Genomic DNA, 72,089 nt, shown 5'->3' on the forward strand with positions numbered 1-72,089 from the left:
CATCTTGAGAAATCAAACAGGATAAACAAAGAATCTGTCCTACGAATCTTTTCCGTTCTCTTGACATAAATTCGTAGAGCCCTGACCACATCCAAAAATCTCATGTTCTCTGTTCCAGATGCCTGAGGATCCTCTATGAACACAGGAACAACTATCTCCTGGTTTACATGGAAACCAGAAGCCACCTTACGATGGAATTGTTCTTAGAACCGCTCTATCATCATAAAAGACCACATAAGGTTGACGACACGACAAAGCCCCCAGCTCAGACACCCTCCAAGCTGAGGCAATAGCAAGTAGGAAAACCACCTTCCAAGTTAAGAACCGTAACTCTGCTGACTAACGGTTCAAACGGAGGCTCCTGCAGCATATTAAGGACCAAATTATGATCCCAGGGAGCTGTTGGTGGAACATAGGGAGGTTGGGTATGAAGAACTCCCTGTAAGAAAGTCTTAACATCCGGAATTTCAGCCAAACGTCTGTGAAAATACACAGAAAAAGTGCCGACACCTGAACCTTTAGAGATCCTAATCAAAGACCTCTATCCAAGCCATCTTGTAGAAAAGAAAGAAACCTAGCAAGATGAAATGACTCTGAACTGCAGGCCTTACTCCTACACCATTATATATATGTACGCCAGATACGGTGGTAAATTTGAGCCGAAACTTGCTTCCTAGCTTTGATGAGAGTATCAATTACCCTCGAAGAGAACCCTCTGGATTTCCACAGACTGGCCTCAAAAGCCATGCCGTTAAAATCAGCCGGGCTAGATCCTGATGCAAGAATGGTCCCTGAATTAGCAGATCTTTCCGAAAAGGTAACCGAAGACCCTGACCTACTGCCATAAGAATTATTTCTGGAAACCAGACTGTTCTTGGCCAAGCTGGAGCCATCAGAATGACTGGCCGACCTCCCTGTTTGGCTCTCCGAAGGACCCTGGAAACATTGATATGGGGGGAAACAGGTAACCTAACCTGAAGTCCCATGGCATTGTCAACACATCCACTGCCAGAGGATCTCTTGCCCTTGAGCAAAACTCTGGAACCTTCCTGTTGAGACGCGACACCATCAGATCTTGATCTGTGGATGTCCCCACTTGTCTACCAACAACTGAAAAACTTCCGGACGAAGAGCCCATTCTCCCGGCTGAACTTCGTGCCAGCTTAGATAGTCTGCTTGCCAGTTCTGAATTCCTGAAATAAAGACCGCTGACAGCGCAGGAACGTATCTTTCGGCCCAAGCTAAAATCTGAAATGTTACTTCCATTGCTCCTGCACTCTTGGTGCCTCCCTGCCTGTTTATGTACGACACTGCCGTGGCATTGTCGAACTGAATATGAAATTGGCAGTCCCTGCACGACACGCTGTGTTCCCTGCAATGCCCTCAACATGGCCATCAGTTCTAGAACATTTATGTGAAGAGCACACTCCTGCACTGACCAAAGTCCCTGTAGTCTCAGGTGAAGGGCCACTGCTCCCCACCCACTGAGACTGGCGTCCCTGTATACTAAGATCCAAGACCACGGAGCAAAAGACCTGCCTTTCATCAGATTGTCACCATCATCTGAGAGACTGTCTCGCCTCCGAGGATAACAATACTAGCTGACGATCTAACTTCAGATGAGACCCTGTCCATTTCTTCAACATGACCCATTGAAAACACAGAGAGTGGAATCTGCCGCAAGGTAGAAAACAGTTTTCATGCACAGTAGGAACAATGGCCTCCTGCAGGACAGAACCCTGTTCGTCACCTCTTGCAGAGATCTTATCTTGTCTAGCAGGAGGATGAAGATGATCTTCCCCGAAGAGATTGTTTCCTACCTCCAGGCAATCTTGATATAACTATCTGACCTCTGCCAGACACGTCCCCTCAAAAGGTCTGTCTGAAGGAACCAAATCTTGGAGTCCTAGACCTTGGAGTATTGACAGGCAAAAGGTACTCCTTCTCCAAGTTGCCTACGAAATCATCTGGACCAAATAACACTCCACTAGCGTAAGAAAGGGATTCTAACGATCCGCATCCCAAGACCTCAACCATATTGTTCTTCTGGCCGCTACAGCTGTAGCCGAAATAGAAGAAATGGATGCGGAATTCTGGGTTGCCTCATACACGTACCATGCAGCTTCCTTCAGGTGTATAGCCAAGGGAAACAGCTCTGAATCCTGCAAAGCAGATGCCAGCTGGCTATCCCATGCTTCCATTGCACTGGCAACCCAAGTCGATGAAAACACGGGTCTAAAATTTGTACCAGCAGCTGTCAAGACCGAATTCAAAAAAGTTTCCAACTTATGATCAGTCGGATCCTGTAAAGAAGCTTCCAGGAAGCCTCTGCAATCTCTCTCAACTCTGCAGAGGGAGGGAAACGAATGGTCTGTCTTGAAGCCTTCTTAAACAGAGACCGGTCCAGAGACCTAGGACTATTTTTACTAAGCTGCGGGTTTTAAAAAGTGGGGATGTTGCCTATAGCAACCAATCAGATTCTAGCTTTTATTTATTTAGTACCTTCTACAAAATGACAGCTAGAATCTGATTGGTTGCTATAGGCAACATCCCCACTTTTTCAAACCCGCAGCTTAGTAAATCTAGCCCCTAGTCTCTTCCACAACTACAAAACCCAAGGTCTGATGTACTGCTTTAACCAGATCGTCCATACCTTGATATCTAGCACGCTCCTCTGACTCCACTAATGAGGGATCAGAGTCCTCTAACAATTCACCTTCCTCCTCAGAGGATCCCTGAGTCAGACAAGAGAAAAAGCGGATCTGCTGATCTATGTCTTTTATTCTTAGGTAAATGTCTAGGGTTCTCTAACAAATGGTTTAACGATCCAAACTTTTTGCCATTGCAGACCAACCAGGCTACCCCGAAGGGGGCGATACCTGAGACGCCAGGGAAGGAGATTGTCTTACTGCCGAGGGCAAATAATTTGTCATCTCCGTAGACACACCGGAACTAATGGAGGCTATGGTTCCAGAGGTAGAAAGTAACACTGCAGCTACTGCTGGAATTTCATTTGGCTTAGATAATAGCTTGACCAGGGCACTAACCCCCTGTGTCGAAACAGCTGCCCACTCAGGAGGATCTGCAACCTGAATGGAGCTGTCTTTAGGATGCGCCACAACGGACACCGCAGCGCAATCTGCACAAAGCACCCCATGGTCCTAATTTTCACCAGCTAATTTAGCATTACATTTGGCATTTTTAGCACAAAATAAAGCTACCACACAGCAAAAAGTATAGGCACACACACAAGATATTTACACAGAAAATACTAACTAATCTATGAACAAGTCAAAAAGTCAATATTTCCTGAATACTATTCTTTATGAAAAGAGATACAATGAGGTTACTATATTAAGGATTAGAACGATATACCATTATCATTATTTCAAGCACCTATAGACACATATATATAAATATAGGATTGACGGTGCGCTCTAGCGGTATTTCTGCTGGTTTTATCAGTTTTTTTCACTTTGGTTTATCATTCTAATGACATCTATTTAATATTTCGTTATTCTAATTATGACTACATTAAGTGACATTATTTTAATGTATATCAATAAACTTTGAAGTATGTTTTATATTACTACATTGTTCCCTGAGTGCCTCTAAAACACATTTCTGTCCTCTGTAAATATTTGTATTCAGTATCTTGTGTGGGTGCACCACATTTAGGGTAAAGGATACACAATGAAAATTATAAAACTGAGAATCTATTCAATCTGATCCATTTCCTAGAGAGTGCGGGATTTTCCTGGTGCGGTATACTTTGTTTTCTCTAGACCCATGTGATATGTCAGGACACCCTCTGAATAGCCAAAATGCCAGACCCCTGGTAAGTAACATCTGGGACAGAGTTTTACTTAAGATACCCTGCCAAAAATGATCCTTTAAAATAAAATTGTTGAACAATATTAGTTGCCTAAAGAAAACATTTAAAGACTAAAACATTCTCTGTTCTTTCACCTTTGTGCACGATTATATATTGAAAGCAACAGCAGGTATAAAGATAAGGGTAAAACATTGACAAATAAGGAAAACACTTACTGATCAATGTATAACTAACTGATCTGCTCAGCAATTAACTTTTGTTATTTTTTATTTAAATCACACTGGGTATTTCAGTAAATAATTACAGTGGACCGGATGAACACAGATACTCACACTTCAGAACTCATCACCAACTAGTTAGTTAAGTACAAAGTTATTGTTATACTGGAGTCTGGTGGAAGACATTTAATAGTTTTATGCATAAAAAGATACTTGTTAAAAATATAGAAATGCATTTATGTGCTATGGATCACATGTCAAATGGTTAGCTGGTGGCAAGTCTACAAATCTGATTCCGCAAGTAGGTGCACAGCTGGTTCATTAAGTCTCTGTTCTGGCCTTCAACCCAATGCATCTCAACAAGTACACTGGTGGCCTCCTTCTTCACACTCATCAAACATTTAAAAAGAAAAGGAGAGTCACTGTGGGGAGCTGGTTGTGACCCTTCTGCTGTGGCCTGATTTAATTCTTCAGATGATTCATGTTCATCAACATCAGTGATCTGACACTGGGCGGTGTCCTCAGCTTGCTCAAGCAACCCCATGCTCTCTGCCTCCATAGATTCAATATTGGTATCTTCTGGATGTGGGGTTTGATCTGGATCAGAAGTTAAGGGGGCGACACTGATGCGGTCTGATGCAGATGGATCTTTCTCATAAGTGGATGCTGGTCTTTGTGTTGTCTGGGACTCCTGCTCTAAGACTTCCTTAAGTGTTGGTTTATCTTCCTTCCTTGTTAGCAGGAAATCTTCATCAGGAGCACGAGGTAACTCTCTAAGATGCCTCATTCGATCTCTTTTCTTTCTGCGGATATGGACCCAAGAATTTTCAATCGCTGTCAGGAATAAACTTTCTTCTTTTTCCCCACAAGGCACAGGTTTATATTGTACCTGTGAAGTAAACAAAATAACTACGTTATAAACATACAAAATCTAAGAAAGCACTGGACATGTAATTTGTACTTGACAATTACTCTAAACATCATGCAGTCATTCCTAAGAAGCCTACTGGGAGGCGGATTAGCTGGCTCACACATGTACTCTAAGCACTATGTAACCTGATTTACTAACATGTGTGATCAGAGCTGGATGAATCCTAGAAGCCAGCTAGCTAATGCGTTTTAAAGACTTATTGCTGGCGCTTAGCTCTATTGTTTTTTCTTCTGAGGCCAATGGATGGATACACATTATTATTATTATTATTGTAATTTATTTGTTGGGCGCCACAAGGTTTCCGCAGCCCCGTACATAGTACAAACAGTAGACCATACAGGGTTAAACAGTACAGAACGATAAACACAAAGTACCAATGCTTCAGTAACTCCGGGACAGCCATAAGGAGTAAGGACAGAGCAGAAGAACAGGTATGGAGACACGGGGGAAGAGGGGCCCTGCTCATAAGAGCTTACATCCTAAGGGAGGGTGGACAAATCAGACACGAGAGGGAGCTGGTGATGCCAGGGGAGTGAAGGAATAGCGAGCAGAGTAGATAAGGGGTTAAGTGGACAGTTGATAAGCTTTGAGGAACAGGTGAGTTTTAAGTGCTCGTTTGAAGGAGCACAGATTGGGAGCGAGGCGGATGGAACGAGGGAGGTCGTTCCAGTGCAGGGGGACAGCTCGGGCGAAGTCTTGGATTATGGAGTGGCAAGTGGTAATTAGAGTGGAGGAGAGGCGACGGTCATTAGCAGAGCGCAGGGACCGGGCAGGAGTGTGAATGGTGAGGAGGTTGGCGATATAGGGAGCAGTAGACAGGGAGAGAGCCTTGTAAGTGGTGATAAGGAGTTTGAAGAGGATTCTGTAGGGGATGGGGAGCCAGTGTAGGGCATGGCAGAGAGGGGAGGCAGAGGAGGAGCGGCGTGAGAGAAAGACGAGTCTAGCAGCCGCATTGAGTAAAGAGCGGAGGGGGGCGAGATGTGAGAGGGGGAGGCCAGTGAGGAGAAGGTTGCAGTAGACGAGGCGGGAGATGATGAGTGCGTGGATGATGATTTTGGTGGCGTCTTGTGAGAGGAAGGGTCGGATGCGGGCGATGTTGCGCAGTTGGAAGCGACAGGCTTGAGCAAGGGATTGGACATGGGGGGCAAAAGAGAGAGATGAGTCGAGGGTGACACCCAGGCAGCGGAGTTGGGTGACAGAGGAGATGGTACACATATTTGTTGACTCCTTAAAAGATCACATTGACTCCTAGATTTAACAGGCTGGGCCCCTGAATTCTTCATTATTTTGTCCACACTGGGATTAGAACGACACAAAAATGAAGTGAAGCTCAGTGCGATCACAAGGGGAGATTACAGAACAAACCTGAGCTAGAAGCTATGAAAAATTGATAATAAACATACTAATCATCTTACCGTCCAAGAAACTATTATACAACACAATTATTTATAATGGGAGGTAAAAACATCTGGAGGAAGTAAGATATGAATTGAAGGTAGAGACCTAGGAAACCGGCTCTTATATGTTCCTTCAGCCAGCAATACATCTAGAAGAGCTGGTTAATAACATATATACAGCATGATATTTAGAGCAATGTAGCCAACTTTCAGATCGTTTCTTGATCTCATTAGTGCAAGACCTGGAATAATGTCCTCTATGGTGAAGGACATGAGTACCAAACCAGCAACGGTGAGGCAAAATAAATGCTTTACAAATAACAAAAAGTGCGCTACTTAGCTAAAACATATGTGCATGATGGATATAACATATCGGCTGCATAAAATGCTGGTATATACAGAGCAATCAGCATCTACACTGTAAACAGAGACCTTATTTGAGAGTATAGCAAGAAAGGGGCTTTGTCCACGACCTAGATTATAGCAGTACATATCTGGCTTGCAATGGGTTCACCAAGCAGACTCTTCTCTAGAACATATAATGTAGTAAAACTAGGAAAGTACTAGCATTATAAACATGTTACCCATAGTGTTTGCATAGGTTCTCCATACAGGGGTAATATGTGGGAAACCCGACTGTCATGTTTCACAGATAAGAAATCCTGCAATATATTCAGTGTTACTGTATTTTACCACTTTCATCTATTACTCATGTCCATTCTTCCACCCTGAAATCTGAAAACTACAAGATAATTCACTAAAAATGGTGGTATAAAAGGTTGCAAAGTGTATGGAGAAGACAACTCTCTGGGATCAGTGCGATCACATTCATTGCACTGCAGGAATACAAGATTAGCCTAGCGTGGTATCATGCAGGGCACCAGCAACCATTTAATGTGATGTTCTTCTGCATGACTATTACTCAGTGGCACTTTGTCAATGCCTCCTACATGTCAGTAATGTAATGTGTGTATAACTGACTGGGTAACACAATTAATATGTTTGGTTGATTCTTCATTCTGTCTTGGCAGCATCTGATCAATAACAGAGTTTCCAAGCACCTATCCACGTCATGCTAGCCTTCTAGAGAAACCATGCAATCTGCGGGAGATGTAGAGCTCTGCCCAGAACTCTGCGAATTGTATGTGCCGACTATGGTATAATGCACTATACAGCACTGCAATATAATAAATTATATATATATATATATATATATATATATATTTTCTACATTATTTCAATATCCTCTTCGATGCTCTGGACAGCCTTGTCCCCATGCTTCCGTGACTTGATGCTCATTGAGTCATGGGAGCAGCAGATTGCGTGTATGGCTGTTCATGGCAAACATTTACAAAATTGGGTTAATTTGCTACATTATTTTTCAATCATTACTTCATTCATTCTACATTTATTTATCTCGTCAACTCAAACTCAATCTTTCAAAAACTGAATTAATAATATTCCCACCCAAAAACAGAAGCTTCCTGCCTGACATTTCTATTTCTGTTGATAACATGACCATAGATCCCACCCCGCAAGCTCGCTGCCTAGGTGTAATCCTTGATTCACACCTATCCTTTGTTCCCCACATCAACTCTGTATCTAAATCATGTTATATACATCTAAAGAACATTTCCAGAATACTCACAAATCTCACACAAGACACTGCAAAAACCTTAATTCATGTACTCATCATCTCTCGCATCGACTATTGCAATTCCCTCCTTACTGGTCTTCCCAAAATCAGACTTGAACCCATACAATCTATTTTGCATGCAGCGGCTAGATTGATTTTCTTTGCAAACCGTTCTTCCTCTGCTGAGCCACTCTGTCAGTCTCTACATTAGTTGCCTGAATTTCAACAAATCCAATATAAAATTCTTCTAACATACAAGGAGGCCATCAACAAAATTTCACCGACATACATCTCCTCACTTGTCTCAAAATAACTCCCAACTCGACACCTCCATTCTGCACAAGATCTGCGTCTCTCTTCCACTCTCAGCCCATCACCTCATTCCCGGTTACAGGACTTTTTTTGGGATGCGCCCACTTTGTGGAATGTGGGCCCCTGAATTCTTCATTATTTTGTCCACACTGGGATTAGAACGACACAAAAATGAAGTGAAGCTCAGTGCGATCACAAGGGGAGATTACAGAACAAACCTGAGCTAGAAGCTATGAAAAATTGATAATAAACATACTAATCATCTTACCGTCCAAGAAACTATTATACAACACAATTATTTATAATGGGAGGTAAAAACATCTGGAGGAAGTAAGATATGAATTGAAGGTAGAGACCTAGGAAACCGGCTCTTATATGTTCCTTCAGCCAGCAATACATCTAGAAGAGCTGGTTAATAACATATATACAGCATGATATTTAGAGCAATGTAGCCAACTTTCAGATCGTTTCTTGATCTCATTAGTGCAAGACCTGGAATAATGTCCTCTATGGTGAAGGACATGAGTACCAAACCAGCAACGGTGAGGCAAAATAAATGCTTTACAAATAACAAAAAGTGCGCTACTTAGCTAAAACATATGTGCATGATGGATATAACATATCGGCTGCATAAAATGCTGGTATATACAGAGCAATCAGCATCTACACTGTAAACAGAGACCTTATTTGAGAGTATAGCAAGAAAGGGGCTTTGTCCACGACCTAGATTATAGCAGTACATATCTGGCTTGCAATGGGTTCACCAAGCAGACTCTTCTCTAGAACATATAATGTAGTAAAACTAGGAAAGTACTAGCATTATAAACATGTTACCCATAGTGTTTGCATAGGTTCTCCATACAGGGGTAATATGTGGGAAACCCGACTGTCATGTTTCACAGATAAGAAATCCTGCAATATATTCAGTGTTACTGTATTTTACCACTTTCATCTATTACTCATGTCCATTCTTCCACCCTGAAATCTGAAAACTACAAGATAATTCACTAAAAATGGTGGTATAAAAGGTTGCAAAGTGTATGGAGAAGACAACTCTCTGGGATCAGTGCGATCACATTCATTGCACTGCAGGAATACAAGATTAGCCTAGCGTGGTATCATGCAGGGCACCAGCAACCATTTAATGTGATGTTCTTCTGCATGACTATTACTCAGTGGCACTTTGTCAATGCCTCCTACATGTCAGTAATGTAATGTGTGTATAACTGACTGGGTAACACAATTAATATGTTTGGTTGATTCTTCATTCTGTCTTGGCAGCATCTGATCAATAACAGAGTTTCCAAGCACCTATCCACGTCATGCTAGCCTTCTAGAGAAACCATGCAATCTGCGGGAGATGTAGAGCTCTGCCCAGAACTCTGCGAATTGTATGTGCCGACTATGGTATAATGCACTATACAGCACTGCAATATAATAAATTATATATATATATATATATATATATATATATTTTCTACATTATTTCAATATCCTCTTCGATGCTCTGGACAGCCTTGTCCCCATGCTTCCGTGACTTGATGCTCATTGAGTCATGGGAGCAGCAGATTGCGTGTATGGCTGTTCATGGCAAACATTTACAAAATTGGGTTAATTTGCTACATTATTTTTCAATCATTACTTCATTCATTCTACATTTATTTATCTCGTCAACTCAAACTCAATCTTTCAAAAACTGAATTAATAATATTCCCACCCAAAAACAGAAGCTTCCTGCCTGACATTTCTATTTCTGTTGATAACATGACCATAGATCCCACCCCGCAAGCTCGCTGCCTAGGTGTAATCCTTGATTCACACCTATCCTTTGTTCCCCACATCAACTCTGTATCTAAATCATGTTATATACATCTAAAGAACATTTCCAGAATACTCACAAATCTCACACAAGACACTGCAAAAACCTTAATTCATGTACTCATCATCTCTCGCATCGACTATTGCAATTCCCTCCTTACTGGTCTTCCCAAAATCAGACTTGAACCCATACAATCTATTTTGCATGCAGCGGCTAGATTGATTTTCTTTGCAAACCGTTCTTCCTCTGCTGAGCCACTCTGTCAGTCTCTACATTAGTTGCCTGAATTTCAACAAATCCAATATAAAATTCTTCTAACATACAAGGAGGCCATCAACAAAATTTCACCGACATACATCTCCTCACTTGTCTCAAAATAACTCCCAACTCGACACCTCCATTCTGCACAAGATCTGCGTCTCTCTTCCACTCTCAGCCCATCACCTCATTCCCGGTTACAGGACTTTTTTTGGGATGCGCCCACTTTGTGGAATTCCCTCTCTCGCACAGAGACTTTCCTCTAGTCTTCAAACGTTTTCTGAAAACCCACCTCTTCAGACAAGCTTATGATATTTCTCAACCACCATCTTAATTTCCCTAGATTACCCTATTACCACCCTCTACACAGCTAATACAAGACAACAACCCTCTGACCAAAATTACTGTGTGGCTGATCACACAGCCCACTCAATACTTTTACCTTTGCATTCTAGCTGGTCCAATGTGCAATATGATGTAGCACATACCCTTGTGTTTCAAACTCCCATTGTCCCATAGATTGTAAGTTTGCGAACAGGGTTCTCTTACCTCTCTGTCTGTATGTATTACCCAGTATTGTTTTATTAATGTTTGTTCCCAATTGTAAAGCACTACGGAATTTGCTGGCGCAATATAAATAAATGTTGATGATGATTTATTGCATAAAAAGATTTGATTTTTATTGTATCACATCACAAACTACACAAGGCAGCAATTGTTTCCAGGAAAGAGATGTTTTCTTGTGCGCACAAATGACACGTACATGTAACAACTGACTGTCATGTATGTTAAATGCAAGTGACACTGAGGGTCGCCTTAGGTTTACTGAGGGTGACAAGCCATACCCAATTGAAAAAATTCTGCATATAGGGGTTAACAAATATTGCATTGCTTTATATTTTTATTCCATACATTTGTAAATTAGTTTATTGCCCAAAACACATAGTGCTCCTTCATTACTCTGCCAAATCTAAGGCTACAGAGAAGGTAGCATTATAAAAAGTCTGCAATAAATGGGATTGATTAATTTATTGCACAGAAATGCATTAAGTGGAGGAGGTCAGGGAGTGAAATCAAGAGCAAGCACTGAAAGGGCTGCAAATAGTCAGATAAAGTGTAATATTGATGTTACATCTACACGAAAACTATGGAAACCACTTAGCAACTAGCTCATATCCGGTATGTGCAAGATGGCAATGAAAGCAAATGTCTTATTGGTTGCTATTTTTTAATGTAGATCTGCACCTGCGACACGAGAATCAGAATCCTAAATGAGTGCTCAGCTCACAGTACAAACAGGCTGATGGTTTAAAGGGAACGCTACAACCTGTGGCTATTAAGCATAAATGCAACCTGAACTAGCCAATAGCCTAGTCCATGTTTCACTCTTTTGTAAACAAGTTATTTTCCCATTTTATTCATTCTGAGACCTAATCACAGGCATTCTTTGTACCACACTTTGTTTTACTCATCTCCTACCTTAAGATCTGTAAGTATTTTCTTAATGCAGTCTGTGAGCACTGCAATGTTTTCCCAGTCTTCCGAGCAGCTAGTAGACTTGTCTTTCAACATCTTCACTGTAGAATCTAGCACAGAAAACACCATGGGCTTACGTGGCTTCTCCAGTTTCCTTTTCTTAGAGGGAGGATTCTAGATTAGAAAATACAATTTGAAACAAAATTAGCACATCACAGTTTACATGCATACAACTTAACAGGGGATGTTAGAATTATTTTTGTTAATGGAATCACTCAGACTCCTTGCTATGTCAGCACTGACCAGGGCCTGGTGTGTTACCTGTGGTCAGAATATGCTTAAACAGAGAACCACCTAATTTATTGATGCAGAACGACAAAGCTCCTCATAATAAAAAGGAGTTTAATTATTATGTTTAAGTCCAGCTGTCACATGGAATCCCACAAATGGTAAAGCCCCCAATGCATTCGAATGACTGTTGTATTTCATATTTGTAAATGGCTCATGGAAAACCATTCAGCCCCGAACCCGGCAGTTATGATCGGATCTACAATTTTCAAGTGTTTTTAAAATATATTTTGCATGTATTAATTCTGTCAGGCAATATGCACAATAAAGCCACAACCACCCGAGTGGTTAAGATATGGGTGATCAAAACAAAAACAAAAAAAGTACCAGCTGCCATGACCACACCTATGCATGTGATATCGCTGAAAGGATATGGAGACATGGCATAGAGGAGGTAATAGACATGTCTTTCATGTAGGTCATTTGCTTCATAGACGACAACTGTGTTACTCAACTCGTGCAGCCGACCAAGACCAGAAGTAGAGGAATACTCAAGGCTTTCCTATCATTCACTCAGTCAATACTAATAAATCCCCAAACGTTTTATCTATGTGTAGGTACCAATAGCCAGAAACACAAACAACTGTTATTTGCTCCAAATATAAATGTAAAAGGTCGTTGGAGGTCGTTATCGTGTGTGCAGTTCTGTACCACTAGATGGAGCCCTACAACTACAATATATGTTCAGAAAACAAGGGCTGCATCCACCCTTTCTTGGGCATATATATGCTTACTGTACATATTACTAAGCAATACACATTGTATGGAAAGATCATGAATAAAGTCTGCTAATTCTGCAAACAACATATCCAGTGTGATCCTGTTTTATGCCCGGGTGCGGTCTGTTGTGCTGTGTCACATGCAGAATGTGTTATTGATCAGTATGCTATTACATACCAGGGTTTCACAGATGCAGAACATTTCATTCATGTCGCTGCTATGGAAGTGTGAAAAGCCCATACTTATCAGTATAATGATCAATGATTTCTAAGCTTGCAGCAAACGTCTCTGCTACATAAAACGGCTATGTGAATGAGCACCAAAAAAATAAACTTAAACTCTCTAATAATAAGCAGTCTGACAGAAATGGTGATTGGATAGAGCAAGTGGCTACATGTGATATGAAAGGATTTCCCCATGTACAGCACTTTACAAATGACTCTGTTACCCAAAAAAATCCACTCAGCTTTCAATTTTACAAGTAATGTCTGGACGGAAACATGTATCTCACAATTGTATATTTTTGGTTCTCCGGTCTATGCAGACGTATAAATGAGTGGGTTTATTTTCAGTTGGTTTTGCCGATATAATGTTTAATTTATTTTTGTGGTATCGTTGAATGAACGGAATCTCAGAGCTGGAATTCACACTCAGCATTCTGCTACATCTGGCACTGGGATAGAGCACATTATAGCTTCTGACTCCCAGAGCTTCCACAGGAAATATTATTTTACCACCCATAGGGCAATGCTTTAAAGGGGGAATATGTAAGACTTCAGAAGACAGGGCAAGCACTGTGTGACATGCACAGCCTTGCTTAGTTATGTATCAAATCAGAGAATGAAATAACATTTCTTGTACAAGTTCTTCTCCTTCTCTCTATAATATATATTTGGCCGCGCACAGCTAGACGTGTCCTGGAATTCTGATTACTCTTTTATGATGCAAAAAAGTAGCTGTAATTAGGTTATATCAGTAGCTTTTTGAGAATATTTGCATACAATTTTTATTTGGTTTGCTATTGGCTCACTTGTGTAAGTAGTGCGGGGTGATTGGTTGGGTTGGATTCTTGAAGTCTGGTATCCTTGCTGTCACATGTTTTACGCTTGACAACTATATATACAGGTATGTTTTAATAATTTCTCTGCTTTGATAAAGGTACAATGTAGTAAAGAAATGTTGGTGACTTGCTAGATTAATGGTATAAAGTGTAAATGTCAAGCAGAGCTGAACATTAATATTAATACAATACTATTACACTATATACAGACATAGGACACAATATCTCCCCACATGACCCGATCACTGGATATGATCAAAATACAATTTTACAGAATTTTAATTATCCATATTTAATACACTAACTTGTTCAATGTACAGAGTGAGAATGTATATTGACAATAGCATCCAGCAACCAAAATAAGAGACCTAAATGGCCAATATTAAATAAAAAAAACTCTGCCATATTATTAGGAATACATCTTCGAAACCTGGGATCTTTGAATGCATTCAGAATACTCAAAAGTTCCATACTGGAACATTAGCCATCTGATTCATAGAGGCAAGAGGCCTTGCCCTCTCCATATTCACATTAGAAAAAAAGGTTAAAGGTCCAGGTAATTTTAGGATTACTGTATCTGGTGGTTGTATGAAGAAAGGTAGCACACCCACATTCACTATTACTGTCCTGCTCCAACCTACTGATTTCATACAAAACTTTAATAATCGTATAAAATAATTTAATAATTTTGGCCGCTAGACTAGTTGCAAATATACAGATATAGTATTTACTATTTTATTACTTATATTGTTGATTTTATCCATCAAGGACCCTGAACAGATTTGCTTTGTGATTCTATAATAGCTCTTTCATCTGTACATTAAAGAAAGTGAACAGGAGCATTTTTTAAGACCACAATTGAACACCAAAATCATGTAGCAAATCTAGTAATATTGGATTCCTTTTATTGATAACCGCAGGGACACAGCTCATGCGGTTCTGGAGAATGTGACCAGACGCTATTTTATCGTCAAGCTATTTGCAATGGCGCTATTATTATTTTATTTATTTTTTTAAGCATTTCTGAGTCTTGCAATGCAGCTATAAATTGTTTTTAATATCTATTCTGAACCAAATTCTTTAAAATTGTTACGAAAATAGGAAAAAACAAATATGTAGCACTACAGCTTTAAATGGTTAGACAGGCTGTAAAAACAATCAATTCTATCAAGCCACGCTCGGCTTGAAATCACAGTTAGTCATCCTTTAAGACCTTTCACTGGCTGCTTACAATCATACCAATTTAATGCCAACCCTCTGAATTGTAATTGCCAGGCTAGACATCTGCAGTTAACCCCCAACCCACGTTCCAAAAAAAAAAAAAAAAAAAAAGCTTGAAATCGATAGACAACATATTCTCTTAGCCTAGGCTACAAAAGGTGCCTGCCGGGTCTACCAAGACACAATCTTACGTTCATTGTTTCACACCAGCCTATGATTATGCCGATAGTGTGATAGAAGCTGTCAGCCAATGCCTTTTTAATTTGATAAGCCCCAAAAAAATCAGTGTGCATGTCTAATCCTTCAGACAAATGGGCATTAGCAGGCCAGTCTGTCACAAGACGGCTATACAAAAGGTATTTATCAGACACAAGGCTGGGAGCACGTTCACCCACAGGCTATATGCGAGGATTGTCAAACCACCTTATGATGGAACACAGCCGACATATCCTCAGTAATGGTAGAATCGAGCAGTATAAACCGATTATTTTAATAGGAACGTGAAATATTACAAACCAAAAGGAAAAAAAAAAAAAAGTGCAGCAATGCAGTACTTGATTTATCTGTTGAAAGTAGGAGTACAGGATCTTTGTCCGGATGAGATTGGAGATAAGATTGGGGTTTAGGATTTTCTGGATATGGGTTTTTTGCTCTAAGTAGGAGCACCATGCCTTAAATCAAATGAAACATTTAAAAATGCAGAGCTCCTCACACTAATAAGAAGAAACATTTCATGGTCATTTACCTTTTTTTTTCCCCCCTTTCCGTATTCTGGATAAGAGCTCACATACCTGTACATATCCAGCCATGTGAGCAGTGGTATATCATCTATACACTCTGGCATAGGACTAGTACCACACCCTGTCAATATAATCTATAATGTAAATAATAATAACAAAAAAATAATTCTACAGCTCATGTTACAGGGAGCTGTGGAATGCTGTCTGCAGTGCTATATCATCATCATTTATTTATATAGCGCCACAGATTCCGCAGCACTGTACAGAGCTCGTTCACATCAGTCCCTGCCCCATTGGAGCTTACAGTCTAAATTCCCTAACATACCCACACACAGACACTAGGTTCAATTTTGAAAGTGGACAATTAACCTACTAGTATGTTTTTGGAGTGTGGGAGGAAACCGGAGCACCCGGAGGAAAACCACGCAAACACAGGAAGAACATACAAACTCCACACAGATAAGGCCATGATTGGGAATTGAACTCATGACTCCATGGCTGTGAGGCAGAAGTGCTAACCACTTAGCCATGTGCTGCCCATATAATATAATATATATAATAGGGTTACTAAGAGAAAGTCTAGTGTGCATAGAACAATGCTTCCTGCCACACAAACAGCACTCAGATGCCCTCAACATCTGAAAATATCGCATACGTTTTGTGTCACCAAACATTCAGTCATGCAAAAGAAAGCCCTTCAATTTAGTAGGAGGCAGTTACAAAGGTGCTAATTTGTGAAAGGAAATCTTAATATGAATATAAAAGTCAGTACATGGCTCAACTATACTCATGAGCCTCAAAGGGTTTATTAAAATGAAAATATAATTTACACCAAACAAGTTGGATTAGTGATTTAATAATTACAAAATAGAGTATGCCTTATTCCACCCCCCACCATCCATCCACGTTCCAATGTTTAAAACTTGTACCTGAGTAGGCCGACTTATATTGAAATTATTACATTTTACCTCAGTAAAACGTACTTCACCATAAAGCCCTGAAACTGTACAAACGTTGAAAGTGAAATGTAATGTCATAGTCACCACACTTACATGTATTGCTGGAGAGTAGTGGAACACTCCACACAGTTTATTTGTATATATTGGTTTGAAAATCGTGGTCCTAGCCTAATTTATATCATGTTAGTCTACATATTTTACCACCATCGCATAATTTAAACAGCCTAGCGGTCTATTTGCTTAATGGTCTGCAAAGGGTCCACACACATTCTAGTTTGCTAAGTTTTTAGGTATTCTTGATCATATTCAAACCCGCTATGTCAATACAAAGCAGACATTACTGAGGAGAAAAGCAAATCAGACAAACCCACAACCCTGTGAAACAGCAGTAAAACTGCACCATTGCCAAAGACAGGTATCCCTGTGGGAGCGGAATCTCCTGGACCTTCTCATGGAAACAGTCAGACAAAATGTCGCCACAGACATCACCAATCAATTAAATTGTTGTCCGCAAAATAATATGCCATAGAACCTAAACTATATATAGTACAAATTCTAGACAGTTACTTCACCCATATTGCACAATCAATATATATAATTATTCATGGTAAGGCAACTAAACCAAGGTTTATTATAGGCTGTACATAACTGCACTACTTAATTAGTAGCCCCTTATATGTTTGTTTGTACATACAGTTGCAAGCTACTAATTCAACAGAATCGGTGCTTGTCTAGTACATTTACTGCAGCGTGTAGCTGAACCCATCCACCATGCCATCTTTCAAGGGTTGCTGTAGTGGAAATGTTCATTTATTAAAAGGACATGTCCACTTTTGAGGATATTTTTCCCCCCCACCTACTGAGCACTACCTGGATATGATGAAATAGGCCTGGGGGAGGAAACTGTATATAGACACACAACCACGACCACTTCCACCCCCGTGCAAATAACTATGGTAAGGGATCACTTTGGTGCAGCTCCTGGGCTTATCTGGCCAGTTCTTAAACTACTCAAACATGTAATCAGTAGACATAATGCTATGTATACATTACTTTCTTATGGGGGGATAGAGATTAAATACTTTATTTTGTTTTACTTTTTTTGGTAACATATGTTAAAACGCACTCATAGAATGTCAGACATCCAGGTCCATACTCTCTAGCACTAGGACCTGGTGGCAGAGTATCCATGTCTTCCATGCAGGAAACACTGGGGCACGATTCTAAGTACAGGGATAGAACTCTCTATTCCAGGAGTACACCTGAACGCTATTTACATGTAAGCCAGGTGCTAACAGCTACAGCTTAGAGCAGTGAGGGAGCAGAGATGTAGAGTCTACGACGGTGGCCTCCTAAGTATGGGACAAGTTTTCCACATAGATTCTCAGACATTGGCAATGAAAAGGTAATGGTACAATTTGAAAATGTGCCATATACTATGAATCAAATAAACACATATTTGATGTTTTAAAGGCAACATGGTAACTGGGGAAGGCTGATCCTGTTAAATCCCTGGTTTGTATTATTTTCCAAAGGCAGGATGCTGTAAGTAGGTTATCACCTGCACCGTTCTGGCCTTGGATGAAAATCATTGCAGTTATTTGCATATATTAACAAAACAAAAAAGGTACCTTACTAAAAAAAAATACAATACATATGTGAAATCTGTTACACAAATCAAATAATTAAACACAAGCACAATCAATAGCCCGTCTGTCCACTAGGTCTCCTTACCGGAATAGTCACATCATCGTAGAAGCTCCACGCAAGCGCCCAACGCATTGTTCGTCCCTGGTAGAATTCTGTGTGGGCAACTTTAGGAACCTATGATGTATTAAAAAAGTAAAATACAAATAAACTACTTGTTAAGGTGGATTATTGAAAGTTCTTTTCAATAAGCTATTTTTTTCTGAATAACCCTAATAAAATTACTTAGTAATGAAATAAAGCACTCCTGAGGGTAAATTTATCAAGCTGCAGGTTTGAAAAAGTGGAGATGTTGCCTATATAAACCAATCAGATTCCAGTTATTTGTTTAGTACATTCTACAAAATGACAGCTAGAATCTGATCGGTTGCTATAGGCAAAATCTCCACTAATTCAAACCCCTAGCTTGATAAATTTACCCCCTGGGGCGTAACTGATGCCAGCAGTATTAAATACACGTTTACTGGGTTGACATGTATGAATAGATGCTTATAACCTGAAGTAGTAAAATAAGTGTTTTCAGATTCTAGATTTGCCTTTAAACACAATTGCCGTTTTAAATTAAGCTGTCAAACTCGCCGATATTTGGCAAGTTGCAAAAAGCGCCCTTTAATACATTTACCCCTAGAAATGCAGAGCAGGAAGCAGATTAAAGCCATACTCCCAGATAGCCCTGGGGGTTATTTCTGCTCATCACTTTTAAATGGATGCAGGCGGGTGTGAGCAGGATGGCCAATCACAATCCACAATAAATGTGATGTCACAGAGATAGCAGCTTCCTGCTCACACCCGTCTGCAGCAACACACTGCCGTAGGTATTGTCTGAGACAAACCACGGACTTCTGGTGAATGGCACCCCGAGTAGGACAAATGTTTATTCCTTCCTGGAAGTGTTGCTTTAAAGAGTGAACTGCATAACATGCTCGACTCAATCCTATCAAGATGCAAAACTTTGTAATATTGTTTTGTGAATGCTAGGAAGTTTTCTTGCATGTTGGATAAACTTATATCTTGGAATTAGCTCCTTTTATTCATGGCTGGGGTTGAGTAAAATCTTGCCCAGTTTTGTAACAAAATCGTCAACGGCGGAACAATAAGTATAGTAATAAACGTACCCCTTGTATCCGCAGCTCTTCTTTCAATGGAGCCAAACTGCACTTCTTACCCAGCATGCAGCTGTACCATCTAGAAAGAAATATCCAACAGGGTACATAAATGGTGAGCTTTAAAGCACTGCAGGAACATACACGAGCCAAGGGCAGCCCAGCATCCCCTGTATTATAAATAAATTATTAGTTGGCGATTCAGACATCTTGACATTTCTCCCTGTAACAGCATGAACATGGGGAACATAATTTCTGATTTTCATTCATTAATCACTTTTGAATCATTGTGATGTGACTCTACCACTCCGTGGAAGTGGAACATGAGGGGATAATGGGATTGCAAGTTTTGCTAGACAAAGACCGCAGGTAATACAATTGGGGCTTTAGCAAAAGACAAAATCTACACTTAAATGTCAAAAAAACGTCTTCAGTCAGAGCAAAAGATGTCTGATGCACTTGCTTAGCAAAAAGATTTTAAATAAACTTTGACTGCAGAATCTACTAATATGCATTAAATAGTGCACAAGTGTCGCATCTAAAAGACATTACCCTTGCAAAAACACATTATGGCATAACAGGTCTTTTAAGAATGATTTATTTATATAAGGGAAAATCTATGGTAAATAGTAAATAACAGAATGTCAAAAATTCCTCATTTGGAAAGTACTTCACATGTTGAGCAAAAAACCCTAAGCTGCACTGATGAGCCCCAATACATATGAAACAGACTGTTTGTATATGGGGATTCTGTTTCGGCAATGGCCCATGTTAGGCTCTGAAAACTCAGTTCATAAATTGATTAAATTGTTGTCATTTCAATGGCATTATCCAGAAGTATATTCTCCTAAACAGGATTGTCTTATTTATATTTTGTTCCAATGCAGTAGCGCAAAAATATTTCAGTGACCCAACTACTAGGTGAACAGAAATAAATGAACCCGGAGCTCGGGCAACATGTAGTGAAGCGGGTGCTGTTGACAAAGCTTGCTGGATTGTGACCTTGTACAGGAGACGAGAATCCCGGCTTACATACCTCTGCTAGAACATATTGCTGGAACACTCCACAAAGGTGAATTATAAGCTTATGCTAAAACTGTTCTGCTATCACACAGAAAGAGGCTGAATCTCCATTATATTTAGCAATATGCAGAAACCACACTATAAAAACACAATTATTTTTTTACTCTACAAGGAATTCTGTAAAAGGAAAATAAATAAATGAGCACAAAACATATAGGCATAATTAATGTGTCTATTTTTCCATTTATGTGTTACCAGAGCGGCCAGAACTATGTCCACACACGTGAGCACAGAACGACAAGCACATAGTGTGTGAATATTACACATATTCAGAAATGGTTATTGTCTGGCCACATTTTCCACCAATCGCGATCAATTCTGAAGAAAAGACGCCAAGGATGAGTAGCCACTTCACGTTTATCATCATCTATTTATATAGCGCCAATAATTCTGCAGCGCTGTACCAAGAACTCACTCACATCAGTCCCTGCCCCACTGGAGCGCGCACACACACACACACACACACCCCCACCCATATTATGGTCAATTTTAATAGCAGCCAATTAACCTACTAGTATATCTAAAACAACCAGACTGGCAGCATAATTACAGCCAGTATGGACACCTTTATGTGGAGTGACTACAATGACAGCAGGATTATTCTACATAAACAGGAAATTCCTGTTATCAGGTCATGTAAAAGCTGCTCGTCATTGTTTTGGAAAACAAATCCAAGTACCCTCAGTTATGTCAAAATATGAAAGTATAAATACCAAAATCGTAAATACACATTTCTATAAAACTAACAGAATTTATTGTTCATGTTTATTTATAGTTATTGTTTGTTATGGTAGAGTAGTTAACCCCCTAAAAATGGTTCAATGATGTATTGGTGTTTTTACAGAAGGTGCTGTTTGTAAATCAGATTTCTCAAAAGAAAAATCACATAGGTGGAAATACGTTTTACATTATTTTATATCACTCAGAAATATAACTGTGGATTAAACAAGTTCCACAAGACAAATTAAGGTGTGACAAGTTTTTTAGGAATGAATGGTATTCTCCATGTGTCACGGTTACTCCAAAACAGTCCAAGGTTGAATGCAGAGAATAATTATCTTGGAATACCAATGCTATATGGCAAACCTGTGCACTTGTTACTACACACTACCAGGCCCGGCGCTCCCATTAGGCAAGGTTAGGCACTTGCCTAGGGTGCCGGGCTCTGGAGGGCGCCACAGAATAATAAAAGACTTTAAAACTGTGCGGCGACCGCTGACCATACCTGTCACGGCCGCCGCACAGAATCAGATGCACGGGGAGGAAGGGGGGGGGGGGGGGGGGGAGAGAGGCTATTTTGTCACCACCGCCGCCTCTCTGCTCCGTCTCCTCCCCTCCACTTACTAGTGTCAGTGAGAGGAGGGGAGGAGATGGAGCAGAGAGGCGGCGGTGGTGAGACAAGGTAAGGAGAGGAGGGAGGAGGGAGGCGATTTTTGCGGGGGGGGGGGGGGGGGGGGCGCGCCGCTTTTTTAAAAATGCCTTGGGCGCCGTGGACCCAAGCACCGGCCCTGCACACTACCTATCCAGACCTATACACAATCGGCAGCACCATTGTAGTTCATCCTCAGGTTCTAATTATTTCTGCAGTACCATCAAGCCCAACCGGAGATTCCTTTTAAGAGTGGCTCTTTTTATCAAATGTATAATTTTATGTTACTGTAACCTTGCTTTGTGAAGATGACAAGGTTTTCATACCAAGCATGCATTTTCATGTTGCTTATTACTGCAACACAGTCCTAAGTAATTAGACCGCAAAAGCAGATATTTGTAACACTTCTCAGAAAATGCTTTTCTATATCACTGATCAAGCTCTTGACAGCTCAATGCTGTAGCACCAGGGAGTGTGTGCCAGGCTGTTTCTGTGAATACAAACCGCTGGAGGATTTAGCTCTCAGTGCAGTTATGTTCAGGATTAAAAATCGAGGAACCCATCTGCTTACTAATCACAAGACATCGGTGTCAGTTGCGCTCACTGTCAATGCAGTGCTGGTGTCAGGAACCAGACAGCATTCTCAAATCATGCTTAATACCACACTTGACTGGTAGAAGAGAAGATAGACTGCTGGATCGCACAGGGTCTTTCGTTTAACAGCAAGTAAGAAAATTGTCACAGTGGTTGGGCAAGATTTGCTGTCAAACTGTATGAATCTATTTGTAATTAAGCCAAATACCACACACTGACACACTAGGAGACTGACACAACATATTAACCATCAAACATAAGTCAGTACCTCTTAACATGGCAAGGTGTTCATAATCATCTTGCTGCATGCTGTAAAATGCACATTTACTTACATATAAGAGTAATAGATACACTTACTGACAAATGGGTCTATTTACTATTACGTAGCTAAAGTGTAAGTTTTATATGGCAGCTTATCACAGCGTTAGGAAAGCTCCTATCGCCACAATTTACTTTGGCAGAACAGTGATACTCCCAAGTTCTTCTTCAGCCAATTTTCCTTGTATTGGTGCATGTGCAGTGGTATTGAAAATCTTCAATTTGATTTCAGTCCCACTCAAAAAAAAAAAAAAAAAAAAAAAGAACAAAAGAAAAAAAAAAAGATAAATAATTTTAAAATGTTCCTCAATGGAAAAAATGCTTTATTTCAATAAAACATTTTTCCTATCATTTACTCTTTCTATCGCCATTCTGAGATGCCGCTGTCCTTGTTAGAAATGGAGGAAGCTTTTCGCAGCAGCGTTGAAGATGGGGGTTTTCTCTATTCCATAAATAGGGCTGAAAGTAATGGAACTATTTATGCTCAGTCCAAAGTAAATACAGTGAAGTTGGTGTTCCACTAAAATTTACAATTGGTAAAATTTAAAACAGAAACAGTTCAGAAGCAATAAGACACAATTTTAAAAATGCCCAAATTAAATATAATTTAATACAGTCATCTAGGTCATTAGGAAAACGTGCTTAACTTTAAAAGAACTTAGAATTTTTCTCTGATGTCTGTCTTAATTAGTATACTACTATCTGTTTGAAGCCACTGCCTGAAAGGGTATATATGTGGATTTCAGTATTTACACTATATGGTCAAAGATATGTGGCATCTTATCTAATTAGTGTATTTGCCCATTTCAGCCACACCCATTGCATAAAATTAAGCCTGCAACCATGCAATCTCCATAGTAAAACATTAGCAGTAGAATGGGTTGTACTGAAGATCTAAATTACTTTCACGGTCATAGGATGCTACCTTTCCAACATATCAGTTTGTCAACTTTATTCCCCGCTAGAGCTGCCCCAATCAACAGCAAGTACTGTTATTGTGAAGTGGAAACGCCTAGAAGCAACAACAGCTCAGCCGTGAAGTGGTAGGACATAGTTGACCTTGGTTGCAACACTCACTAGGAAGTTACAAAGGGCCTCTGAAAGCAACGTTGGCACAAGAACGGTTTGTTGGAGATTCATGAATTTGGTTTCCATGGTCGAGCAGCCGCATTCAAGCATCATATTCAGATCACCATGCGCAATGCTAAACATCAACTAGAGTGATGTAAAGAACATTAGATTCTGGAGCATCGGAAATGCGTTTTCTGAAGTCACCAATCAGACTTCACCATCTGCCAGCATAACGGATGAATCTGGGTTTTGCGGATGTCAGGAGAACGCCTCCTACCCGAATGTGTACTGTCAACTGTAAAGTTTGGCGGAGGAAGAATAATGGTCTGGTGCTATTTTTCATGGTTTGCCCAGAGCCCATTAGTTCCAGTGTAGGGAAATCTTAATGCCTCAGCATACAATGCCATTCTAGAGAATTGTGTGTTTCCAACTTTATGGAAAACAGTTTAGGGAAGTCGAGGTCCATCAAAAAAAATGGCACGGTATGGAAGAACGTGACAGGCCTGCACGGAGCGCTTATCTCAACCCCATCGAACGCCTTTGGGATGAAATAGAACACGGACTGTGAACCAGGCCTTATCGCATGACAAAAGTGTCCACCCCCAATAATGTTCTTGTGGATGAATGGATGTATGGGTCAGAGGAAGGCAAACTGAACTTCTTAGTAAGTCAGCTGTCAAATAAGCTTCAAAGAGTGTTTCTGTTTCTACAGCAGTTAGGTGTATTAACCTTTTTGTACTCAACATTCTAATACTCTGATTGGCTATGGCAAGGTCGAGGTCAGTTTAAGGTCTAATGCTCCAACTGGATAGCCCCACCCACATTCATGATTTTACACACAGACGCAACTAAGAAAACACACTCATGAAATCTGTCTAAAAACAAGAAAACTAAATAGAAAAAGTACATCAGGGCTGTAAATAACCTGCACCGTGTCAACTGAAAATTATTTCCTAGCAAACAAAGCAGGCTCTCTTCTGTAACCACATTTCCTGCCTCCCCAGTCGGAATGCAGCCCTGTCGTGTCGTCATACATCAGTTACGAGCCTTTAGCTGTAATTTTTGGCATGTACACACAGGCACAATGTTACATGACACGGTCTTACTATGGCCTGAACAGCACCGGTAAAAGGAAACCCAGCCAAGTCAACATTGGGGTTTCTGGTGAGCACATAAGTGCCCTGATGACTGTAGTAAGAGCATCTTATAACAGTGGGCTTGGATGCTGTAACTGCCAGCAAATGATATGTAATGAGGGGTAGGATAAGGACTAGACTGGACTGACAAAACATGGGCAGTCTGGACCCAGTTCAATAATCCCCCACCCCCGCATCTCTAGGTCGCTGTTTTATTCACCTATATAAGGCCTTGAGACATCTAGATTTCAGTAGAGTGTAGACTTGTCCAAGAGGAACACCCTTTTTCCCGCCATCAACCACCTATGCTGCTGCCTTTCTTCATATAAAACCAGGCATCAATATGGCTTTTACTGTTCTCTATTGTATTTGCAGGTTTGCTCTCAAGTCTTCTGTCCTATTTCAATGTCTCTAATGTAAATCCACAGTACAGGATAATTACCATGATGTGCCAATGTTTGTTTATTTAAAATCTTTAATCAACAGATACTTAAAATAAAAAAAAAAGTGAGCAGAGCATGAAAATACACATTGATGTCCCCAACCCAAGGGTGTGTACATATTTGTGTGTGTTAACATCCCAGCATGGTCAGGACATCATATATAAACTCCACAGAGCAGGATTTCATAGTATGGTAGTGAGGCATAAACCCTTCATCACACAACGGACAGGCAACGGACTACCGAGCAATGAAGAAGTTATGGTCAGTTGAATCATCCTTCAACATCTTCTCAATATACAGATGCGTACACATGTGTGGCATCTGCCTAAAGAACTCTACAGCCCTGTGTTGTCGGGGACACAGTTCCCTGGCTTCTCATTCTATTACAAGGCAAGGCCTATGCTAATCGCCATTTAATGAGTGACCATCAGTCCATGCTGCAGTATTTGGAAGACTCCCAGGATGACAATGCCCCTTTGATGAGCATGATGTACTCCATATGTCATTCCATTCTCAGTCACCACATCCCAATCAAGCATTTATCGGATATGCTGGTATGAATCATTTCCACGACTATCAACTAGATTTCAGTTGAGTGACTTTCTTGTGGAAGAATAGTACTGCACTCCCCCACACAATTCCACACATTGGTGGATTTAAAGCCACTGCACAGAGCTGGTCTGCCTAACCCCCTAATAAAGGATTTCTTATTAGGGTTTTCAGTTTTTGGTGTCCACTACCTGTATATATATATATATATATATATATATATATATATATATATATATATATATATATATATATATATATATATATATATATATATGTACACATACATATGTTGCCCTTTGAATACTCAGTAAATTATACTATACGGCTTTGGGTGTTTTCATGCAGAAGTATTGTTCCCATTCTTCTGTGCTATGAGCATAAAGAAAATCCCCAGCTAGCCAGTGGAACATCTGGTAATATCCATTACCAGATTCAGCCAGTTGATAAAGACAAATTCAGATGTATATTACATACAGTTTGACTAATTGCCATCTTTACATTATTCAAGTCCAGGTCAAAGTGATTTCCAAAACGTAAAATCTTAATAAATAAAACTTATCCGAGCTGTAACACAGAAACCAATGGTCAGGGTGTCTAATACATGTATGTTTGTTTTTTGTTATATACTAGTTCTATTTCCTTCTTGAACCCAACCTTACTCCTATTGCTTAAAACAAACAATTATGTGTTTCAGTGTGGTGACAGCATCGGCCTTTCTGACGTCACTGTTTAGCAGGGTAGCTCAGTGCCAACCCTGTTAGAAACTAATTATTTTATGTTTTACTTCCACTCTTGAAAATACCAGAAATGTAAAAATGATCGACTTGATATATATTTTATAGGATATAAATAAAAAATAAAAATTGCTCACCTCAACCTCTTCTTCAGCTGAAGACTGTCATGGATGATTCTCTTTACAAACTCCAACTCTCCTCCTTCAGCCATGATCTCAGTAATTCCGCCTGTGTTCACGGAGCTAGGGGGTGGCCGGCGGGGGTTTCTCGAGTTCACTCCCTGTGAAGGAAGACAAGGATTCCAATGTAAGGGGACAATTCCTCAAACAGCAGAATTAGCGCTGCTGTTACACAGAACACGCTGCCTCTATTTAAGAGGACTATGCCGTGCATAGTTATAGGAGATCTATTACATTGTGCAGTATTTTAATGTGGAAAATTCATTACAGGCGAGAAAATCTGCTAAAACAAACCATGATCTTATCCTATCACAAGAATAAACAGAGACATAAATAGAACTATGACAGAAAAGTATATGAAGTGTGTGCTAGAAGTGTGTTAGAAGCATTAAGAATAAAAGATGGCTTGGTGAATAAAATCTGGACATAATGGTATTTTTTTCAGGATTTCCTATATCCCACCTATGTCAAAATAGATAGAACTTCTTTAGTTGTTAGCATTTTTGTTAAATGTAAAGTCATTTGCAATGTGTGCAATTGATAAATGTAGTAGCTGCTTTTATACATGAATCTAGTGTTAGTGGTTGGGATTAGCTTGTCTATCTTAGCGGCTAGTGCATTTCAAGTGCAATTGTTTTTAAGCAGCCAGGTACAGAAAAATATACAGTATGTGCCAATACTTAGCACATATGTGTTGCTATACCTGGCTGCTTAAAAACAATTGCACTTAAAGTGCAACAATACAAATCACATAGTATGACAGCAGCAGCACAGATGTTTTAACAGTTCAAGTCTCAGCCATTTGAGTAACTTTTTTAAGACATTAACAGAGCAATGTTAAAATACAGTGGCAAACACAAAATGATTTCCTCTAGGCAGTGCAGTGCATCCTGTAAAACATACCAAAGACATTTATCAGTTGTTGCTAAACTTGCACGCAACAAAGTAAAATACAACAAAAAGTAACAGATTTAAAGACATTATCCACTTTTGGACAACACATTCTTAATGTGACCTTCCCCCCAATAGTGGATTACAATAGGATCAGTTTGGGCAACTGCCCCAAGCCCAGTAGTGTGATTATAGTAGGGGCAGTTTAAATGACCACCCAGGATCCATATCTATGGGGGCCCATAGTATTTATAAGATAATGTGTGTAAAATTATTGGTTGATTGTATTCCATTTCAGTTATATTTTCTACTGATGGTCTGTGAGTTCCAAGCACAAGAAAAAGATGCATCATGTTTGAATAAAGTGCATACTAGTCCAATCAGGTGGTGCTTCACTGCTCTGTCACAGACATGTGACACTAGCGAGAATGCTGAGCAGAGAACTGGCTGCAGCTTTTCTCCAAATCTTATTGTGCCGTCGGGAACTAGGTTGCTGAACAATGCCATTCTGTTTTACAGTTATATAAAGTGATACTGTGCTGGGAATGGACATCTAGATGCTATTACAAAGATACCTCTTTAGTCCACCACTGACCTATGATGTATATCAGATACACACTATATGCATTTTACATCATCATGATCAATGCTGATGTTGTTATACACCAGGCTTAGGCATCCTACACCACTTCTAGAATTACAAGTCCCAAGATGCCCTACCAAAATCCAGCGTAACGGGCTAACATCTATAGCTCTAGAATGGCCACAGGTAGCCTATCTCTGATGTATACTCTATAGGCGACGTATAAGTGAGGCCGACTATAGACAAATTACTTACTATGACCAGCCCCCAAAAGACGGTACCAGCTTGAAGAAGGTGAGTGATATATACTACGCTCTACTAGATAGTGTATACAGAGGATTATTCTAGTTAAAATAGCAACATTTATAGAATTTAACCACTTTAAAGTGGTGACCTAGCCCTTCCAATATTCTTTAATCTAATGAATTCACAATGTTAACAATGAAAAACACAGAGAGAGATGACAATACCTGAGCTTCCATCTCGTTGGCAAAAAAAGGAGGATTGCACATACAGAAATCATAAATAATGCCAGACTCTTCTTTTAATGCATCCATTAGAAGTGTTTTCTGGGGGACTTTTACCACTACAAAATAAAACCATTTAAAGGAATTTACAAAAAACATTCATAGTATTATATTACAGCGTGATCTTGTTAGCAAAAATATTGAAACCAGACCATAGTATTATTCCCATCTTACAGAATTACACAGGGCATACTATAAACAAAAACAAACAAAATATGTATAACAATTTAAAAATAAAACAAAGGAGCTATGTATAAAAATGTGTATTTTACAGTTGTTTCATAGACTCTTAACAGATCTTACCCACCTCCCTCCCCCATATATGATCCATGCATAGCTCCCGCAGGAACAGTACAGGTTTTAATCTCCCATTGCAGTGGGCAGCACAAAGATCTAATAACATTTTCAAGCAATTTATAGATTTTTTTTTGTTATTTAATACTTCTTAGTTTTACTTTTTATGACAAGATGAAAACTACTAAAAAATATGATGTATGCAGCAAACGAAAGGACCATTATCAACTGAAAACCCGAAGGAGGGAGAATGGAGCCATTCTGTGAATAGCGACAGGGATTTCTAAACCTCTGCTGCCAAGGCAGAAAGCTGCTCCAGGTTGATACGTACAGAAATGAACAATGACAAATTTGATTTCCTTTCTGTTAATAGACCACTGCTTAACCCCGCGTGTGGTCCCTTCTGTTTTGTTGTCTCTGAACTCCCATGTGATGGCCATTAAGTGATGGCAAGCAGCCAATGATATCTCTAGACAGTCGCATGTGGACACATCTGCAGGACAGTTTATAATGGAGTATCTACAAGCTCTGATGTATTCCAGTCCGTAGAAAAGAGGGGCTCAATTGTGTGAGCTGCCACTAAGTACCGCATCAGCCCCAACTATTGCCACGTCAGTCCCCATCCTCTGCTTCTGACTGTAACCACACAAAGTCCAAGCACAATCCAGTTTTTGTTTAGTGAATTTAAATATGGCAGTACACTTGCAAACTGAGCTCTCCTTTTGTGACAGTCAGATTTTGACAAAGTTACCACTCCATGGGTCCTGATCTTTGTCCAAGACACTGATATTCGCAGTACAGGGGTGTCTGGAAAAGCCCCAGTGTGGGGCTGATAACACTTTCGGACTTCTTTTTGTTTGCCTCCATCTCCCCATAGAGACACTGTGGGTACCCCTGTTATAACGTGACCCTGCATGTCTAGCCTGGTGCTGGTTTCAACTATAGCAGTGGGACGACACATTCATTAACTTCCTCTTTTAGTGGGAACCAGTCATTGGTGCTGGTAATGGGTTTACATTTTCATATATTATAAAGAACGGTGAATTATATTAACTTGCCTTCATTTGAATCTGAGAAAAATGAGTTTAACGCGAAAATGATTTTACCGTTTACTACCATATTTCTTTGAAAGTCCATCCCACGTCAACACTTACTTCAATCAGTTAATAAACTGCCATCTTAGCAACAAATATGCTGCAGTAGACTTTAGATTCCACCTTCATTTGTTTAAAAATCACAAAAAAAACAAACCATTAATGAGGACATTATTGTACAGTTTTAGCATAATGAACCCGCTTTTAGAGACCATCAAGTCAACTCTCTTTCTAAATAAATGCTGCAAATGCAAAACAGATGTAAACCAAAATACACACACACACATATATATATATATATATATATATATATATAAATATATATACATATACATATATATATATACACATACATATATATATATATATATATATATATATATATATATATATATATATATACACACACACACACACACACACACACACACACACACACAATACTTGTATTTAGATAAACCAATGCCTCGCACATGTAGTTTCAGAACATGCGCTTTAACTTCCATAAAAAAACACACGGACCAAATATCGTCAGATTACAGTGAATGGCAAGAGGAACCGTAGCACTAAGCACCTAAACCCTATATGCAATGTCTTTTTACTTTATATGGATAAGGAAATCATCTGAAGCCTCTAATATATGGGATTACACATCAACGTAAACTAAGAGATACAAAGGCAAACATCCACACACACTTGTTAAGAGACCAGGGAGATGAACGGTAAGCCGGTCAGTCACGTTACAGGAGCTTCCTATTTACTGAATAGACTGCCTCCTTTGTAGGCTTGATTGGCAACAGGGCAGCGGATGTGGGGGCTGTGGACAGTGCGCCTATACAGCAGAATGAACTACAGGCACACGAATTATGAAAGACTATCTTTGCCACATTCTGACTTCAGAATGTGCCAGAGATAAGGATATCTTTCGCATGTCGACTCATCCGTACACACTGTACATGTTTAAAAAATATACCATCAGATCTGTGCTCTTCTACTGTTATAAGTGTCGACTGAAAAGATTGTGACTCTGTAAACGCTATGACTTTGTAAACTCTATGGAGATCCTGATCGTCATACACACTGCAGGATTGGAACAACATTGGAACGAGATTTATAGATCTGCTGAACAATCAAATGAAACTACGATCGTTTCTTTGGAACAACTATTGTTCATTGTTTAAGTATAAATACTAATGCGATTTTGGTCCTACCGGTAGCTTATCATGTGATTGACTCAATAGTCAGCTGAAAACCCTGTAATGTGTACCCAACCTAAGCTTGATTTGAGTGGTTCACCCAGTTAAAAAAAAAACAAAAAAAAAACAAAACAAAACAACATAGCCCATCATCACTTGTTCTATTGAGCATCAGGACCAGGCTACTACAGCTGTTCCTAGAGATGAAGTCTCCACATGGCAATAAATCATAGCAGATACTGCCCCCCCCCACCCCTCGTCTAAGCAGTATCTTGGGACTATGGAGGCAGTTGTGCTGGGCATCAGAGAAGTCAGAGGAGAGGGACAGTGCAACCTTCAGAGTGACCCTATGCAGCCTCCATAAAACACAACTATCCCAAGTGTGCCCAAATTCTCTTATTCCTTTACACATTATGGACCTCAGTTAAAGTTAGATGCAAATCCAGCTACCAGGTGCAGCATTACACCTGAACAAACCATGTTGCGATGCAAGGGGTACAAATTAAAAATTTTTTACCTGTAGGGAAAAAGTTGCCGGCTTTGCACTCAGCACACAGACTGTACAGCTTTATTTTTACATTGCGATTTAGTTAAGCTAGGGTCTGTGCCCTTTCAAATCTAAATCTATCCACACATTTGAAGTTTGACCGACTCACCTGCCGAGCAACATGATTTTTACCAAGGTGCAAAATTGCTGGACTTACTCCTAGTTCTAGAAGAAGCTTTATGTATTCATTTTATTATATGGAGTAGAAAAAGAATGTAAGGCACATGAGCCAATGTACCGTATTTCATATGATAACGATCTGAAACACACTAACAGACTGGGTGGTGAATACCTTTTATGAGATCTGCCAACTTATTCTGTTCCACGTTTTTCTTGGCATAATTAAAACAGATGTCGTCCACTTCAGTTGCAAGAAAATACCAGCCGTTCAACGTGGCCCCCAGCAATGGATAGATGCAGGATGCTCCAGTACCTGAGGACAACATTAGACCAATAACAGAGCTGAACATGTTGTCCTACATGAGACTAATGTAAAAATAGAATATTATGCCATACAGGGAATCCTCTGCTGAATAAACTCCTTGGGAAATATCCAAAAAGCTTATTATATTATTATAACAATACAATATGTTATTTGCTGCAAAAATGTTCCTTAAAATACACTATGGTATAATATATCACAACAAATTACAGCCATTACCTGCAATGCATCCTGTACCTGGCTGTCAGTTTGAGCTATAATTATTTCTGTAGCATTTCCCAGGAAAATCACACAGTGGGAAAGGACCCACTTATTCTAATTCTAGTAAGATAATTTTATTATTAAAATATTAACCAATCACATGTAATTGTCATGGTTGACTGACATTAGATTTTAATTATAAAGAGCCAACATAATCAGGGAGCTGCACAGGTTGGAGACAAGAACAGAACATTCATATTAACAGATAAAATAAACAAAACACTCTACACAGACTGAACATCAGCATCATTGTTTGAAAACAGCACATAATATAGAAATATAGGCCCTGGTGCAGTACTATGTCAGTTTGTGTAGTGTATCTTCCATAAAATCACTCTGTGCATGCAAGTGCCCCATGCAGGAATCTGCCACTTAGGCGGGACAGTGTGTTCTAATTCAGGCCGAGTGAAGTTAGGGCATGTTCATGCGAATACAAACGGATGCAAACTTGGACAAAGGCGCTTATGCTCCTGACAAAGCTGTATTATTCTGTGGGTGGTCAGGGGCATTAGCAATTAGAGGATGATGATGATAGCTCTGAGCAGTAGCGTATTGCTTGTGGTTAGTTGTTTGACAATGCTCCGCTTACGCCGATTGGCGATTTCTTTGTTGCTCCTGGAATATATTATGCTTCTGTGAGCAAATTTAAGCAAAACTTTATTTTCGTACACAAGATATGGGAGATGTTTGTGTGGTAGAAAAACTTTTGCCGTTTTATTGATGTCTAACAGCGAACACATTTTTAGAGAATGGAACTGTAAAAGTAACATGGGGTAAAGTAGGATGGAAGTGTATGTGATGCATGTCTGGCATAAACCAGGCGCTAAGGCTACTATTGCACGTATTAGGAGATAATTGCAGCTTTGCAAATTATCCCAATTACGGCTTTCTTACAGTAAATGGAAATTGCGCCTGCAATTTGGGGGCGCAACTGAGGCCAACTCTGCATCAGCCCCATAGTTCCTAGAATAGAGCCTGATGTTTTGGAATATTTATAGTAAAAATGAAAATAAGCCGTCATTGGATTTCCCTAGTTTACTCGACATATATTCCGAGGAGGAAACTGCATGTTGAATCCAATACATTAATCTGACTTCATGCTGGCTGTGATGGTCGACTACTGTTTCTTTCATTCTGACTAAAGCAACACAGTTTATTAGAACTTTTCCAAATGAAAATAAAAAACAAATATTTAAGATAATAAGTAATGAAACATTTATTACTTCTCAGGAAATAAAAAGAATGTTCCCACAATTAGAGAGAGCAAATCAATAAGCATTAGGTAGTGCAAGGTAAAAATGATAATAAGCCAGTGTATGGGAAGCACAGACCAGATGCCGACTTGTCCTTGGAAGGCCAGGAAAAGACCTCATTAGTTAATACAGCTCATTACAATTAGGATGGCTAGCTGCTTAAGCGGGACTAACAGTAAAACAACTCTACTGCCACCTCCATGTTTCAATCCCTAATTTACATGTGTGTAACTCAGACATGAAGTGAGCATATTGGTACACAATTTCCATGTTTGTACAGAAATACTGAGACACAGAATGAATGCAGTCCTTTGTGTTCTATCAGAGCATGCTTCCTGTATTACCAGCTGCTATGATGTGATCTGCAAGGAAAGATGGCAACTCTGCTAATTAACGGATGGTGTACTGTAAACATCACATCACTGACAAACAAGAAAGAAGCAGCTACTAGTATTATCAGCATTCATTTATATAGGGCCAGCATACCCCTCACCGCTTTACTAATGGAAACAATAAAACCAGACTAGATGATAACAGACAAATAGGTAAGGGTCACTGCTTGTCAGATTACAATCTGTAGAATAGTAAAAGAAATAGACGCCTTCCACATACAGGGACAGTAATTATAAGGATCTATTTTCTATAGTGTATTTGAGAAATATTCAGCAATAGTATACCATCCACAGAGTGTGAATTGGATCAATACAGGTTTTTTTTTTTATAAACAGTTTTTTATTGAGGTATACAATATTACATATACAATTGGATGCATTATGAAATAAATACATATTTTCACATTTTTTCAAACAATTCAATAAGTCATTAACATGCCCAATCTCCCATTCCCAAACAATCCATCTTGTCTAGGACTTAACCATTAGAAGGTGGAGATAAGTCAATCGGAGGGTCCGCTGAGACCATTCTTAACCCGTACCACTCAGTATTGTGGAAGCTATTCCATCAATACAGGTTTTACTGTGAAAGGCTAGTCACAGGTGAGAAGCTGAAGACAAATGGCTGCTCTCATACTACAACGCTGCATGCAACTGTAAAAGCAAATAGCGATCATTGATGGTAAGCTTGTACTATTTTAGCTTTGTGTGATCTGTGCTGAACACACTAAAGAGGAAAGGACTTCACGTGCGGCTACATCTTGTAATTACAAAGATGCACTCTCTAAATAAAAAACATATTACTTTCCAAAGTGACAAACATAGTAAAAATACTGCAACGTTGAATCTGAAAGCATGACATACATTTGAGAGAGGCCGTTCAACTCTCTCTTTTATTTATTTTTTTGGTTATGTCTGAAAGAGGTTTAACAACAAAGAATACAATGAAGGGGACTTCAAAATAAATCTGAAATATGGAATAGTGATTTAATACCAAAAATATATAGGAATGTGATGCGAGTCAGTGACTCGTCTTAACAGCAGATTAGGTGCTTTATTGTAATAGTGCAAAATTATCCAGGACAATAGTTGTCACAAATTCTAATCTTATTTACAATAGAAAGTTTTCATATAACTGGAAGTACTAATGTCATTATAGCTAATGGCAACACAATCATTATAGAACAGTTAGTCCTCATCTGTATGCAGTTTCATTTTATTACAGCAGCCTTTTGCACCAACAGAATGTTTTTCTCCAACCCCCTCTAACACTACTACGGGTTCAGTTGATACTTCAAAGATCTGCTGTCTCTCAACACTGCCAAGTACCAGAAGACACCCTTCAATTCAGTCCAGATTCCATCCTATTGTTTTCAATTTACTGGGATAGGAAACTGGGACTATTAAACTATTTCATGGCAATGTTCTGGCTGCTATAATTATAACATTTATGCGACTACCATATTGTCTTGGCATCATCAACTGTAGTCAGGTAACCTGCAGCTCAACATCTGTTGTGGAACTGCAAGCACAAGCATGTCCAGCCAGCCTGAAGATCCACATCAACTGGTGAGTCCCACCTTCTGCTCCCTATTCAGTTGCTGGGACTCAACTTCCTAGGTAGGTCATGTCCATTATGGCAGCTAACTAAAAAGCAACGCATACATTCCAGCAAACTAAATGTTTCTATAGCTTAATATAGCTATACTTGAGCCTGAACACATTGCTTGGATAACGCATCTATGGTAAAGGATATCCCTGCTTGGCTAGTCATTCCCGCTGTATCACTAACCAGTGACTGCATTAATGGTACGTCTCTATGGTTAGCACACATTTAAAGACACAGACTGTCAAGAATGAAAACATCACATATTTGCAGACCACAACAGCAAAAGCTAGACTAAGCAAAAACAGGTGTCTTGTGGAGGGGTGGAGGCTGGATTTTGTTTAGATAGACAAACTTATTAAATAAAGCTTTAGTGTTCATCAGCCACTATACTTTCTGCCACTGATTATTTAATAAAAGGTGTCAAAGTTCTAATTATGCAACTGTATGGTTTTGATGGCAATAATTATAAATAGTACTCGGAAATTGTAACAATACGCCAAAAATGTATCGTATCCCTAACAGAGGGATTCCTACACAATTACCACATTATTATGGGTTAATACATCATTTTACCCAAGCATTTATAAAATAAGTGTGCTCTGATTGTGTAATCCTAAATCAAAAAGGAAAAAACATGTGTGTCCTAGTTACATTAGTGATGTAGTCAGGAGCGTAGAGGGCGGGAGAGCAGCCGTCTGTAGCTGCAGCGCTCCATCAAGTCTCATCACACATTGACATTCGGTTTAATTTCTATCCTGCAAGGAATAGCTGTGGGAAGCAGCAGGCAGTCAGCCAAATGGAGTAGACAAGGAAAGAATGCCAGATGGATTATGTGGAGACCTCAGCCATGAAAGAAAAATACTAAATAACAGGGGAGATTCCTATCAGAATACTTTCCTAGAAAGAGTATAAATAACCAACTCAATAAACAGGCGCAAATATCAGTGACCGATGAGGCATAAAAGCAAGACACAGACACAAAGCACATTGTAAACATGAAACTAAAAAGTCATATCTGAAATGAGGGAAACCGACTGCAAACCAGTAACAAAAGCACATCCTAAAGAAGATGCAAGAAAATGGGACAATAATTAATTCATGTTGAAAGATTTACACGTTTAGGATGGTTTAGATTAAATTTAATTTAATAATGCATAAAAAATGCATAAAAAACACAACACTAAGGCTCTTTAGGCTGAACAGATGCATGCAGGCTGTCATGCAAGGCCATTAACCAGAGCAAGTAGAACCTGCAGTGAGAAGACAGAAGATGAAGCATGTGAAGCCACTTCCTCTTCTAAGTACAAATATGCACTTCCTTAATAAAAAAACACGTTATTTTCCATATTGTTATACTGCAACGCAATAGAATAAACTATGTGGATATGATTTTGCTGAATCTAAATTCATGTCATACGTTTGAGAGAGGCAGTTCAGATATATCCGAAAAAGAGTTGAAAGGGAGTCATAAAAAAAAAAAAAAAAAAGAAGGAATGAGGGGAACTTCAAAATTATCATCATTTAAATATCGCCAGCAGATTCCGTAGCAAATAAAATAGAAATATGGAATAGTGATCACTATTTAATACCAAAAAGTAGAGATGCATCAGCGAAGAGAGGTGCACCGGTTTCAAAGGACTGTAGGGGTATAGGGTGAGGTACTATGGGTGTCCCTTATGTACTGCCCATGAACCAATGTAATATTTTTTTTCTATTACTATAATGCCTAACACAGGGGAATGACGTTTCTATCTGGTTAATGCTACTCCTCTGCTCGCTCTCTGTGATATGTTTGGTCCTGTCTGTACTTGGCCACTACCCCAAGGATGTCACAATCCGCCTAGTAACAAGAAAAGTTTTATATAGTCTTCCTTTAATAACTCTATAAGAGCAATAAGACAAATAAAAACAAACAAACATATGCTTAAAGTGCCTTTAATTATTTTTAGATGGTGTACCCCCTTCTAAAACGAGTGTTTGTATGACATGCTTTTACCATCTGGATTACTTTGCCTTCAGTAACTCCCGTGCTTGCTCATGAAGGTGGCTACAAAATTCTATGATGGTGATGACCACACAAAAATAATTCTTTAACTTCTTCAAACATATCTTACACCTATTCCAACTCCTATGCATTGTCTGGTCACTCTGAGCCTGGGTCTACATAAGCCGTAAAGTTGTTTATCTTTAGATTATTTAAAATGTACAACAAAAAAAAGAAAAAGAAAAATGTAAGCTGAATACATCCATGCAAAGACCTTGTTAGAGGACAAAGCTGTGAATACAACTGTTCTGAGCTCAGAGAACAGATCAATTATATTAGAATTGTTAATTGTGGAGTCAGATATTTTAGAGGACAGGCTTTCATTAATTTATTCATAGACATAATAAATGTGGTGATAGAGCCCTTCTGACTGGGAACGGGATGAGACCTGGAGCCAATTACAACAGGCTCTCACCGCAGACACACAGCCTAGATCATCTTCACACATGGCTACTTGGGGACTGACCACTGATGTTCCTATGGTTGATTCCAATGCCGAGAGAGAGAGAGGCAGGGAACTGTGACTTGTGAGGTTTGAAAGCCAAATGCAACTCTGGAAATCAGAGCAGACTAAGACAATGCAAATTAATCTGAACCTCTGTGTGTTCCTCATATTTTTAATGCTCTAAAATAGCTCTTCAATCACTAAACATGTCATATTGATTGTGAAGTGGAAAAATATGAACCCATAAAAATAAACAACAGCAAACAAAACAATGCTTTTACGCCATTTACATAAGGTTTACTTCATACCCAGGTGTGTTTTAGGCTTTTACCTACCGGTGTCCAGAATCAGACCTGTTTAGGCAGAAAGCAGAGGAGTGCTTTTAACATTTACACAACAGACTGCAAACAGAAGTAACCAAAAACAAAAAGATTTGCAGTGCTAAAAATCTAACTAACTAATAAATATAAAAGTATAGAAAAGCAAAAAAAAAAAAGGTCACAAAAGGTCATATTTATATTTATTAGTTAGTTAGATTTTTAGCGCTGCAAATCTTTTTGTTTTTGGTTATTAGATATAGTAGGTGGTTTGCAGCAGCTTGATCTTTCTACCATTTTCAGTTTTTGTATCATTTTCAGGCGCCATATCAAGGGTTGTTGTGTGCAAACAGAAGTAAGGCACAGGTAAAAACATACAGATCACTGATCCTATGCTTACTTGTGTGTGTGACGTTTGCAAAGGCAGCATTGAAATAAACACCAGGAAATAGTGCTTGTTTCATTTATGGACTATTTTTGTTTTTGTTGCATTTAACATTGTGCGGTGTGCATTTATGCCTGCATTCCGTGCACTTTAACACGTGACTTGTTAGCACTTGATATGTCTTTTAGCTCAGAAAGCATTGTACCACGGTCCTTGTAGAACTGCAGACAGTTTAGGTAAACGCAAAGTGTACTTGATGCCCTTGGCAACCTACACAAATTGTGTAATAAAAAAGTAGAAGAAAATTGAGTTTTAGTGGTGTAGTAAGGTTTGTCAGAACAGATCATTCTGTATTTTCCATTTAATAATGTCATATGCCCACAAGCTGAACGCAGTTAAGGAAAAAAGATTGTTTCATAAAATAAAAAGAACCCATGGGAAATATAGTCAGTGATCCATTCACAAACATGGTGAAAGAAAAAGTAACAAATAAAAATAACAATACATAAATGACAGTAAAAACAAAAACAAAAAAACTGTTGTATAGTATATAAACATTTGCAATGTCGAACTACTCATCTCTTCTTTCCGTTAGCACTGTTTATACTTTTCATTTGAATTACTGAGTACTCAAAATTGAGTATATTTGTAGCTATTTGTTTAGATAAATGCGTAGAAATAGGCTTATTGCTTTAATATTCTCATCATTAACCTTTCTTTAAATATTAATAACACTGACTGTACTATGCACCTCCCTATAATCAGTTATCATTTATTTATAGATTTACTCCCTCTAGATTTCAGCTCTCAAGCAGACATGATTTTTGTATCATACATGTAACATACCATTGTTCAGCACTGTAGAAAGTGTTGGCACTACATAAAAATAAAACCATATCAACTGCTGTGTTCAGACCCAGTACCATGCATTATGTCCGACAGCGCTCGTTTATGTATTATATAGGAGATGGAACAAATCATCAACTTCCTGAAAAATCAGATCATCATAGTCAGCTATTTATATAGCGCCACTAATCTCTCAGCTCCGTACAGAGAACTCATTCACATCATAGCTGGACCTAAAAATAAAGGTTCGCTCACACATAGCAGGTAAATTGTTGACAGCAGATAATGTCTATAAAACATGCTACAAATAGGATGAATGGTGTTTAATGGGCTTATTCCCAACATTGCACAACCTCTTTCTCATGCACCAACACTTGTTACCAGTACAACAGACAGTGGGGTCCACATTTACAGATACTGCGGGAGTTTGTATGTTCTCCCAGTGTTTGCGTGGGTTTCCTCCGGGTGCTCCGGTTTCCTCCCACACTCCAAAAACATACTGGTAGGTTAATTGGCTGCTAACAAATTGACCCTAGTGTGTGTGTGTGTGTGTTAGGGAATGCAGACTGTAAGCCCCAATGGGGCAGGGACTGATGTGAGTGAGTTCTCTGTACAGCGCTGCAGAATTAGTGGTGCTTTATAAATAAATGATGATGATGATGATGATGATACTGCAGTATCGTCTTGCGGCAGACAGTGAGAAGGAGAATGTGAAGTGGCATGTGAATGAGATGGTCACCACTGTGAGAAGAAGGCACACGGCTAAGCAAATGAGTAAATGATTACACTAAACAGAAAAAAGTGCACCTACCACCTACAAACAGGAAAAGCAGTGATTTCGTGGGATAGACCTGTAGCCTAACAATTCCCTAGCAACTATTGACTCCACTGAGGCATGAAGCACTGATATATAGCAGCAGCTCAAATAATAATGCATTTATTTTTATTTTATTTACATGAAATTTATTTGTATTAACATACAACTGAATAGCATAATTTTGCAGCAAAAAAAAAAAAAAAAGAACATCCTAACTGCTATTTGCAATAGATATTTTAATGGGGCATTGTTCCCTCTAAATAAAATAAAGATGTTCTCTACCTTTACATAACCTACTATTACAGCGCCTGACTCAAGTCCGAGCGCACTTTGCACATAAGTTGCATTTGGGGGGAAAAAAACCAAAAAACAACTTACATTTGAACACATAAAACATTTTTTTAACTATAAAACAAGTACCATTAACAGTATAATTATTTCAAGAAATATTTTTAAAAACTTTTGGTTATTTACATCGATATTTTCAATGCAAACTGTAAATAAAATGCGTTTTTATTGTCCAACTTAGTTACATACTGTTGTTCTGTGATAGCTACACCTGCCCTGTAGTGGGTGCAAATGATACAGCTGAAACCAAGCATACTTATGAGAAACACAGGATTCAGCAGCATGTGCACCAGAACTCCCCCAGCAGGCCCTTACTGTACATTGCTGCATTAGTCATATCCTTCCCTCCTATATAGTTGTAAACACTTGTGTCATTTGCATTCAGACATGAATGCAATTTCGTTCATTGGAAAAAGGTTAGTTTTTGAGCATGCACAAAGCTATTTCACACAAGATACGCTATGCAAATGGCGGTATATAGGAACATGAATCAGGCCCTATGTGTCCAAAATGCAATAAACCACCTAATTTCTCAATTTATTCCTGGAAGACCATCTCTGACACCTTCAAACAGAAATAGAAACTAACCTACCGTATAAACCACATCATCATCTTTGATGTCAAAATGAAATATGCAATAAAGAATCGGGTTTAACTTTACACTATACTAGCAGACTGGTAAATATTGTTCCTCTGTTTGGCATCAGACACAGGAGAGAAAGAGAACAGCTAAATACCTAAAAATAAGTGCCTCATTCATTAATTATGTTATTGGATTTTAGTGAATGTTTGGCTGCATTCTCATGAATATTGCTTCAGTCCACAAAATTGTCCCCCCCTGCTGTTAGAAGGCTATAGGTACACTTTCAAAAGTTATACACATAAGTATTATATGCCACAAAATTTAAGATGCATTTCCATTTGTTCATTCAACATTATTAAGAAATGTGTTTCTTACTGACACTCAGTATACTTTTTTCTGAAATACTACAAATTGTACATGATCCAACCTAAACCGGACAATAAAGTTACCTATGTCAATCCCGCGTTGGACCGTAGTTTTGTCAGACTCATGGTAACTGATCAGATCTTCTACCCAGTGAATATAGTTCAGTCGCAGGGGCACAGTGGGGATGAGTCTCTCCAGGGGTATGTCAATGCTCAACCCAAAGTCTTCCTTTAGGAGGGTACAAGTCAAGGCTCGGACAGCTTCGGGGTATTTGAAGTTCAAGCTAGATCGAAACAAAAAAAAACAAAACAAAACATGGTATGTATCACCGTAGCACAGTAAGAGACAGCATTGCCATGCATTCAGCGATTGCTGGAAGCTATCCATTTCTACTCAATGGCAGCAGTTTGGGTGATCACCCACCATCCCCCCCTTTAATGCCCAAGCTGCTCCCTACAATAGCAACAAACACACTGCTCTAAAATTCCTTTCACTGCTGGGAAAGTAGAATTTCACTGCTGGGAAAGTAGAATCTTTGTTCCTGGCTGAAGGATATTTTATCTGCTCCACAAGGTGGGAGAGGTAACCTGGGTCACATGACTGTCCAAGTTGGGAGGAGTTTGGAAACTGCTCCCACCTAAATACAAGTCTAGAACCGCCCTTGTTTCCACTGTGGTTAGCCATAATGGGTATCACCATTATTACTAATACACTCTCTCGTCTGTAAGATTTATAACAAACATTAAAGTTGTTTTTCTGCCACTAAAAATATCAAAAACTGCAAATAAAAAGAAACGCCTGTTAAATACACAATATACAACAATAACTTACCTCACTCGTCCGGAGAGGTTCACATTCACATGCTGTTTAAACTCAGGGTACTTGGAAGCTAAATAGGCAAAGTCTGGGGGGTTATCTTTATAGCGGTTTCTTGGGTGCATGGATTTATTAAGTGCCATTCCTCATCTGAAATGACAGCAGCAGAAATCAGAGGAACTGCAATAAATGGTAGTGCAGCACTGGACTATTTTAATAGCATGTAAATCTTCGTCTCTTACAAGTACCTATAGTACTATTGTGTCCAGTACCAACAGCCCATACAGGTGAATATATACTATATTATCTCGGTATGTAAAATGATCACCAAAACGATATTGGTGATTTTGAGTAAAGAAAAATAGTTTAAATCATGTAACATACAATAATAAAAACATGAATCAATAAATATTTTGAGTTTCAAAGAAAAGTTTAAAAAAAAAAAAATACGTGCAAATATGAATATATAAATTCCATGTAAAAATAAAACAATATATACTTATTATTCTAGCATTATAAATGAACTTCTAAATAAACTTATGTTTTCAATTGGGGATGTGACTTGAAGGGCTACTAATGACTAGCAAATAGATGGGGCAATTCTGGGCCTGATTCATTAAGGAAAGTTAAGCAAAAGTAAGTAAGGCAAAACCATTTTGCATTGGAGGGGGAGGTAAATTTAAAATGTAATGGAAGATTTATAGTTGGGGTAGGGCATGTCCTATTTAAACTTTAAATTTCAGTCTGTAGTCTCAAATAATTCTAATGCAATACCAAATGACTCACATAACGTGCCTATCTATGGTAAGCAAATTAAAATATAAAGGATGAATATAATTCTCTGATGGGACAGCACTACAGAAAGAATGTGTTGTCATTCTATAAAGGATAATAATAATGTGTCTGAAACATCAACCTATATCTCGATACTGTTACTCTTTAACTTAGTTAATCTTTGCATTAAAGTCTTAACTTATATCTCCACCATTCCCACTGCAAAGCAGGTACACATTACCACATGTGGTATGCCAGACTAATATAAATGATATAAACAAAGATGCAAAAAGTAACTACAAAAAAAATACACTAACTGTAACTATATCTAATCAGCCCAGGATTGCACTTTTTTCAAAAGACGTCTACTTATATTTATTGTCCCATGTAATGGTTAGTTACCTATGACTGACATAGAATTATAGAGTATGTTTATATTTACATGGAACAGTACTTTAGGAGAGCGTGTTCCTTACAATTACTCGGGCTTCTCAGTACTGAGACCATGGCTGCATGGCAGGATGTGACTCAGAGATGCAATTTAATAAGGACGTTTTACAGGTCTTTGCAGCGATGCCACTGAGATATATATGTGCCTATAACACACTCACATAGCTCGTTCAGCTCTCTCCCCCTCTTACTGTGCCGTGTTAAGCTCATGTGCTGCTGCAGCGTGCAGATGGCTGGTCTAGTCATGTGACTCTGATGGCATCCGGCTACAGGGCGATGTGTGGGACAAAACTCCTAGTAACACGTTTTCCGGGCGTTGCATCAGCATCTGTGTTTATCATTATGTTACATAGTAATGTAAGTAAATGTAACTTTTTATTTTAAACCGACACAAATGATAAATGCAATCAGTAAAAACAAAATAAAGAAGGTATACAAGGTGGTCTACTTTTAGGTAAACAGCATTTAAATAAGCAATATAGGAACTGAAACAAAACAAAGATTATGCAGAGGGTGAAGGTGGGTGTCACAGAACAGGTAGTAATTACATAATGGTGAATGGTCGGGACATCAGTGGTCCTGCTATGTGGAAAGGCAAAGTTGAGGGAAGAGGGTGGAAGGCTTGATCTGTTGAGTGTTAAGTGGGGGAATGGTGCTTTTTGTCAAGCGTAACTTAAAGTTTTAGCGCTTTGGGCGAAAAGGAAAACTGCCGCCTCCCTAGCCCTCAATTTTAAGCAAATGAACCTAACATATTCATAAACTGCTCCCGCCTTCAGCGCTGTGTCCGGGTCGCCCCTCTCGCACAGCCCTGGTTTTTGTCATTCTCTGAAAAGCCATGGGGCCCAAACCTGGGTAAAGAAATTCAGTCTGTCCTTTATATGATATGTGATTTTTGTCCATGATGAGAGGGGTGAAGGGTTCACCTGTTTCCACTGGGACATAATGGTTGATTTGGCTGTTGCTAGTATGTGCAAGGTAAATTTTATGGAGTGTCTAGATAAGTTTTGGGGAGGGTAGATAAAAGAAAGGAATCAGGGCTTCCATTATAGAATTGAGGAGCCTGTGGATCTTGTCCCAGACAAGGATATCTTGGGGCAGGGCCCCCATATATGAGAGAAGGTTCTCCTATGGCTGCAATTCCTCCAGCAAGTTGAGTCGGCTGTGGGAAACAACTTGTTCAACTTATTGGCGAAATAGTACAGTTTATTAAATGTGAACTATTTAGTTTCAGCTTTGGCCATAGACTGATCACTGATGCAATTCACTTCACTTCTACCCACCCCTCCCACACACACACCTACACTTACACTTTTTGTGCAAGTCAGCATAGGCGCATAAGTGTGCACCCACTTTCTGGGCATGTGAGAGCAATTTCACACAAGGTACACTACTCAAACTTGTGTGCGTCATACTCTGTATCAGCCCCTATGTATGTAGCTCTCAGGGACCCAGACACAGTGTAGAACCTATACCTCTCAGCTTTGCTAATTGGGCACCACACACGAGTGAGGCAGTACGTGTCTAGCAAGCCACAAAAAAAAAAAAAAAAAATCAATTCAAATGTAAGTGTTGTGAATAAATAATGTAATTTCTTCACAGTGCAAGAAACTAAAATAAATAAATAAAATATATGAGAAAATTGTAAGTTTTTTTTTTTTAGGGTGGTGTTTGGCCCATGCTCCTATAGCCCTCCCAAAACGTATACTCCTTCTCAGAGGTATTGCAGTTGCTATTGACCTGGAGATCTCAACAGCATAGGGAGCCATGACTCAATTCTTGCAGCATTCTATCCCCATTCTCACTCACAGCACCCGCTCTCCTTCTTCTCTCCATATCCTACCGCCAACAAAAAAATACAAAAACAACTTAACATAATATAAAAATACCTCACCAACTTCAAACCACCATAACTACCCGCTCCTCTCCTAGCACCTGTCTCCACATCACAACTCTATCAAAGATAATGAAAAAGTGCTAAACTTTTTTATAGCTGTTCTGAGGTTAAAATACTATGGGATAGGTTTACTAAGCTAGCTTTCATTTATTTAGTACTTTCTACAAAATGACAACTAGAATCTGATTGGTTGCTATAGGCAACATTCCCACTTTTTCAAAACCGCAGCTTAGTAAATCTAGCCCTATGTGTTTTGAGAACCAATACAAAACCGCACAGTAAAATGCCATTTTTTGAAAGTGCGTGATTTGATGTAAACTGCGCGTAGTTTTGGACTTTCAAAACCGGGGAACATCGCATGTGGTTTTAGTATTCTCCCTCAAAACTGTAAGGTAGTAAATGTTGCGGTTTGGGGCTGAAACAGCATGTGATGTGTGGCAGATTTAAAACCGCACACAAAACTGCACTTTGATAAATGTCCCCCTCAGTTTGATAGTGATGCAGTCTCTGGACTTATAGCAGACCACAATTATATAATTCTTTATAAAGTATTTTTCCCTGTGCTCATTGGAGGGCACTCTCCCTGAGTTATTTATTGGACAATTAACCTGGTTACTTCCTAATGTTCCAGGAGTCTAATGCCTAATGATTTTAGCTTAATGTTTGTAAACATGCCTGGAGACAGGTCCTCCCCTCCTGTTATTCTAGGCTGTCCAAAGGCACAAATTCATTTTTATTTAACCCTTTTATACAATAGAAAGGAGCTTCCAGCATTCTTTTCTTGTAAAGGTCAACAATGAAGAGATTCTGCTTCTTTATGCCAGCAGAGTAACTGAGGTCCACAGATGAGTACAGGAGCTGCCAGAAGACACAGTATAAGTCCCTACATTCACTCCTTCTAAATTAGCAAGGGGCATTAAACCAAAAAAACAATGTACATCAACATCTGTCCTGTCCCCCATGGATAGGTCAGAAAGGCATAACTGAAAAAAAAACAGGTGAAACATAAACTGCTATCAAATTAACCAAATTTGAATGAGCATTAACAAACTCTCAGAACACAACATTGAGTAACAATGCTAGGACACCTAGTGAGTCATATGTGAAAAGTGGGGAAGTTTCCCTCATTTGACTTCCCCCAACTCAACTCTCTATGTGAAAGTCCATAGGACAATGGCGGAAGTGGCACCATTAGAATGGTCCATGTATAACTCAGTCCATCCTGGAATTGTGGAACAAATGCCATAGTATCCTCTTGAGGAATTTCCAGTGCACTTCCTTCTGAATCTATATCTTGTTGGTTGTTAGATTGAAGACTATACCAGGCTCTTTTAGTTAGAGAATCCTCAGGAGATTTCTCACCATCAGAATCATACCCCACTAAAGGCTCAGTGTCTGAACCATTGGGATACTTAGCTGAAGCTTCCTCATCTGAATGGGTTTGATGACACTTGGGTATTTTCTTTAGCTGCATTCTCTTCTGCAAGATGCTAGAAATTCTGTAAACTTTCATTTAAGTGGGCCATATACTGATAGCAGCTTCTACAATTCTGTCCATCTGTAGAAACTCCTGCTCGCAATTCTTTTGGTAATCATGCTTCTCTTCCAAATATGATGTAGTAGGGGGAGAAGGTAGTAGTGGGAGAAACCAATATGTGATTAGGGAGCATGTAAAGCATGAATCATTTCTTCCATGTACTTTTGATAAAGTGCAGTCATAGATACCTTGTGGGGTAGACTTGGGAATATGAAAGTATAGTCGTCAGTCACTACCAGGATAGTTCTCATTACACTAGAGTCATTGTTGATGCAGAGTAAGCCCATGCATATACGGTCTATGCATATATGGTCAGGCACTTTTGAAGTGCTCCATACAGATAGTCTGAGTAAAATGGTAGAATTGCACTTTGCCTCCCCTCACTCCCTTCTTGACTCTCTGCAGTCATGCTCCTACCCTCAACGTTCCACTGAGACTAACCTCTCAAAAGTGATCAGTGATCTACTTGCAGCAAAGTCTAAAGATCACTTTTCCATATTCATCATCCTGGACCTCTTTCCTGCTTTTGATATATTGGTGATCACCTCATTTTCTGCACACCCTTCATTCCATTGACTTTCGTGATACACTTCCTACCTATCAAACCATTCCTACAGTGTTTCAACCTCTACCATATCCTCACTTTCGTTTCCATTATCTTTTGTGGTCCCACAAGACTGTGTTCTTGAAACTCTGCTTTTCTTGCTGTACACCTCTTCACTTGGTGAACTAATTAGCTCATTTGGGCTCTAGTAGCATCTCTACATTGATGGCGATTAAATCTACCTTTCCTTCCCTGGCTTCTCCCCTTCTATACAACCTTGTGTAAGCAACTATGGTTGTCCGAAAGCTACCTAAAGCTTCGCATGTTGTCCAAAACAGAGCTCATCAGCTTCCCTCCACCCAGATTTACCACCTCCCCTGAAATTTTCCTCTCTGTCAACAACACACAATTTCCTTAGGCTCCCAAGACTTGGTGTCAACTCTGTTTACTCTGCATTATTTATCACATTGAGTCACTCTCCCAGTCACTCTTCCACGTTTGAAATATTGCAAGAATACACCCATTGCGTACCCAAGATGCAACCATATAGCTATTCGCCATTCTCTTTCTATCTCCCGTTGGTGAAATAGGGGTTCGGGGGACTGCGCTTGTGATTAAAGTGTGGGTCTTGGTGGTTGCTGCCTGGTGGAGTATACAGGGGTTCTGGTTCTGTAGTTTGCGGGTTATGTCGGAGTTTCTGTTGGTGTTAGTGATGTGTTGTATCTGTTGTATGAGTGTATTAATATATAAGGTGGTTTACCTTGATACTTAGTATCTCCTGCCTCGACTACAGCAATCCTCCTCCTATCTGGCATGCCTCTCATCCATCTATACCTGCTTCAATCCATCTCAAATGTCACAGCAAGACTGATCTTCCTCTCTTGCTACTGTACATTCACTGAGCCCTCTGCAAATCCTTTTTCATGTCCACCTGAATTCATATCAAATTATTCACCATCACCCCTTCATAAATCTCAAATCTCATCTTCAAATATTCTCTCTCATGCTGTTTTAGTTCTACCTATGATTTGGGTGTCACCTCCTCTCTGAAAGCTACCTCTCACAATTGCATGCCAGGCATCAGTCATGTTACTACCCACTTATGGAATTCCATATCAAGCCCAAGATTCTCTCACATCCTTCAAATCTTTAAAAGCTCTATGAAAAACCATCTCTTTATTAGGGCTTACCCTACTCCAACATTACTATTCACACTTATATACCCTTGCTCTCACAATCTCCACTCTGAATCACTTGCTCCTCTTGTCTCAGGTCTGACATTTTCTCATTAGATTTTAAGCATCTCACATGTCTGCATTTATTTTGTCTGCCTTGTATGTCCTTATTTTATGTATGCCCTGTTTTCTTCACTGTCCAACACTGTGGAGCATTGTGGCAACTTACAAATCAAGGACAATTAAAATAATTATTCAAATTAACAAACTAAAGTTGTTTACTCTGTATAGTTTATAGTACTCAATCTTAGATACAAGAATGAGAACTAGTGACTCTCACTAAAAATATTTAGAAATGACTCTATGCAAGACAGTCTATACTAATTCAGTATTGTCCTTTTGTTAAGAATTTGGTGGTTAATACAAAGGTGTACTAATCAATTCTTATTTCATACAGTTACAGTTGGTGAAGTATATAGACCTTTAGATTCTGTTATAACCAGGGCTGCCAAGAGGAATTCAGGGCCCCGGTACAATAAATTCATGGGGCCCCCCTCATAGATGAGCACGGTAAAAAATTTGGCGCCGCCCTAAGGCGACGCAAAAAATTTCAGAGGTGTGCTCATGCTTTTGGGGGCGTGGCAAATGCAACATTGGGGCGTGGCTAACACATCAAAATCACTAGGCTCTCTATTCGCCCGAGCATCACATATGTCCAAGCACTCCTGACTTTCAGGACATCTAGCACCAAAATGTAGTATAAAAAAAATGCAGTGTGTACACAAAGAGTTCAGTCTTGGCCTCCACCTTATATTGGGCACAACACTCACCAAAAATTGACATTGTCCCTACTAGAATCACAACATTTTACATACTGTCCTGCTCTCTCCTACCTGTTCTTCTCACTTTCACCACCTGTTGCTGCATGTTTCTTTAGTTGCGGCTTGTCTGGATCCTGGAATGCTGGGGGTCCTATTTGGAAAAAAATAGCTACATTTAGATAATTCCAAACAACCCTGGCGTTAAATCAATACCATCCACGATTAATAATTAGGCCTTCCTCCAGCTCCAATATTACAATAATGTGCCCCTTCATGATCGCCATGCCTTATGATCACACTGTGCCCTCCATGCTGCTTTTGCCCCCTTCATCTGGCTCCCCTTCATCAGACTATACTATGCTGCTCCCCCCTTTTTTCAATCCCACTGTGCCATGCCTCCCCCCCTTTTTAACCCCACTGTGTAATGCTGCCCACCATTTTTTAACCCCACTGTGCCATGCTGACCCCTGTTTATTAACCCCACTGTGCCATGCTGCCCCGTTTAACCCATCTGTGCCCCTCTCATTTTTTAACCCCTCTGTCATGCTGCTTTCCCATTTTTTAACCCCTCTGTGCTCCCCCTCATTTTTTAACCCCTCTGACATGCTGCTTTCCCATTTTTTAACCCCTCTGTGCTCCCCCTCATTTTTTAACCCCTCTGACATGCTGCTTTCCCGTTTTTTAACCCCTCTGTGCTCCCCCTCATTTTTTTAACCCCTCTGACATGCTGCTTCCCCGTTTTTTAACCCCTCTGTGCTCCCCCTCATTTTTTAACCCCTCTGACATGCTGCTTCCCCGTTTTTAACCCCTCTGACATGCTGCTTCCCCGTTTTTTTAACCCCTCTGTGCCCCCCCTTATTTTTTAACCCCTCTGTCATGCTGCCCCCCCCCGTTTTTTAACCCCTTTGTGCTCCCCCTCATTTTTTAACCCCTATGACATGCTGCTTTCCTGTTTTTTAACCCCTCTGTGCTCCCCCTCATTTTTTAACCCCATTGTCATGCTGCTTCCCCGTTTTTAACCCCTCTGACATTCTCCTTCCCCGTTTTTTAACCCCTCTGTGCTCCCCCTCATTTTTTAACCCCTCTGACATACTGCTTTCCCGTTTTTTAACCCCTCTGTGCTCTCCCTCATTTTTTAACCCCTCAGACATGCTGCTTCCCCGTTTTTAACCCCTCTGACATGCTGCTTCCCCGTTTTTTAACCCCTCCGTGCCCCCCCCTCATTTTTTAACCCCTCTGTCATGCTGCCTCCCCGTTTTTTAACCCCTCTGTGCCCCCCTCGTTTTCCTCCCTTCACTTACCTTTTCTCCTCTCTTGGTCTTCTCTGCTGCTCTGTGCTCCATTGCTCCAGACTGACTGAATGCTGGGCATGACATGATGACATCACACCCGGCATTCAGACAGTCTGAATAGAGCACAGAGCAGCAGAGAGGAGGGATGCCGGCTCCGCGATCAGGTGAGTATGTTTTTTTTAAACTAGCCTGCTCCCCCCACCAACGACCAAGCCCCCTCCTCCCCCCCCAGCCCAAAAAAAAAAAAAAAAGGAAAGGAAAAAAAAACGTTTTGGTTTTTTTTTAAAAAAAAAATTATAAAAAAAAATCAGCAGCGCAAGGGCCCGGGCCGGGCCCCCTGACATGCCGGGCCCAGGTAATTAGTACCCGCTCCCCCCCCCTCTCGGCGGCCCTGGTTATAACTAACTGATCTTTAAGGACCCACTGACAGTCATTGAGGCCCTCAGAGGGAATCCTTTTTGACTTTTCTCAAAAGGGTGGTGTGTAGCTCAGACATATGCTATATTAGCCACTCTTGGCTCACCTTACATTCATCTAAATTGTGGAGAATCCCTATCTCCTCTTTAATGTTGATAAGAAAGGTAATTATTCCACTCTGGGTGCATTGGAGATTCTTCCAGGTTGATGTTTAGTGAAGCCTCCCTCTTTGCTTCTTAAATAAGAGAATCAGCATAAGAATTTAATTACCACAGGATGAAGAGTAACATTCTGGACTGTAATCACATCAATAAGGGGACAGCGCCGATACCAGTCTTTTTTCTCAAGCATGGTTTTCCAACCATTTTTTATTATATATTCATGTACTGATAGCTTCTGTGTCATGTAAATAATGCTGCTGAACAGTCACACTCCACCTGGTGGATTCTTTAAAGGGGCTCAAGGCAATGTGGCACATACATTTCAGTGTAGGAGCAACAGTCAGGGCACACATAGGACTGATGTCTTGCTGTTGAAGAAACTTCAAGAATGCCATTTGTACTCCCTGTACATTGGAACCAAGTATAATCAAAGCAGAAGTGGAAATACTGTCCCCAGATGGTGAACTAGTATAGGCTTCCAACTTCAGTGGAGGACCCACACCAGGAATCACTTCAGAGGTGGGCATGTCATCTTCTACAATCCTATTCATGTAAATAGGGTTGTCCCTGACACTGAACACATTCATCCCATCAATTGGTTTCAATTGGTTTCAAAGGTATGTGTTATTAAAGATATTTTATGTAAAAGTCTGTGGAGATGTTGGTGACACGGGATCCAGTGTCTAAGAGAACTGTGGAGATCACTCCATTTACAAAAATTTGAAAGTATACTAAGAATACATCTCCTGAGGAGCTGATGCTTGTTGTTCAGATGTGGGACAATGAGGTGTCACATCCTGCAGAACCTGGGAAAAGTTTTACAGCCAGTATACAAGAATGAGTGCTAGAACGTAATCATTCTACTTCTATTTGAAACAACTGCCACATTGCCAAACTAAAATGTGGTGGTACCACCACACTGGCAGAAGTGCCAGTCTAATAGCCAACCTAAAAGGCTGTACTAGCAAGCGAATACTCCTCTACTTCTTGCCAACCCACCAAGCAAGTATCAGCCAAACACTACTCTGTCCTTTCCCTGGAAACCATCATAAACTTCTGGAGTCCTGACTGGAAATAAAGTAAACTGTCCCAAAAACCAAGCGCTCTAGACTTGTACCTTGGAACCCCGCAGAGTGTGGAGTGGTGTTAAGTGACTCAGTGTATATTGGGTGGCACTGGCAGCAGGACCACAATCACTATGATGTGTCCCAATCTTGTTGATCCTGTTGTATTGCAGGGACTCATTGCCAGTGTTACAGTGGCAAATGGACCAGAGAGAAGTGCTCATATAGAAAAAGTATGATTTGATTTGGCAGCTTGCAGTGACGTCCAGGATGTGGCAGTTATGGTTGACCTCCAAACAAATGTGGTCCTGGTGATTCAGCTTGGCCAAGAGATGTGGACAGAGTTTGTTAACCTGATTAGCCAGAGACAAGCTGCCAGACTACAGTCTTAAGCAGCTAGGCCGGCATTACTGAGCCCAAAGGGACATACCCAAGCTGCCAGACCTTCAGGACTATCCAGCAAGCTCTTTGCCTCTGGAGAGAAAACATCCCCTAGCAGCAAATAGGTTGTTGTTTCCAGCCAGTCTGATCATGTGGGGTTGTCCAGTGATGATCCTGTCCCTAGCAGGATGGAAGTCCCAGCAGTGAGTAGTGATGACTATTATGGCTTCCCTATGTCTTACCACATTCTGACTGACCATATTATACCCAGTGTGGACCCACCCCCCCTGGTGTAACTTTGTGGAAGGTGAAGGCAACAGGACAATGTTCAGGATGTCTTGAGCTGCAGTTCTGTAAAACTGGTGGAGCATAGGCCAGTTAGGCAGCCTGCTACTTGGGTCTCACCAGAGGCGAAGGAGAATATATACAGGCAGTACAGGAGATGCTAAAGCTATGCATTATCCAGGCATTGTGCTGTCCATTAGCATCCTATACTATATTGGTCCCCAAGACGTACTTAGACTCCTGCATTGATGCTTTGTTAGATGAGTTGGCTAGACAAATTACATATCCACTCTCCCATTTTCTATAAGATGTGGGAAGATCATTTAGATCAGGCCTGTCCAACCTGCGGCCCCCCAGCTGTTGTGAAACTACAAGTCCCAGCATGCTCTTCCAGCTATCAACAGGTTGTCTACTGGCAACCTTTACAAGGCAGCGCCGCTTTAAATTTAAGCGCTGAAGACGCCGAACTCGTGGGTGTTGAAGAACCCGGAGCTTCATACATTTACCCCCTGAAGCGAGTTATAATAAGCTTTAGTTTCAAATTTGTCACTTTGAATTACTTTAGTGTAGATAAATATTATTTGTTCATACTGTTTTTAGTGTACCAGTCATAGTTGTGTGCTACAGGGAATAGATGCGCATTCATAGCACACCAAACTGATGAGTATATTATACAGCATCAATAGGCAGCATATGTTACATTCCACACAATTGCCCATCTTATTATACAACCTCCGCCTATCCCCTTTATAATAAAGCCTCCAAAGTTCAGCTTTACTCACCTACAACCAGGTGGGAACTCACCCAAACATGTATTCAGTGTAATACACTAGCCAATCATAGGTAAGGGTTAGCATCAAAGTCATTAATACCTGATGTGGGTACAATGAATAGTCTGCATCCAGTCTTTCTAGGTTAAATGAGTTAAAAGATTGTGCTATATGATTATTTCTGCTCACTATGGAATTGCATGGCACAATCCCAAATCGCCTGTAACACTGTGGGAAAGTGTCAGTTGGCAGGTCTGTTTAAGGATTCACTATAAAGGCAGGCAAATGCTGAATAATGCTGATTGGATACTTTCAGATTCATAAATATTGTGATTTCTCTGGTACCTGTGGTTGACAAAAAAAAGATACCGGCTTTCCTGTCTCTGTTGTGTTTCTGCTCTATTAATAACATTGGCTCAGAGACTCATTATTCCTGATCAGTCTGGTGAAATACCAACCAGGTGGCAACACTATAGGTAACACATGGATTAACTAGAAATCACTTAAAGTTTTTATTGCAATTCATTCCTTTGTTTTACAGTTTTCATCCTGAAACAGTAATATTAAGCAGTAGAATTTTGTATCAGAAAATTGCAGGGAACACATTTTATAAAATGTCTGAATCCGTAGTGATGGAGCAAATACTAGATAAAGTGATAGTTTATGCAGTAGAAGCTTCTTTTTTTTTTATCAAAAAAGCATTGTTAAAAAAGAATCCCCGCCCCCCAGAAGGTATTCAGATGCTTACCACAAAAAAATGCTTTCTGGACCCTCATCTCAGGTCCCTTATACTTTCTAATCCCCATATACCATTTTTCCATTACACTACACAATATTTTCAAGGTCTAGTTTGAAGAACTTACTGATCCATGATATATTTTAGCAGCTTAAGTCAACACTAGTTGTCGAAGAAGATATACATCATATGCAGGAGTTGGCTTGTCACTCTTATGGTTTTTGAAATTGCTCTGCAAGCTCTTGACGCAGAACCAGCATTATCAGCTATTCTCCATACAGAGCTTTGTCCTCTACTTCTGCTCTATTTTTGTACACATAGATCAGCTTGCATCACACATACATTAACATTTCAAGCGAAAAACAGAATATTCTTATTCCGTCAATCCACCTAAACTGGAAGAATCCCCTCTGGACTTGTAAAAAAGCAATTAACTAGTTTTATTTGTGAAATACAGCAACTTTTCTACACAAAGGGGTTATTCCACATCAGAACCTTAAACAGACTGCGCAACTGCTAGCTGCATAAAGCTGCTTAACATTCTGTTAATAAAACCCCTAGTGCTGAACTTCTGTTGTATCGTCTGTCCCTCTCAGCTTGACCATTGGCTACTGAACTTTGTTACCCCAATTAAACCTAAGGAAGAAAATGAGCCTAGTTCATATCGATCAGAATGCATATATACATGGCTCATGGCTCCCTTTTTAATACCACCCTTACTTACCATCACATATATTCTCTGCAAAAAAAGATTTTCTTTAAAATGTATTATCCGTTATATGCTGCCCCCTCTTTAAAACTCCACTCTCACTCTGTTTTAAGCCAGCATTAAAAAAGAGGAAGCATTGTAGTTAAAATGCTACTGGTAATTAAGAGTTTGCATTTTAGTCCTGAGTTATATTGTACAATAGAAGTTTATGACAAGGTCAAGCTTGCACAAACATGAATGGATCCAATCACAAATATAGTTGGCAAGGTGTCCATGCATGGGTAGGACTTTTGTTCACATTTGCTCCATTTGTATTCTTCACACGTGTCATTGCAAAATATATCCGACATGTAATGCAGCCTAGTATTATGACATATCCATAAAAGTGACATATTGGAAAAAACACACACACAGTTTTGGATATATTTAATGTGATTGCATGTTGTAGAGTCTGTGTGCTCCATTTATCAAAGGGAGAAAAGTCCTATATCAGGCAAAACTGAGTATTTTATTGAGACATAGGGCTTCTCCCTTATAAAGGGGTTATCACTGACAATAGCACTGCTACCAACGGAGGTAGTCCCAGCCAACGATAAATTTCGCCGCCTTTCTTCTGCAATTGGCTTCCAAATGCTTCGCTTTAACAAGTATTACGGAGTTACATGATATTCAATGGAAAAAATATTGATCAAATAAAGCATTTCTTTCAACTGTGAATATAAAAATAATATTTGTTAAAAATTTTTAAATATTTTTAAATATTTAATTCTACAAGTGCAACTTAAAGTCTACGTCACACATGCACATATCTCTGGACACTGCGAAGTAGTAAGTCTACTCTTACTGCTCCTGACCAATATCGCTGGGCAGCTGAGAATCACTCCGCTGCCGTTTGATATTATATTATTAAATTGAGGAAATAGGAGGTTTTCTATAAGCGGTGATAGAAAACCATCATTATTGCCACTTTTTAATAAATAGGCCTGTATGAGAGCAGTCTTGCTCTGATCCCTGAAATAATAACTTGGATTAAATATGCAGATTCAGTAATTGTTGTTCACAAATCTTTAAAAGGAGATTGTGTCAAGCCATTTAATTAAATGGTGTGTGAAATTTGTGATACTACAAATCGAACACTGGGATTATATTGATGTAACTTCATGCTGTGACCAATGAGTGAAACCTGTGACAGAACTTCAGTTGTTAAAATTGTTACATTTTCTTCTAAGTGAAAAATATTGGGGTACATTAAATGTACATCCAGTGCAAGACATTGGGGCACATTTGTAAAAATGTGGGCATAGAAAAACGAGAAAAAGAGTTGCTGAAAAGTAATTGGCAAAAAATCCCAGTGTTTTTAAATATTGTGCCTAGATACTGTCTTCCATATGTAAGCTACTTACAAGTCAGATAAAACTGCAAATTGGTGTGCCTCAGAGGAACTCTGTATCCAACCATGGGTTACAATCTCAGAGGGGTGGGGCTAAATGACTTTATCTCTTTGATTCTCTCTAAATCCTTGTGTCTTACCCATGAAGTATTTATGGGTAGAGAGATCCAGATGTGTAGCTACAGGTGAGTACCCAATACCAATTTGTGGCACAGGTCGTAAAAGCCTCTTGAAATCTCTCTTATTAGATCAATACAAGAAAGTAGAATTTTTTAGGGGGAGAAGGACAATGGAATTAAAATGATTTTGTATCACAGAGGACTTTTGGAAGTACATTTCCAAACATGTTTTTTTTTATAGCTGATATACTTATTTCGCCTCTTGGGTGTGTTTGTGTGATCTATTACTCTTTGGAAGAATTATACACCCTGTTTTAATTCCTATACACATTTAGTGAGTTTTTTTTACCATTTAAACAGAATTATACTATTGTGCTTGTGTCTTTTATTTCATATGTACACATGATATTTGGAGAAATATTATTGACTTACTGGAGCAATGAAAAACCAGAAGAATTTTTTTTGGGACATTTTAGTATAATATTATACTGCTTTTTAAGACATAAAAGACAATTTGGTTTGGGACTTATAACGTATAATTTTATCCTGAAATATAACCCATTCATTGTTAATATGTTTATAAGAATAAGTGCCTGGCAAGAGAGATTTAACTTTCTGGTATATTAGTTTGTTAAACAAGATTGATACTTGTTTGAACCCTTTAGGCTGCTCGGTTTCAATCATCTGCACTTGTATGGTGTTTTTGTATATTAATTTCCACACTTCAAAAAGCACCTAAGAATGGTTCAAGACAAGACAATGGAATGTTCTGTGGTCAGCAATGAGTTCAGATCTAAATCTAATAGATCACTGGTTGAGAGTTATGAAAACAGCAGTTGGGAGAAGGCACTCTTGAAATCTGGGACAACTGGAGCAGTTTGCACAAGAAGAATGAACCAAACTACAGGTAGAAAGGTGGAGGACGCTCACAAATGGCTATAGCAAGCAGTTGATTGCAGTTCTTTTGACCAAAGGCTCTGCTACCAAATATTAAGATTATTGCATTCAGAATAAAAAAACAAAGGTTCTGTAATATGAACAGAGAAAGAGTTGTGGAGACCACATACTGTCGTTAATTTCAACTTATTTTTATAGGAACTTGTGAGTTATTTAAAAAAAAAAAAAAGGGTTCCAATATTTTTGCCCACAACTGTAGCTATTTCACATTATGCAATAGTTTTTAGAGTAGGCATAATAGATATAAGAATAAGTATTATTGGGTAAGTACTGAATTTCTTACTGCGTCACTAGTAATAATTGATTATCTTTTTATTCAGTGCAAGATGCAACATGCAAGTGGGGGAGGGGGAATATTTTGTGAGCTTATATGGAACAACTGCTTCTCATTCTGCAGGAAATCTTTTATTGAGAAACGTGTTCCCCTGCCTTTGATAATGCTGACTACTATTCTTGTATGCTGCTGTTATAACCAAAGCTAAGTAAAAAATATTGATATGTATATAAATGATATACCCCAATTTCAATTGGGATGGGATTATACACAGGAATTTCTCCTAAATATGATTACAAATAAAATAATTGCACCATATGAATTAATACTTGAGGTGTAAATTATTTATTTATTTCAGTTATTAACATTTATATAGCACTACCATTTTCCCCAGAGCTTTACAACTCAGTGGTATTATGTAGGTGGAAGACCAAACCAACATAATACCCTATACTACCTTAGGTACTAATTGTGCCATACACATACTACTTTAGCTAGAAATGGAACAATCATTTCGTAAATAATTGCACCATACCCCACGCTACTTTAAATATAGTTATCCTGCATGACCATAATATGTATATTAAGGTCTATACTGTATGCCAGTTCACTTTTATTCTATGTATAATAATCTGTTAAGCAAGTAAATCATATAGTCTTATCTGTCACTCTGTCACCACTTGTCACTCTGTCAGGTGGTGTCAGCCTTCGTCAGGCCCTTTCATCAGTAGTCTGTTTCCAATCAGTGGACCATTCAGTTTATGTAGGCATTGTATATTTATAGAAGGTTGTATATTTGTAATGTAGGCTTGTTCTGAGCCTAAGTTAAAGACAATGAAGCTAAGATCCACCTTCGAATTTAGGACTACATCACCCAGGCTCCAATAGTGCAGGGAAGAGACTGGGACTGGATGATGCAAGTAAAGCAAGGAACCATCCTACATGCTTCAGCAGCCAGGTACCTTTCTGAGTGGTGGTGTGAGGTGAGTGAGACACTATCTGAGGAACATACTTAGCATATATATATAATAGTTGACCTGGAAAGAGTCCACATTGGATACTGGTAAGCAGAGCTGGATTTACACCTCATGGGGCCCTAGGCAAGATATCGGTTTGGGCCTCCCCCCCTTCACACACACAGTGGCCCCTCACACACACACAGTGGCCCCTCACACACACACACACAGTGGCCCCTCACACACACACACAGTGGCCCCTCACACACGCATAATACACGCACGCAGTGGGGACACACACACATAATACACGGACGCAGTGGACACACACACACATAATAGACGGACACAGTGGGGACACACACACATAATACACGGACGCAGTGGGGACACACACACATAATAGACGGACGCAGTGGGGACACACACACATAATACACGGACGCAGTGGACACACACACACATAATAGACGGACACAGTGGGGACACACACACATAATACACGGACGCAGTGGGGACACACACACATAATAGACGGACGCAGTGGGGACACACACACAATACACGGACACAGTGGGGACACACACACATAATACACGGACGCAGTGGGGGGACACACACATAATAGACGGACGCAGTGGGGACACACACACAATACACGGACACAGTGGGGACACACACACATAATACACGGACGCAGTGGGGACACACACACATAATACACGGACGCAGTGGGGACACACACATATAATACACGGACGCAGTGGGGACACACACACATAATACACGGACGCAGTGGGGACACACACACATAATACACGGACGCAGTGGGGACACACACACACAATACATGGACACAGTGGGGACACACACACACACACACACACTACCAGGACGCAGTGGGGACACACGCACAATACCAGGACGCAGTGGGGACACCCACCCACACACTTAATATACTACCCCACCCCTCCCCCAACTTACCTTTTTCCTTGTAGGAGCTGTGGAGTATTCATCCCCTTCACACATGGGACAGCACTTGTGATGTAGTGCATGTCCCATGTGACACACAGCAGGCCACACAGAGGAGGGAGGGAGGAGACCAGCCACCACACTAGCCCCATGTGGCCCCTCCCCCGACTCGCGGTACCCGACCCCCCCCTCCCCCGATTCGCGTCACCCCCCTCCCCCCCGCACGAGTCGGGGGAGGGGCCAATATATATATTTTTTTTATTTATTTTTTTAAATTGCTCCTGTCTCCCCCGAGAGCCGCTAGGCCCTAGGCAGGTGCCTAGGTTGCCTAGCGGTAAATCCGGCCCTGCTGGTAAGGGACTCATAGGTAGGGGCATATTCACTTAAAACTGAACATCATGGCTGCACATTTTTTTGTTAATACGGTATTGCAAAATTGTGGATTTCTCTTCACAACCCTATGGGGTTTGAACGGATATCTGTTATGTTGCGGTAATGCCGAGTGCCATCGGATCCATTTCGGAGGCACATTGACCTTAATTGAATATTCTCCATACAGTTATACCTTATTTATTTTGATGCATCCAAGCATCACCAGCTGCACCGCGTTCCTATGTGTGTAAGTTATGAATGTTTGTGCTTTCAGGTCTTGCTGGGATGTATTAGCATACAGTATGTGAGTCAAATTACTGAAGGGAGTAGATCCTCATGATGTGATGTGGGAAGTAGACCTGGATGAGACATTGGATAATGAACACTGGCAGGAATTCTGTGAAAACACAGCTTCAAGCTCCATATGCATGAAAATGAAAGAAAATAAATATAAGATCCTTTCTTGTTGGCATTATGTGCCCTTGTGGCTACATAAATTCAATGTAGATGTCTCTAGTGCCTGCTGGAGAAGCTGGATGCTCTGCAGACGGCTCAGCCCTCCATATTTGGTGGCTCTGCCCTAGACTCCATATTTTTGTGGTGAAACTAAAAATCTGATACAATTGATCTTACCATTAGATATCCTACTCTTTCCCATATTCTTCCTGCCGCTGTGGGTTTCATTGACAACACGCCACCAAAACAAGTTAGTGCGACATATAATCTCCTCCGCAACTTGTCATTTGACAGCAAACTGGAATCAACCTAAGTCCCCTCATTCTAATCAGTTCTTAACAGGATCTTGTACACTCACCCAACGGAAATTATGACTAGTGTCCTTTATAACTCTTTTGAAAATCCTTTATTAAAATATGGAAGCCCTGGACAACACACTTTAACTGTTGTCCCTTGTTCTCTTAAATTAATAAATATTCAACAAAGGTTCTCCTGGATCCTTTCCCTCTCTCTTTCTATTCCTCCATTCCCTCCTTCCTTCGTTGCAGGTTGCCACTCCGTTCTCACTATCCCACATTTTCTCTCAACCATCCCAGTGTTTTTAATACTGTAAAGTCCAACATACGTTAATATATATATATATATATATATATATATATATATATATATATATATATATTAATTTGCCTGTATGAGGACCACCCATTAAATAAAGTTTAAAAAAAATAATAATGTGAGTCATTTATTTGTTGAGTGTTGGTCAATCCTTGTTGAAAAGTGTCAAACCCAGCTTCAAACATGTGCTGGGTAAGTAAGACTAGCGTCCTGACCTCTTCTTATTGTTAACCTCATTACTAACACTATTTAAGTCATTTTACTGTGTATATTAGAAATGTTTAACCTTTTTGCCACAATTTCCCCCATTCATCACTCATGGTCGTGTTTTTTCAGAAGGGGTATTCTCAAGTCAACTCCTGACAAGGTCTGAGGAAAAACTGGATGGAGTCACTGCTAAAGATGAGACACATTTACCTGCCATCACTAGCATTTTACCATTCCTCAGCAAAACAACGGTTACTTACTAAATCTGCAAATGTAATTGTGACCTTGATGCTATTTTCACCTTTGTTTTTTGCATGGCCTATAGTTTCTTAGTTGAAGTGAAAAAACAAAGCAAATTAATGAGTAATGCGTATGGTACATAGTACTGATTTGTCATGTGAAACCCATCCATCCTTCTGCACAAAGCGAGATGCTGAACATCTGAAGGGAGCAGGTGGGAGACGGACTTTGGCCAGTAACTGGCTCTACACGGTGTCTCCCAGCAGATTGATATTTGGCAATCTGTAGTTTGAGATCCAAAACCAGTCATTTAAACTGTGCTCTGCTTCAGATGACTGTTAAAATAATGTGCGCCTGAAGCCAGTTTAACCTAATGCTGACTTATTTTACAGTGCACCAGCCAAATTATACAGCACTAAGTAACAAGCAGATGTTGTTCTTGCATCATGTAATTTGGATTTGACACTATATGTAGATATTGGAAGCATGGCTAATATTAAATAAATGGAAGAGCAACAAACACATTGAAATATACTGTATTCTTAGCATAACTATGACTTTTATAAGTCATAATTATGATGCTTAAAATAGGGCTGTGGTGCTTACTTTGAATGCTTAAGGCAGTGATGGGCAACAGATGGCCCTTTGATCCTTCACCTGAGGATCCCAGCTCCTTCCTAATTTATTATCAGATTTATTTGTTATAGCTTGTAACTTGTTTAAAACTCTTGCTGATATGTTATTAGTACAGATATGTGTCTCTTTCTTTGATTAAATGTCTTGTTTTAACTTATTTCTGAGATTAAGGGTAATGTGCTGCACTTTTAAAAGTTAAAGGGCTCCTCCGTGTGGCTCCCAATGTGTATTAGATTGTCCATCACTGGCCTAAGTTCTCACATTCACTATTGTCAATATCATGCATTGTACTAGCCAGTGGAATTCATGAAAAGAGGTCTAAAATTGGAACCATTGTTTAAATGACCCCATATCCAGTCCCAATTTAACACTTTTTCGGGAGTGTTACAGTTTTCAAATTGCTGCCTACTCCATTCAATGCGTTTAACCCCCGTACACAAATAAAATTTTTAAAAAGTCAAATGTGCAGAAAAACTAAATAAGAAATAATAAAGAAATATAAGTTTACATGCCACTGAAATTCCCAAATGTTTAATTTTTCTGTGTTTCCAGTGTTCAATTTGTGCATATAAAAGAAGTGGAACTAGTATGCATGTTATACCAGGAGAAAAAGTATACGGTGGCAGCGTCGAACTGGCCCACCGGGATACCGGAAGAATCACCGAAGGGCCCCGACGCTTTTAGACCACACTCCCTTTTTGAAGAGAGATGGATCCCCCTCCACCCCCCAACCAGTTTGAGCGCTGTTTGGGCCGGCCGCCGCCCCTGTGGCTGCAATATTCTCTTTTTACCGGCGGCCGCATCACAAGACACGCTGCTGCTCGCGCCTGCAGGAGGCCAACGGGCGAGCAGCGGCCAACTTCCTTCTTGTGACCGCAAAGCCGCGGATCCTTTATCTCCCCCCCATGCGTAGACTATTCCATCCCATGATTCTCATGAGTCACATGGGACGCGCATCATGAGACAGGTGCCGTCCCATGTGTGCAGTGCAGGAAGCACGCCTGAAACAAGGTAAGTGTGTTGTGTATTTTGTGCGTTATGGTAATGTGTGTGTGTGTGTGTGTTATGGTAATGTGTGTGTGTGTGTTATGGTAATGTGTGTGTGGGCAATGGGACTTGTGGCAATGTAATGGGGGTGAGGACAGGGGGGCTTGTTAAAGTGAAACGGGGGTGAGAGCAGGGGGCACTTATAAGCAAAATGGGGTGAGAGCTGGGGGGCTTATTATAAGCAAAATGGGGCGAGAACAGAGGGCTTATTATAAGCAAAATGTGATGAGACCTGAGGGGTGCTTATTATAAGTGAAATGGAGGTGAGAGCAAGGGGGCTTATTATAAGTGAAATTGGGTGAGAATAGGGGGCTTATTATAAGTGAAATTGGGTGAGAATAGGGGGCTTATTATAAGTGAAATTGGGTGAGAATAGTGGGCTTATTATAAGTGAAATGTGAGAATAGGGGGACTTATTATAAGCAAAATGGAATGAGAACAGAAGGGGGTTTATTATAAGTGAAATGGGGGGTGGGGGCAGGGGGCTTGTGGTAAAGTAATGTGGGTGTGAAGTAGGTGGTGGCTAATGGGTGCTATTTTATTTGTGGGGTGATGTTGGGGCAATTTAATTTAATTTAATAGCTGGGCCTATTAATTTAAGATGAGGTGGCGGGAACTTTAATTTAATGCTGGGCTGGTTTGGGACAATTAATTAAATATGGTGCTGAGTTTGGACAGGAGGGCTATTTATTAAATGTGAATTATTTAATGCCGGGGATGGTGTTGGGAAATGGTTATATTTATTAAACTTAAATGTTATTTATTGCTAGGCCTGTTTAGAGGTAGGGAAATAGGTTTATTTATTAAATGTGGATACTATTAATTTAATGTAGGGCCTGGTTGGAGGGAAATAGATCAATATATCAAAGTGAATACTATTATTTTAACGTTGGAGCTGGTGGAAGGCCTAATTATTAAACGTGTGTACTATTTGGTTAACGCCAAGGGCCGGTTGGAGTTTTCTAAATTTCATCTACCCATTTTTTTCCAAATAGGTGTCCCAACATTTCAGGATCCAAGGCAAGCAGCAACTGAGCTAAAGACACCAGCAGTCACAGGTCGGGAAAGGGACAAGAACAGTACACACATACTCAGGTACATACAGCAGGCACACACACTCACATTGGGTGCACACACATACTGGGCTCCGACAACCATTTATTTGGCCCCGTCTACATGAGGCCACTTTCAGACATTTTTTTTCCAGGGCCACTTTAAGTTCACAATCTGCCCCTTCCCTTTTCTATGTAGGTGGGCCCCACCTGAGTAAAAAATTTGCAAAGCGCAAGTCAACTGCACCTTTAAGAGTCATACATATCATGACATTGGAGCCTGCCCAGCCGACCACAGAGAGGAGATGAAGCAGAAGTAAGTCACATTTACTTTATTCTAATTTTTTATTTGCTTTTTATTTTTTTTACTTGACAATGCTTCCTTTTTACCTGGGGGGGGGGGAGGGTAGCATATTCTTGGCATAATATGGATTGGGGGCAGAACTCTGTGGCTTAATATGATTTGGGGGCTGTATTCTGTGGGACAATATTGTTTGGGGGCAGTACTCTGTGGGATAACATTGTGGGCAGTACTCGGTGGAATAATATGCATTGTGGCATAAATTGAACTGAGGCACTACTGTGTGACATAATATTGTTTGGGGGCATTACTGTGTGACATAATATGAATTGTGGCATAAATTGAACAATGTGCCATAAATAGAACTGGGGCACTACTGTGTGGCATAATATGAACATTTATTTAGTGTTTATTATTACTAATATATATATATATATATATATATATATATATATATATATATATATATATATTATATATAATCTCTCATCTATCTAAATGCACAACTGAAACACCTGGGCTTGACTAGATTTTCGCCAACCCCTAAACGTAGTGAACACTGCAAGAACAGGTAGGAGAGAGCAGGATAGTCTGCCAACTGTTCTGGTTCTAGTGAAGTAAGAATTTGTCCTGATCTAAGGAGCGGGGCCTAGACTATGCACTCTTTAAATACACTACATTTCTTGATATACTATGCTGTTATCTATATCCTTCATGGGCTGACCACTCCCCCTCTAGTGTCTGGTCTTGCCTCTATGGTGGTTGACCACACCCCCTCTGGTGGGCCCCTACCGTTGCAGTCCCCTGGTGGGCCCCTCATGCCCCAGTCTGACACTGTATGGTGGCACAGCACCAGGGTAGACGTGACCAGCGCATGGAGGGGCATTGCCAGTCTGGAGTGGTGTCACTAGCACTTGCAATGCGTTTGTCTACTTCCAAACCCCTCTATTCTCCCTTGTGTACCATTGTATACTATGTGCAGCTTGACCTTCAAGCTACCCAGCATTGCAAAGCAACATTTTGGGGGACAACGCAGTTGGGACAAAGACGTGGCTGTGTGTGACAGCAGGATTGAGTCACAAAATCACACACCTTATAAATAAAATACAACACACCTCCACCATGCAATTCATTTTTCCCCATTTCTCTGCCCCATATGCAATTCCTTCACTCTCACAGTCATTCCTTAACCTCCCTCTCCCCTCCAATACAATTAATTTTGCCACTCTCCTTCATGTCCTGTAATTACTTTCTCCTCCTTAGATACTTTTTACCTTTACATAACAATAAATGTGAACAAGGGCAGAATATGAACTTTAGTGGCCCTGGAAAAAATCTGAAAGTAGCCTCACATAGGAACCAAATCAACTGTAGGCAGGGCCAACACAAATGTAGCCAGGTTTAGAAAACAATTATCCCCAGCCACAGCAGTGGCACACTCCTCTGATGCTCAGGTTCATGGGAGCTAAGAGGATGGATCAGCCTGATATGTAGCACATGTGATAAGATAGCCGGTCCCTGGGAAGCGGCAAGCCACCACAAAGTAGTCTAATGTCCGCTAGGGCTGGCCCAATGTTTTAAAAAACCAACCAAACAAAATAAAACAGACATTAAAAAAAACCATCAAGCAGCCCGATGAGCTACAGTATTCCCAGAAAAACTCCAATCCCACCAAGAATTTCAGTACTCCTGTGAAAGGACTGAATATGAAATCCCCCATATCTCCTATGGGGGAGGTCATAGGTGCAGGACACAGATTTTCTGCAAAACGTGTTAGAAAGTACTTTTGGTGCTTTTCAAAATAAATTATGCACTTCCCAGGAAGTGTTCAGTTTCTTCAATGCACTATGTGGCTGCATGCTATATATGACTCTCCAGCAGATGTGGAGCAAATAGTCCCAGCATACCCTCTGGTTGGCTGGCCATGGTAGGTTCTGTAGTTGCACAACAATGGAGAGGCAGAGGCTGCATACCTCTAGCATATATTATATAACAGATCAAAACAGTGTATGAGCTACCTTAAATACACTTTACTTTTTTGCCTTTCAGTGCAATGCATGACCCAACTTTCTACCTCTGTTTGTCTTCCCTTGACTCTGCTGTGCTCCTACTTGTGACCAGGTCATGATGAGATCTCTATACATGTGTAAAAATACTTTTTTTTTTTTTTTTTGTACAAAAGGCCTGTCACCGAGTTCTTGGGTGTTATTTCATTGCTATAATACATACTGCTTACGCTGTTTTTTACATTCTTCTGCATTGGAAGCAACCCTTGCCAACTGCTATAGTGGAAACCAGGCCTGACTGTCAATATAACACTGCTTGTATCAAACTTGTAGGATATGCCAGGCATAGACAGGGACTAAATTATCCAGTCTTGTCTTTGGAACTGTGTTCTGTCCAAAGATTCATGAGGTACATCCAGACCACAGAATAGCCAAACACAATAGCTGAAGTCAGGAAATAGAGAAGGTAGGATTATCAAGGTCACAAGTCAAGGTCAAAGATTGGAGAGAATAGATTGGTCAGGCGGACAAAGGTTCAGTAACTGAGTGCAGATAGGCAATGGATTTCTCACAAGAAGTGCTAAGAACGAATACTGAGCTCAGGCAAGGAGGGCTGAGAACAGGCATTTTAAGTAGAAGAAAGAAGAAGCTAGGGTCCTGGGCCAGATAAGTTAGATATTGTTACAGATGAGTGCTGGGCTGATTAAGGATTTAAAGGGTACACGCTGCCTGTTTTTAAAATAACTTCTCTATTTACTTATTACACTGTGTAATGTGTATGGTAAGCCTTTTGCCCTGTGTTCCAATCCCAACTAGCAAAACTTTACTTGTCAACAACCCCAATTCCCATAGTACAGTTACAATTTTCAACATTCATAAGAGAATGGATTGGGGCATGGCTTTGATGATCTGCAACAAGGCTTAATTTATCCTGACTTTCCAATCAGGAATGTGGTAAGTATGGCAAGCTATAGGCCAATGTGTCAGGGACCCTGATTGTTTGTGAGATAATCTACCACCCACAAACCCTGCTGCTTTAGCAATTTGCATTCTCCATGCAAATTTCCAGGATAATGACTTTTGACACCAGGATGTTGATTCAGATAGTAGATAGTAGTAGTAATAGAACAAGACTTGGTATTAACGGGGGAGTGGTTTAACAGCCATATTGGATGGACGCTTTTCCTTTCAGCTCTGTGTCTCCAGGAGAAACGGCACCATTTCCTGGGATTGCCCCTGCTCCTACGTCTCCTGACTGCTTGCCCAAGAGCCCAAGAAAACCTGGGATTCATTTTCGGACAGTTTCTGGCCTTCTGCCTCGGCATACCATCACGCAGCAAACTGAGGCCTACTCTACGCCAAAGCCGACCACCTCCCTTAACTGCTGAGCAGCTGGGCAGTCTTCTATTGTGGCCACACTGCTGAGGCCGTCCCTCCCATCTGCACTGTTTACCACTGTTGGCCAAGACCCTACAAACCAGGTGACCGCTCCCTGTTCTGGATTCACGGACAGCCCCCAGACACCACCGGCTGACGCATCCCCTCTTGGCCTTCTAAGTGACAATATAATTCAGCTGTCTGTGCTCTGCTGTTTTGCGGTGCCAAATCTCTGGAATCCTGCTGGGGCTCCATCGGCCTCTGGTCCAGGTTCTGGTGAGTCACAACCTACTGGGAGGACCCAGTAACCTTAACTGCCCAGTCCTGCCCGTCTTCTATTCTGGGGATTCAAACAGAGGCTGCCACAGACTCCTATACTTACTCCGGACACTGTAAGGAAGATGCAAAAGGCCACAAAAAACTCAAGTGTGACCACCGCTCTCCCAGCATAACTGCTTGTCAGTCTTCTCCCTATTACAGACACTGCAAGTAAACTGGCTAGAAGACTATTTCCTGCCACTTTTACTACACTGACTTTGGCAAGCTGCAACAATAACCCAACAGTATGGTCACTAGCAGTGGGCGTCACAAACCCTTATACTGACTCCAGGTACTGTAAGACAGCAGCACAAAGTCACAAGACATGCAAGTGTGACCCCGTTTGAGACACCTTACTCCCAGCATAGTTACTTGTCAGGATTCTACCTATTCTAGTCACTGCAAGTTAACCCTGCTACAAGACTATTCCCTGCTGGTTTACAGCTATAACTTATACAAGTTGTAACATTGCGCTGTCAGTGTGTGTTTGACATGTACTTGGTTAGGATCACCATCCAGAAGTAATCCAGTGACCCCACTGCCATTTACAGCTTACTGGAGGCCTGCTGTGAATTACTTTAAACATCTGTCAGCTGGCACAAAAAAAAAGGATCCACCCTCAGCTGAAGTCCCAAACTCCCTCCGTGACCACTTTACCACCTGGAAACATAAACTTTCCTCTCCTTCCTCTGCCACTCTTGATCCCAATGCTCCTCTGACAGTTGGCACTATGCAGCTTATGATCTCTACTCTTTACTCTGAGCTTACGTCCACTATGAAAGCATTTATTAGAGAACTTAAAGGAGAAATAGAGGAGATTGGTGACCACGCTATCCACCTTGAGCAAATATATGGGGAGTTGCTGGCATCCCTCAACAGTCTTATTAATGTCCAAGATACTTTGCGACAAGAGTTGGAATCCTGTAAAGATAATATGGAAGATTGATTGAGAAGAAATAATGTCAAAATTCCGGAATCGGTATGAAATGTCGATGTTCTTTCTTATGTCTCGGTACTCTTTTGCAAGTTAATCCCCTAGGTCACTGAACATGACTTTCTCATTGATAGGGTTCATAGACTTCCCAAACCTCGTCCGCTCAAGGGATCTTCCCCCAGGGTTATGCTTCTCAGAATGCACTTTTCCACGTGAAGATGCAGCTTTTAAGAGCGGCTGATTAACCAGAGATCCTCTCTGATCTTCAATTGTTCCTCGATTTCTCCTCAGCTACCATCCTTAAAAGGTGGTTGTTCCATGCTGTTACTGCTGACTTGTGGGGCAATGACATTGCCTACCACTGAAGGTTCCCTGTGAAGCTCATAACACACAAAAATAATTCTTCTCATGTCGTTGCTACCTTGGAAGTGGACACCCTACTCCCTCCCAGCATTTTCAAACCTCACTCTTGGCTTCACACAAAGTGGTCGATGGTTGGACAGGATTGATCCAGATAGATTGCTGTGCAATAATTTTTTTTCTCTTACTTAAATGTTAACTTCCAGAAGATTTCTTCACACTAAGCAATGTTGAGGCTCCCAAAGATCCTCATTCTGACTGACATGTCCTGACTTTAAGTTGGATGTTTCATGCTCTTCAGGTACTGTCTCTTTAGGGTTAGTGTTCACTCATTTCTATGGAGACTGTTCTCCAGCAATTGGCCTCAATTCCTCAGTGGCAGACTCTACTTTCACTACCTCCACCAACAATGTCTTTCCCCTCTAGTACATACTTAATTAAGACATTATTATTGTACCATATGCATAATTACTGTATTTTTCCTTTATGTTTATTCCTACTGCTCAGTTTATGTCGTTTTTGCCTTTTATCCTGTTGTTAGAGTGTTTATGAGACTTTGACCTGATGGGCAAACAGACTGTCTGCAGAGTTTACTGTTATTATATGTCCAATCCAGCTGTCCTCCTACTTGGCCGCTTAGCTCTCCAACTCCTAGAGAATGTTCCTTTAGATAGTATGCTTACTGGTATGTATATATATGGTTCTTACTGTTATAACCCTAATTGGGCTCTGTTTTTTTCTATACATGTTAGTAATGGCCTTTTGCCATTATATGTTGTTTGTTTCCTTGCTCCCTGGTTATTCAGTCTCCCCGGGTCCCTACACGTTGCCATTTGCTTCTTTGTATTTTCCTTATTTCACAAGATATGGTTGATGCTTGCTCCCTATGGAAGCTACACCTCCTAAATGTTACCCATTTTGCCGATATCCTCCATGGCAGATTCCATTTTTTTAAATGGTTCTGCAGGAGGTAAAAAAGCTTAGACTAGGGAGTCTGTTGGGTGACTTCAATTTAGTTCCTGACCCACGACTGGACTGAACTTATCTCCTTTCCAAAATGTTAGCTCTTGACAACACGGGCTCTTTCTTCACCTCTAGAAAACTACTGGGGAAGTTCGACCTCTATGATGTCTGGCGGGTCTCTGCACCTGGGGCAAAGGATTTTACCACTCTCCTGTACACAACACTTATTCACATAATAGACCTCATACTAAC

At 40.1% G+C, this 72,089-nt stretch overlaps 1 protein-coding gene across 1 annotated transcript; it reads right to left on the bottom strand.

Annotated features, from left to right (window-relative positions):
* Positions 1-4,084: 4,084 nt before the first annotated feature.
* METTL16 (methyltransferase 16, RNA N6-adenosine) lies at positions 4,085-44,766 on the bottom strand. Its single transcript, XM_075196763.1, has 10 exons — positions 44,661-44,766; positions 43,291-43,425; positions 42,543-42,742; positions 32,644-32,784; positions 29,164-29,279; positions 27,178-27,320; positions 19,753-19,822; positions 18,665-18,754; positions 11,886-12,056; positions 4,085-4,942 (listed from the first exon to the last, which is right to left on the bottom strand). The coding sequence occupies exons 2-10, from the start codon at positions 43,416-43,418 to the stop codon at positions 4,319-4,321; spliced, it is 1,683 nt and encodes a 560-aa protein (XP_075052864.1). The 5' UTR covers positions 43,419-43,425; positions 44,661-44,766; the 3' UTR covers positions 4,085-4,318.
* Positions 44,767-72,089: the final 27,323 nt, after the last annotated feature.

Source organism: Mixophyes fleayi, chromosome 2 (assembly GCF_038048845.1).
Source record: "Mixophyes fleayi isolate aMixFle1 chromosome 2, aMixFle1.hap1, whole genome shotgun sequence".
NCBI classification, from domain to species: Eukaryota; Metazoa; Chordata; class Amphibia; order Anura; family Limnodynastidae; genus Mixophyes; species Mixophyes fleayi.

Coding starts and splice junctions, on each gene's coding strand:
- METTL16 (XM_075196763.1), bottom strand. CDS start 43,418: ATGGCACTTAATAAATCCATGCACCCAAGAAACCGCTATAAAGATAAC. Junction 27,321..29,163: donor CCAACGAGATGGAAGCTCAG/GTATTGTCATCT, acceptor CTTCCTTCACAG/GGAGTGAACTCGAGAAACCC. Junction 4,943..11,885: donor AAATACTTACAGATCTTAAG/GTAGGAGATGAG, acceptor TTTACTTCACAG/GTACAATATAAACCTGTGCC.